This window comes from Falco biarmicus, chromosome 10 (assembly GCF_023638135.1).
Source record: "Falco biarmicus isolate bFalBia1 chromosome 10, bFalBia1.pri, whole genome shotgun sequence".
In the NCBI taxonomy this organism is placed as follows: Eukaryota; Metazoa; Chordata; class Aves; order Falconiformes; family Falconidae; genus Falco; species Falco biarmicus.
The window spans coordinates 33,684,530-33,743,907 of NC_079297.1; the positions used below are offsets into that span (position 1 = coordinate 33,684,530).

The 59,378-nt window shown below is 43.8% G+C and overlaps 1 protein-coding gene and 1 long non-coding RNA gene across 4 annotated transcripts; one reads left to right on the forward strand and one right to left on the reverse strand.

Moving 5' to 3' along the window:
* Window positions 1-7,094: 7,094 nt before the first annotated feature.
* KMT5B (lysine methyltransferase 5B) lies at window positions 7,095-37,604 on the forward strand. Of its 3 annotated transcripts, XM_056354788.1 has the most exons (10): window positions 7,095-7,721; window positions 15,486-15,728; window positions 16,542-16,689; window positions 26,713-26,878; window positions 28,179-28,288; window positions 30,208-30,374; window positions 31,067-31,086; window positions 31,266-31,402; window positions 33,415-33,611; window positions 34,891-37,604. In XM_056354788.1, the coding sequence occupies exons 2-10, from the start codon at window positions 15,569-15,571 to the stop codon at window positions 36,357-36,359; spliced, it is 2,574 nt and encodes an 857-aa protein (XP_056210763.1). In that variant the 5' UTR covers window positions 7,095-7,721; window positions 15,486-15,568; the 3' UTR covers window positions 36,360-37,604. The 3 variants fall into 3 exon arrangements, with proteins under 3 accessions (XP_056210763.1, XP_056210764.1, XP_056210765.1); XM_056354789.1 differs by lacking the exons at window positions 7,095-7,721; window positions 15,486-15,728 and adding an exon at window positions 21,929-21,993 and having other exon boundaries at window positions 16,551-16,689; XM_056354790.1 differs by lacking the exons at window positions 7,095-7,721; window positions 15,486-15,728 and adding an exon at window positions 21,929-21,993 and having other exon boundaries at window positions 16,551-16,689; window positions 26,713-26,813.
* A 5,246-nt stretch (window positions 37,605-42,850) lies between these two features.
* LOC130156360 (uncharacterized) lies at window positions 42,851-54,764 on the reverse strand. Its single transcript, XR_008824388.1, has 2 exons — window positions 43,817-54,764; window positions 42,851-43,726 (listed from the first exon to the last, which is right to left on the reverse strand). It is a non-coding gene; the product is annotated as an uncharacterized LOC130156360 (long non-coding RNA).
* Window positions 54,765-59,378: the final 4,614 nt, after the last annotated feature.

A 59,378-nucleotide genomic window follows, 5' to 3' on the forward strand; every position in this document is an offset into this window, starting at 1 on the left:
TCTGGAAACAATAGCTGGAGCTTGAGGTATCCACAGGGAAAACAGAACATCGTGCTTGATTTAATGCCCTTCTTATGGGATTTACTCTTGGCAAAGTGCCTGTGTGGTTGATGTCAGAAGGGATGCATGATTCGCATGTGGATCCAATGCTCACTGTGAGGTAACTCTTTAGTACTCATGGAGCATAAAAGGAGTTAGCATCCCATGAATTAAAAAAACCACAAACACTAAAAGCACCTGAGAACCACCCTCCATCAGGAGAAAACTGAATGCTTGCCAGACTGGTAGAAGGAGAAAGACAAATATCGACATCTCTCTCCAATATAACCAAAAGCAGTGGTGAGAAGAAATTATTATTAGGTTCTATAATCAGACAATGAGCAGAACAGTGCCAGTGCATGAAAATCTGCAAACAAAACCATGAAACAAGCACAATTTTGAGTCCTTTTTTTTTTTCCTTTTTTATGCCCTTTGCATCATTTTAGAAACAGATGCTATTTTTTCCAAGTGTGAGATAATTAATACAGGTAACATATATGGACAAATAAAGCCTCAATCCAGCATGCTTTGTTGGAACCAGATCACTACCCATCAGAAATTTTCCATAATCCTGTACTTAACAAAACAAAACAAACAGAAAAGCCCCCTCAAACTTTTACAGTAACAAAGCTTGCAAGGTGAAAAAATGTGTGGTTTTGTTCTACCACTTGAAACAAAGCACCCCACTGCTGTTCACATGGCTGGAGACCCTGTTCACTAACAGAACTGCAAAAAGCTTCATTTTGGATTTAGAAATCTCGAGTGGATGAATGCAGTTCTTCCCTCCCTTATAACAGGTGCAGCCCAGGCAACCCAAAGACAGAGCATAGCAGAACCTGGTCCACTGCTATTTACCATGGATCTATAGATAATAAATAGTACATTGTTCCTTTTGGTAGCCGTTCAGGATTAGATCAGCTGTAACTACTACCTCTGCTTTGCCATTTAAAGGAATTGAGGGTCTGAGAACATTAGGCAGCTTGTTGCTTTTTATGGAGAAAATAAGTCTCAGAACTTGCAGAAATAATGCAGAAACAGAGAGGAATACTGTACATCATAACTCCTTGGGACCCCACAGATTCGCACTGTGATTTGTCAGTCTGCACAGGGAGGAAAAGCCTGGCTGTGAAAAGGAGACAAGCGAGAGTGTTGAAGCATAGCACCTGTACAGAACTAGTAACCTTCCCTATTGGTATGACAAAAGAAAATAAGAAAATCCCTGCCAATATAACAAATCTCTCAAGTACAATGGAGCTCTGGGAAGACAGTAACAATTCCTCCCTCCAAAGCATGAAAACAACTGAGATCAATACAACTTAAGGATGATACTTGCCAAGCTCTCAGTTTTTTTGCACAGCATCCTTCATATAAACTAGGTCCAAAGTAAGCAAGTAGACACGCAGAAACAAACAAACAAAAAAAACCAACCCACAACCCAACCAACCTAATTTCCGCTTGAAAAGGAAAGAGATGCATTCAGATACTATTTGAGAGGAAATGAAGGAGCCTGTTTCAGAACTGACCTGGAAGTTGCAAATCAGGGACAGGCTGTGGTCCAGCTGGTCATCTGCTTTATGTATAGCTCCTACACAGTTAAAGGTAAGCTTTTGGATATATGCTACTACAAACCCATCAGTGATTTTAAAAGCATCCAAAGGACAGCATTTCATTCCAGAAAGCAGAAAAAAAAGGAGGAAATAATGGCTATTTTTTCCCTCTGTTTCCTGATACCTTTCTGTGCATTTGTGTAGTATCAAACGTAGTGGGATCCTGATGTCACTGGGCTTCACCTCTGACACTATAAGAGTAGCAACAGGCTTTGTTACATTGTTGAAATTAGTAAACTCACCATGACTTCAAAGGGCTTTGTCTCAAGGCAGCGAACAATTTCTGAGCCTGTTTTTCTTCAAATTCCAAACTTTGTTTTCTGTACAAATATCACCTTCCTTCTATTCGCACCTCTTACGCAGAGACAGGTCAACTCAGACAGATGGTGGTGAAGAAAAGCAGGAGTAAAGCAGTATTTGTTTGGTACCAAAGGAGTATTCCTTGCTGAGGACAATAACTGCAGCACTCTCCCAAGGACTGGTGAAAATCTAACTATCAACAAAACTAATCTCAGAGAAGAGGAAAAGCTGGAAGGGTTTTCACTAGAATCTAGCCAGCGTCCAAACGCTCGCTGTGAACTTGCTGTGAGAAATTCTGCATCTTTAGCAAAAACAATATGCAGAGTTATTTGCAAATTAACTCTGTTCTTTCCTGTTATGCAACTCTTCATCATTTATTCTTATCTCTCTTTTCCTCTCCCTCTACAACTTGCATTACTTTTTGAAAACGTATCCCTTGTTTGAGGAACAGGATTTAATATCGTCCTAACTGCCTCCTATATTTTTGGAGGGGGGAAAAGGAATGGAAATGAATATTATTTCATTTGCTTGCATATGCTTACACGTTAGAAGGGTGTGATAAACCTGGGATCCATACAGAGAAAATTCTCCCTTTCACCATGCAGGAATTTTATGGAGGAAAGGAAGGGTTTCTCCCTGAACAGGGATAGTGTTAGGAGATGAGACAGTCTCTTCCCCATAGACAAAGAGTTTTGGTTTCCAGGTGCCTTTTGTAGCCTCCTGGATCTGTTGCCTTATTCCTAAACAGAAAAATCCAGTTATTAGAGATAGCACTTATTCCTGTTTAGCACCCAGCACTCTTCTGTCTTTTTGTTTTGGACATAGCCTAATGTGCACAGAGGCACTGACTGCAACATTGTGTGACAGAGGTTCCAGGATCAGAAGATACGGACATTATTTGTATTTGATGGTGGCAGAAAATAAAAACAAAATAGGACTTAAGAAAATCTCTGCAGATATCTATTAGCTTATTTTAAAAATAAAGGGAAGGGTTGCTGTTGATAAGCGTTAGGGCAGAAAATCTGCCTTTACTGCCGGCAGGGAGCTCAGCTTTTATACTCATAATTTCTCTACCATGCCCCCGTATTAAGTCACTGAAAAGATCCTTAGAATAATGAAGAAATACAAACCTCCGTATTTTATAAATAACACTCTGCAGACCCTAAGTGAATACAAGGATGTAATTCACTCTAGGATTTCTGCAGCTGTTAATAAATCACTCAAGCTGCACTCTGGCAGTTTATGACATCAGCAGATCCCCTCAAGTGAATTACAGCCATTAATTTACACAGAGGAGGCCATCTATCATCTATTATTGACCATCTGTTACTAAGAAGATGTATATTTTTGATAAATTAGTAAGATTTTTATAGAAGACTTCTTTAATTTTATTCCTATGTACATTCATTTGCAATGTTCAACTTTGGGTTTCTAATAGTCAGTGAAAACCGACTTGTGACATCAGCCAGAGGTGATTACACATTGATTGCAGTGGTACGCCTCTCAGCAAGTTAGCAAGGCACAGTGGCTAGAGCTTAGGGCCATGCTCCTGCACAGATGGAAGGGATTGATCCTCTCAAAGATGGCACAGGAAGATATTTACTTGCTCAGCATACAAAGGAAACAAATTCTCTGCGTGCCCATGCCAATAGAAAAGTGTCATTTGCAATGTGAAACCTGTTACCCCTTTGCATGTCATTTCTTCCCAAAAGTAAAAATAATGGCTATAGAGCATCTGCTTGCTGTAAACAGGAGACAAAACATTACCATCAATGAAATTTCAAGCTCGTTACACTCTACTATTTACTTCAGCTTCTTCCTTGTGTTTCTTTCTGTTTCCTCATGCTTCTACTTCACTGGGTGATACTGCTGGGCTCTTAAAATCGGTGGAACTGATGATAGGGATTTGGGCACAGTATTTCCAGTTTAAAATTCCAATGTAAGTTATATGTTGGAAAACAATATGTTCCAATATAAGTTATAGAACAAGACGTGGTGTGCCTTAATACTTTCACAGCACAAAGGTGCCTTATAGCCCAGCAGGCCTGCTAAAGAGCCAGAACATGTATGACAACTCGGCTTTGTTATTGGCACATAAACGCTCCCAGATGTCCGTTTCAGAAATGCTTACGCTGGTTCTGTGTAAAAGTACTGCAGAATAAAAGTAAGCAAAACAACCCCAAACGTCTGCGTGGCTGAGTAAAACTGTCGAGCGGGTGATGGACTCTTCAATTGTGGTTATATGTTTGTAGTCCTCCAAATTACCCATTGCCACAGTATTTAAGTCAGATTTGCAAATAAAGTAAGAATGGACATACAGGGACAAAACACCATTTGCCCAGCTAGAGCTGTATCTTTTTCAGCTTAAGCTGGATTTGGCTTCATATCAATGGAAAGGTTTTGTTGCAGGGGTGGTTTTGAATAGGGAAGCTTAGGGCTGAGGGCTGGATTCTGACCTGCAGCTGTGGGCAGAAATCTGGACCGATACAAAGCCCCAGAGATCACAACGCAGCAGCAGCTTCTTCACGTAACTCAAGTCTAAATTTCAAGTTTTGCTTCTTGAAAGACGTTTTTTACAAAACCACTCATGACATAAATATTTCAATAACTACAGATTTTCAGTGAAAACCAGATGACCAAAAACGTTTGCAATAGTAGGCCTGTACTGTCATAGCATATATGGGACAGTAGAAATGTAAAAGTTACTATTCCCAAAGTGGGAACTTCTACGAAATCAGGAAAAAGCAGATTTTTATAACTGCAATGACTAAGAAATACTACTTTGGGAATTAAAGGCTACTGATTCTTGCCAACTGAAATAAACTCATCCATTGCCTGGCAGACGCTCTAAATCTTTTGGTCTCATAGTATCAGAAAAAAATTCTCCAGCAGAAGTCACAGAATCACCACAGATATCCCAAGTAACACGTAACTGAATGAAATTTTTATGCCTTTAGAAAACAGTGCCATCATCACCATCCTTTGATAACTAATTAGAAAACAATAAAAGTTTGTTTTATCTGAGACCTTTCATGTTCTGGTGAGGGTTAAGCCTGGTACAGTGGTATTATCTTAGGCAGTGAAACTGGTGTTGAATCTAGAAGTCTTTCACAATAAAAAATATAATAAATTTATGAAACTACATTTGGTTGGGAGCTAATTGCCATGTTATCTACTGTTTTCCAGAAAAAACACGGGCACTCAAAAATTTTTAACAGGGTAAACTTATTCCTGAAGCATCCTGTCATGATTTGACCATGGCTTGAACACCCAACTTTCTTATTTTCAAAGGCGGCATTTTGTTTTGTTGAATTAATTCAACAATGGGAACTACAATGGGAAAACAATATAACATAGAAGAAATAATAAACCCAACTGTAATCAAACCGGAAACAATGCTTATTTTTTCTTTAACTTTTGTTACCAGAATAGCAGAGGAAATAAGGTTTAGATGAATGTATTCTGAAAAAAATAACATCCTTTCAGATGTAGCCAGGGCTTTGTCACTAGATCACCTGCTGGAGTCTACGGTGGAGATGTAAATAAGGGTTTCTGTGTGCACTGCTTCAAACACAATTAAGGACTTACCACCTGTTGCTGGAGCTATGAAAAACTCTTGTTACTGTCAGGACTGAAGCCGGCATCTTCCACTCTAGCAATATCTAACCTTCCGACGCGACGGCACTCGTTCCCGTAAATATACGGGACAACCTGGTGCATCTATAAAACCACATACACACATTGTTACCAATATTATCAGTGTGTCAGTGCTTGCAATGTTATTAATAGCCCATTCAGGTCTGAAGTAAGTCTTTCAGAGATTTGTAATTTAACCGTAAATGTCTGTGTTAATCTGGTTTAGCAACGGGGCCTGCAACAATCTCAGCTTCAGAGGCAACTTCTTGTTATCAAACTAGAGTAAAATCTATTTAGCTAGCAATTTGGTTTGTTGGGGCACACAGACAATTGTTTTGCTTATATAATTAAAGCAAAATTAAACCCCATTCCACACAAAATTATATTTAATTAAAAAAATTTAGCATCCTACTGGGGACAAAACTGAGGATTTAGCATTTTTGGCAAGTGGCTACTGAAAGATGTTACGCAGCAAAGCTTTTCCTCTTCCACAAGCACTCAAATTTAGCTTAAACTGAATGCAAATAACTGCAAAGCTTCTAGTAGACTTAGGAAATGGTATTTGAGAACAACCCATACTGTAATCAGCAGACCACATGACACCACACACGAAGGGCAACACGAGGCATGTCATAAAATAATAAAACTTCTGAACTTTGAGCAGAAAACGCTTGCCTTCAAGTTTTCCAACTCCTACAAATGTGGAAACACTCGGCAGTTACTATATTAACAAGTTTCTGGGTGTTTTTTTTCTCCAGAAACGCGTTTAATTCATCCCTTTTCTGCTGCCGTGGTGGCCTGGTATCCCACTGCCACCTTTTGTTCTGAAGGGGCTCATGCTCAGGGGCAGGCGACCCCCCCCCGGGTCACCCCCCGGCACGCCGGGGTGGGCTTCAGGAGCCGGGAGTAGCGGAGAAGGAGGCAGCCCGGCCCCGCAGGGCAGCCCAGGGCGGGAGGAGCCGTCCCAGCCCCGGCAGGCCGCAGGGGCCATTTTTAAATGCCTCTCCTCAGCGGCGGGGGGAGCAGGTGCGAAGCCCGGAAGCTCCCTGAGGCGCTGAAGTTGCGGCTCCCGCACCCTCAGGCCGACTACCCCCTCACAAACCCCGGAGTCAGAGCAAAAGAAGCACCTAAAGCCCCCTCCGACCACCCGGGGTCACCAAAGCAGCCGTTCACCACTCGCCCCCGCGGCGGGGAGTCCCCCGTATTTAAAGGGCAGCTCCGGGCGGAGGGATCCCACCGCCGCGTGAGGTGGACCGGCACTTCTTCCCCGCACACACGGCCCGAGCCGCGGGTGGACCGGATCTTGTTTTCTCTCAGCGAAATCCCTCCGCCGCGGCGCAGCGCCGCGCTGAGCTGTCATGGGAGCGGCAGACCGCGCCGTCCCTCCTGCGCGGCCGGGGCGCGGGGGCTGGCGGGCGGCCGGGCTGTCTCTGTTGCCGCCGGAGTGAGGGGGCGGCGGGAGGGAGCGGGAGCAGCGGAGGTTGCGGGAGGGGGGCGGGCAGTGTTTTCTTTCCAGCGCTGTATCCCTCCGCGGCGGCGGGCGTGAGTTCGTGTTTGCCGCCGTGTCCCTCCGCCGCCGGCAGCGCAGGGGCAGGCGGTGTCTCCCCAGACGGGGCGAGGAGGTCGCGGGCTTCACCGGCAGAAAGAAGAAGAAACTTAGGAGCGCGGTGGCCTGCCCGCCTCGGCAGCCCGGCGGAAAGAGGGCTCCCCGCAGAGAAGAAAGAAAGAGGAGGAACCGGCGGCGACAGCGGCCCGTCCTCGCGGCCGCCCTGCGGGGTCTCTGCGAGGGAGCCCAGGGGACTCTTTCTCGCGGGGCTCGGCGGAGGGATCTCTACGCGCTTCGCTCCGTCGCCTCCCCCCTGCACCGCTCGCTGCTCGGTGCCGCCATCTTGGATTTTAATCCGCCATTTTTTTCCTCCCCCCACTCGGAATTATTTTTTATCACTATCGCCGCTTTTTTTTTTTTCTCCCCCTCCTTCGTTTTCCTCCCCCGCCGCCTTTCCCTCGCTCAGCCTTCGCTTCGCCCCCTCCCCACCTTCCTCCCCTTTTTCCCCCTCGCTCCTTCCCCTTTGATGATTCATTTTCCCCCAGCGCCGGCTGGGGCAGCGCCGAGGGACCCAGCGCGGGGGCAGCGGGGAGGTGAGTCCGTGTCTTTGGGGGGGGTGGGGGCCCTGCGAGCGAGGCAGGCGCCAGGCCCGGCCTGTCAGCGGGCGGTGCACCGGGGGGCGCCCCGCGGCGGGGCCGGGGGCTCCGGGGGGCCGTCAGGCGGCGTGCCCGCTGCGCTGCCCCCGCCGCGGCCCGGCTGGGGCGGTGAGGGGGGGCGCGCACCGCGCAGGGCCCCGCCGCCGGGGGTAGGGGGAGGGCGGGCTGGTCGCCGCGCTGACAGCCGGGCCCCGGCGCTGCGGGCCCCGCGGGCACGGGGGTGTCGGCAGGCGGGGCCGGGGGCGGCGGGGGCCCTAGGGGGCAGCAGGGGGCCGGGGAGGGCCCGGCCCGGCCCCGCCGCGCTCCCTGCGGGTGGGCTCAGCCCCGGGGGCGAGCGGGGACCTGGCAGGGCCGGCAGTCGGCGGCGGTTCGTGCGGTCCCGCTGCGGCACTGCCGGGCCCGGCGACACGGCTCCCGCCTCGGGGCCAGCCCCAGCAGCAGCTCCGAGCCCGGCTGTGCCGCTCGCTTGGCATTACGGGCTGTTTGAGCCACCGTTCCGCGCTCGGAGCCTGCTGCAATTAACGCCTGACATCCTGGAGTGTTTTGTGATTTTTATTTTTATTGTTTTTTTATCGCGGAATACATGCTTTTAAGGAAGGGGGGAAAGCACAATCTTTGTCCGGCATCTGTATCTGAAACTTAAAAGTCATTTGGTCTTCCACACGCTGCTCGCTGAAAAAGTAAAGCAGCGGGTGGCAGAGAGTCCGTGGTGTTTTGTCGAGTTGTGTCGCAGGCTGTGTGAGGATCTGAAGTGTGTAACTTGGTGTAGTTGTCTGGCGGGTTGAACTCAGCGCAGGGTGACACATATGAGGCGGCGATTTGATCGAAGTGTTTAACAGCGTAACTACGAATACATAGTGGGAGGTTTTAATCAATGAGGCTAAAATGTGTCACAGAGTAAGCTGAGACAGTCATGCCCTGTTTCTGTCGTCTTGGCACTGTAGCTGTGCGTGCATCCTCTTCTGCTTTCACTAAAGATGATCTTTTGTCTTGAATTCTTCAAGCCTTCTTCCTTGCAACTGAGGCTGTGTGAGGAAATCAAGATTTATTTGATTGAAAAACGGGGTTTGTTTACCCTGCTATTCTGTTATTAGAGCCAGACACGTACAAACATCTCTGCTTTATACCCATTTGAGTTTGCAAACTGGAAAGTAAGCCTTATTTAAAGTAATTACTTAGTGCATTGCGTATTAAATGAATAAGTGGGATGATTAAATGAATAAGTGGGATGATGTATCCTTGTATACTTGGTAACAGGACTGACAAGGCTCTTGAATACTTGTTTTGCTCTGCTAGCACTATCCTACTGCAGGACTACAATTCCCAGTATCCTTTTCACTTCAGACAGCATTGTGCTTTAATGCAACATGCCCAAATTAGCATAGTAAGTGTAAGGTATGATACTTCTGGGCCAAACAGTGAATCCATAGCTGTGGTTTGAGAACGCAGAGCATTTAGGAGCAGTCCTAGCTTAAGTGCTCCTGACCTTGTCCCCCCACCCTCTGGCAGCATCCTCTTGTATACGGTGGTTCAGGCCAGGGAGGTTCGGACTTTTCTGGTGACTCCCCTGACTCGGTCACCACTTGCCTCCCCAGTGGTTTTGCTGGCACAGAGGGAGGATGGTGTGGAAGCAGGCACATACAGGCGGGGAGGCAGCAGGGCTGCTTTTGAGGTTATGCTGGTTTGAAACCTTCGTTGAACTATGGTGTGGTTTGTGCCAGCCATGGTGGGGCTCCCCTGAGCTGCTAGGTTCGGCTGAACCGGTGTAAGTCACATAGCTAAACTCTTCAAACAGCTGATGCTTTTTCTTCCCCTTTGAAAGGTTCTGCTGCTGCTCCTCCGGTACTGCATCCTCTCTTGCTTTAGTGCCCATTGGATCCTTTGCTAAACCCACTCAGCACATTAAACCAGCAGAAAAGTACCTGCTGACCCCCCTGTTGGGGTAGTGGGTTAAACTGAGTTATGGAGAGGTCTGCTGAGCTCCAGAACTGGTGGAAATGTTTGTGTGAATTGGCAGAAACAGCAAGCTTTTGGACTGGTCTGTGAAAACCTGCTGAACGCTGGAGTTGCTGCAGTGAGCTGGGGGGGAATCATGCAGCCTTTAGGGTGCTTTGCTCAGCCCGTTATTTGGTTTCACCCTGAGCCAGCACCTAGTGGGTGGGGGGGGTGGGCGGGGAGGGAGAGGAGAAGGGGCAGGAGCTCCTGAAGCACTTCTCTGTGCATTCCCTCTCTGCTGCTGCTTCGTACTAGCACCTATTGCTTCTGTGCCTGCATTGTACTTGGATTAGCATCCTGATTGACACACAGAAATCACGTGGCAGCGAAGGGACTGGCACAAGGGAAAGTGGCAGTGTACAGACTGAGCTATGGGTGCGGGGCTGAATCCTGGGTTTGGCTCCGGTTTGAATCCACATGTGCTCTCACAAACCCCCATCCTGGGGCTGGAGTTCTGCAACAGTTTGAACTGACAGGAGCTGGTAATTTTGACACAGCCTTACAGCCTCCCACGTGCTGCTGTTAACCCCTGTCCAATTCTTCACCGAGCTTATTCTGAGAACTAAGCAGCTGAAAAGAAACATCCAAAAAACATTTTTTCCCCCTTGTTTTTCTGGTGGTTTAATTTACTGAACCAGCTTATCCCAGGGGCAAAGAAAGTCAAAAGTGGGTATGAAATCAGGTGGCTGAAGTAAGCATCTGCAGGGGTGGGACTGAAGTAGCATTTCCTAGGTAGCTTTTGTCCTGTTGAGGAATCACACCCTCAGCTCCAGAATCTTTGAAGTCCTGTGGGACTGCCTGGCCTGTCTTTGAGGTACAGCTTTGACTACACGGATTATGGGGAAGTAAACTCCCAAATACCTTTTCTTTTTTTTTTATTTTTTTTAATTTTTTTTTTTGGTCACCTCCTGTGGTTGCAAAGACCTCTGTTCCATGCCTGGTTTTGCTGTGTTTTAGTATCATCGATAATAATTTGTAGTGTAACATACAACGTTAGGTTTCTGTTTGAAGTGACACTGTACCTTGGCTTCACACCCTCTGTGAGCCAGGAGCATCCTATGCCTCCCTTTCCTCTCTGGCTTAATGGCACTTGTCTGAGCTGTCAAAAACAGTAACTGAAATAAGATTTGAGGCTGTTGAATAACTCCTTAAAGCTGCGCAATTTTTCATTTCACTTTGACTTTGTTCAGAGTCTTCTGTGGTCTTAGAAACTTAAACATGGGGGTGGGTGGAATTTTTTTTTCTTCCTTACCTGGATGCAGTGGCTGTAGGAAATAGTCTACAGCCTAGTGATTCTATAGAAAACCTGGTTGCATGATTCTGCTCTGCTTCCCAAATTCCAAGGTCTGTTGCTTTTTTTAGAACTATCAATAACGAAACTTGTATCTTTTTTCTTAATATCACTGATTTCTCCAGAAAAGCTGAGGCTGTGGTCATTGGGTCTTTTTTTTGTGTGTCCTGTATTTGCCTTAGGCCACTGTCTTGTTGAGGAAGACTTTTTGCAGCTATAGTTAATTTTAAAAGAAAGCACCAAAATAAACAAACAAAAAAACCCAAAACAAAACCCCAAAACTGGTTTAGATGTTTGAGTTCTTAAACAGAAATAAAAAAGAAACCCTATTTTAGAAGGAAGTCCTTTGGCTGCCTGTGTACTGGAGACCATAGGGAAGAGGAGGATGACCATGCCTGGGAGGAAACCTCCTGATCCTGATGTCTTTGCCTGTGTCCTGGAGAGGGATGAACAAAATCCACTGTCTCTATTTAGAAGCTGTCCTTGTCCTTTAAGTAATAAATATATACAAAAACTGTCTTACGGAAGACTAAAATAAATGATACTTGAATTTCTTATGGTTACTGATGTATGTGTTTCTGTGGCTTAGGGTTTTATTGATTTGATTTTTGTTCAGCTTTTTTCCCCCCCTCACAACAAAACTTTTCTGAATTGATAGATTTCAGAGATGAGAGCCTAAAACCTGGGAGGCTCAGACAGCTTTTGAGATCCATTTTAACCGCCATAGAATTTCTTTACTCAAATTCATAGGTATTTACTACACTTCCCAGTATAAAAGGACTGAAGCTTTCCATGTGTGATATAAATGTGAATGGTACTGTTTAATCAGTCTGGTAAACACATGGATAAGTCTGGCTTTGTGAGCGTATTACATGATGACCGTGTTAATGATGTTTGTGCTTCAGTTGTTGATTGGTGCTTCTGAATGTTACAGAAATGCAAATAATGCTCACAAAGTGTATTAATAGGTTTAATAAATTTAGAACCAGGTAAATGAAACTTGAGTTTTCATTTTTGAGGGCACTTCTGCAATGAAATGTTAAACTCTTCAGTGAGAGGTGCCAAATGTGATTGAGCTACTTTTTGACATTTGAGGAAACGTGCCTGTAAAACTACCATAATAGAATTATAAAAGGCAGTATAGTTCTAACGAGTAGTAGTGTAATTAATAAAGGGTTAAAAAAGCAATGTGGATATTTGCATGGAAATAAAAAAGGTCCCTTGGAAGCTGTAGTTGTGCTGGTAAACTTCACAGTATAGATATACCCAAAGTCATAAATGATCCATGGGTGATGCTACATTATATGATGGTGGAGCCCTTTAGCAGGAATTTCAAAGTATGTGGAGGTGGAATATGTTCCTTTTTTTTCTTGAATAGGAAACTGGTGTTCATGTCTTACTTGTCTCTCTCTGTTCCTAAAGGACTTGTCAGCATGAGGCTGATGTAGAAAGTGTTGAGAGCAAACCTCACCTGAAGATGTATTAAGGAACACGGGGTGATGAGTGGGGCACCTCTTGCTCTCTTTTAGGTTATCTGTTGGCACTAGGAGCTGTGGTATTCACTGGGAAAGGAATCCTGTCTGCTGGTTCTGGCTTTTCACACTACCCCTTAAGAGCAGCGTTTGTCTATTGGGAGAAGGAGTAGAGGCTGAAGAAGCACAGTTGCGGTCTTCAAGTTTGTCATCTGGCTGGTATTAGAAAGTAAAAGGCAGCAGTAGATGGAGACAAAGATTGTCTTGCTTGCTAGGCTCAAATAAATGGTTTTTCACAAGAATATTTGCTAGGCGAATGACTTGATTTTGCTTGGGAAGGACTTCTGTTGTCATCTATATCAAGGTACTTTGCAGCAAAAGTGAGTATTTTTCCTAACGAAGTATATACTAAGAGTATGGTTTGAGTGTTTTTCTGTGGCCACATTCCTCCTTACCTTTGCTATGACACTTCCCTTGTCGTTACTGTATTTGTTAGGGAGAAGTGTGTTAGCAGAGATAGTACTCACCCTTCCCCAACTGGACTGATGGAAGATCAGTTTCCTTCTTTGTTCAGAGTACGCCTTTTTCCAGCTGGAAGTGTAGCTACTGTACCTCTTAGTTGTCAGAAGTGCTGCTGTATTGGATGTTTTTCCTCCAGATCGTTGCATCCAATACAGTAATTGCCCATGGTCTGACTTCATGGTTGACTTTGTTTGCCTGTACTGCTCCCAAACTGCATGTGGCGCGCTGTGGAGTATAGTTGCATCCTGGCTTACAAAGAGACCGAGGCTGAATTTAGTGGAAGTCTTTGATGTAGTTTTCGTTTTAATGCTGTTTATTACCACTGTTAGAAAAACAGGGAACAGAGTTTAATTAAAGTATGTAGAGCTGTAAAAGTAATTAAGCAGAAAGAGGGAAGATTGGGTTTGTCATTAAGTGTTTATGTGGTAGTCAGTCAGTGGCAGATCTTCATGGGATGGCTGTGTTCTGAAAGAAGTTCAGGTGGGGTCCTTAACAAGAAAGTTTTGGGGTTTTATTTGGGTTGTTTTGGGTTTTTTTCCTTTTTAAATGTATGTTATCAGGCAAGCTCTATGATGGACCAAAAAAAAAAGAAGCAAAACAGTTTAGTGTTGCCTAGTGCAGGTTTAGCTCTGAGATTTCCAGGGGTCGTTTTTAGAGGTACTATGTAAAAATCTGTGGTTCTGCTTATAGCTGAATGCAACGAATAGGGTTTTCCCAAGCAAATTTTCAGTCCCTGGTTTGTTTTCTGAAGGCTGTATATAGTAACTTCCTAAAGAATTTTTTCATTATGCAGAGCAACTTTTGCATTCTGGTAGTCTCAGTTAAAGATTGCTGGTCCAGCAAAATAGACATTTTAAACTGTTGTTGTTGTTGTTTAATCTTGAGGTCAAAGCCAGTCACCACTTGGCACTGGCAGCAAGAAAATTCCTTGTCCACTGAAATTGTCTCAATTCTTTTTCTTTATATTGAGGCAGTAGTTGAGCCAGCTTTTCCTCAGTATGATTTGTTATATTTTTGTCAATAATCTTACTATCCTTCTTTGACAATTTGTAAAACTTTTTAAAACCTGCAGACTTCTGAATGATAGTTCTATGAAAATGTTTGAGCCAATGTATCTATTAAAGTCACTTACCTACTGTTTTTCTCTAATACCTCAATCTTCTGAATCTTTTAAAGCGACTTAGTTAGTAATCGTCTGGCCATAAATATTTCTGTAGCTTTAAATTCCTCGGTTATGAAGTTGTCTAACAGAAATCAGTAGTTTGCTACTCTTAACTGATTAAAAACATAATTTCTACAAAAGACACTGTCAAAACTTTTGTTAGTTTGTTGCAGATTTCTTAGCAGATTGAAATGCCTGTTAGGTGGTGTTATCTGCTGGGAGCAGAGCATGAATGTTCTTTTTTATATTACAGTAAAAAGAAAAGGTATGCTTTGTTTCTTTATGAGGCAGCAGTAGGGAGGACGATTAATTAAAACCAAATAAATTAATTACTAATGCATAAATGTAGTTGTAAAATAATTGTTTAAATCAGCATTGGATTTTTTCCTGCAAGTTACACAGAGTGAGACACAACTGTGTACAAAAGCATTAGTAACTTTCTTCTAGTTATTTATGCAGAAGGCATTGAGGCTACAGACAAAAACTAGCATGTGATTTGCTGGCCACTGTAAAATTTCAGCTCTGTTTGTGACCCCACTTACTACTGGCCCATTGAGCCAGGTGTGTTGTGACTGGGGCTTTTTTTTGTTCCATGGAACAGTAAAAGTAGCCTGGGCCCTCTAGATCATCATTGAGGGTTTTTTGAACTCTGATTTTTCAGTAAAGGTTTAACATCTTTCCCCTACCCCCATTCCAAAAATGTTGTCATTTTTCTGATTGCTTTTCTTTTTCCTATTGTTTCTTTAACTGTGTTCATCTTTAGTTCCTGGAGGATGTTTATATAAACGTCATTCTTTGCTGTAGAGTTCCAAACAGGTTACAGGTTTCATTTATTAGGAAATAAAATTGTAATTGGGTGTGTTTGAAAATACTCAATTTTTGGTGTAACATAACTGTGTGTCTATTTATCCATGTGTATGTATGCCTATATAAATATATAGGTATAATATGTGTATAGTCCAGCTCTTAAACTGCTATGGACAGCTCAATTTTATCAGCTTTAGAATTCTGTCTTTGCTTCCAGATGTGATTGTAAGTCATAGGACAATACTTCACCTGTGGATATCTGTACTTGCAGCAGTTCACTGTACTAGTGCTAATTAACTGCTTTTCTTTCTTTCTAATACAAATGCAGATCTCAGTCTTTCCCCCATCCCCTTTTTCTTTCTTTTTTTTTTTTTTTTTGTTGTTGTTAAAACTGTGTCTTGGAAACAGTTTCCCAGTAAGTTCTAATCATGTTTATGTTTTGCTTCTGGTAGGAATTGGAACTGAAATTATTCATCCACTTCTCCAAGCCTTTTGAAAAGTGACTAAATGCAACTGAGTCAGATTGTCTGTGGGAATGAAGTGGCTGGGAGAATCCAAGAACATGGTGGTGAATGGCAGGAGAAGTGGAAGCAAGTCGTCTAATGACCATGCACAGAATCAGACCAAACTGCAGCATGCTGGAAAGGAGAATCCGAAGACGGGCAAAAATGGAGTTGAGAGAAGGTCTAGCAGATGTATGTACATGTTTATGGGGCTTAGCGCTGTATGTCATTCACCTTATCAATTTGCAAGTCAGGCTTCAGTCTTGTCTTCATGAAGGAGGTCTGCATTCAGCGTGTAGCTATCGTCAGAAGTATTAATCGTGTTTGTATTTGTTGGATGTGTTAACTCATTTCAGGTATATAGATCTCTTCAGATCAGTCCAAAAGTTAAGTGAAGAAAAACTGTATAAGTATAAAATACACGATTGGCATGAAGTGAGAACTAGTGTGATTGGAAGTGGATGATAATGTAATTTGAATTACTAGCCCAACTTTTAGTAGGTGTGCATGTAAAAGTAAATCCCATTTTGAATGAAGTCACACATATTGATAGTCATTGTGAAATGGTTTTAAGGAAGATGGATTTTTATTTTTACTGTTGGTCTGGGCTAAATATAAATTCAGTGTAAGTCCTTTATTCAGATTCTGGGAAAATCAGGTTTGAAATTTTCGCATTTATAGGTCAGAAACTTGAGAGGCAGGCATAACTGAACTGTGTAGTCTGCAAAGGTGCTTGTAGTGGGGGAGGGGAAGAGAGAAGGAAAGCAAAATTAATTAAGACACCCATAAAATACATTCTAAAATAACTTTCTCCATTAGCTACTACAAAAATGAACGAAAGCAAGAGTGAAAAATTAACTGTGCTCTTGCTTCTTGAGATATCATATATCTCCCTTAAATGTTGTATATTGTTTGTCTCCCAACCCGTGGCTGTCTGTCCATGAGCATAGCTGGACTTTGTAACATTCCTTAAACAATATCTAACATATGCTCTCTTGTTTGCAGGTAGCGGTGCTTCAGGATTTGAGGGTCAAAGTCGTTATGTGCCTTCCTCTGGAATGTCTGCCAAGGAACTGTGTGAAAACGATGACCTAGCAACTAGTTTGGTTCTTGATCCCTATTTAGGTTTTCAGACACACAAAATGAATACTAGGTAACTTGTCTTTATTTTTCTAGAAAAGATTTCATCTTCTTAGTTGATGTAAGCAGAGCAAAACTATGGAATTTCTTGCATGTTTGTGGAAGTCTGAATAAATAGCTATTTTTGAGTAGCTGCCGCCTTTAAAACGGAATTGCATGTGAAACTGGAACTCAGAGCTGTGTGGCAGGGTGCATTTGTAACGCTGTCATAGGTCTTTCTGTTAGCCCTCATGTGTTTTTATGCTGTAGAACAGGTTGTTGGCAGACACTGTTTCCTAGCTTAAACAGTTAAGTTAATCATAAGTTTTAAACCCTTAGTCCTTTGAAATATTTCGAAGACGGAAATTAGTGTTTGGGGACTTTTCTGTTTATTTCATGTGCCTGGGTGCTCCCCCCACCCCCCTTACTTGTAGGACATCACAAGAAAAGTGCAGCTCCTGAGCACTTCAGTGTTGGTGCCGCTTGATTTTAAGTTCTTGCAGACTCATGCTAAAGGAATGATACTCAGACATGTCTGCATGTATAAGATAAATTAATGTGCATGCTGGGAACTTGCTTAAAAAAAGAATCGCATATACTTTTGCACTGTTATGCACTTGTCTGAATACTTACGGTCTAAATTCGGTGTGGCAGTAAGGTTTAGTTGTTGCATGCTTCTTCCTGTTTTATAGACATACTGCTGATTGTAAGCATATTCTGTAGATCTCTATTAAGCTTTTGTTTGTGTACAAGATCTGCATTGCTAGCTTAATGGAGAAGCTGTATGTAAGTGGTAAGTTTCTAAGGACAGGAACGCTGTGCTTATTATTGTACAATAATAAGAGCTGGGGTTTCCAGGCCATACATCATGGGAAACAGGCTGCTCAACCCTTCAGGCTGTTGCTGTGGCGGTTTTTAAAGAAGAACAGTTTACCTGCAGAGCATGGTCACATAACCAGAGTAGCACTTAGGTAGATTTTTGTATGTATGTATGTAAAAAGCAGATTGCCTCAAAAATGTCTACTAGATTAATTGGTGGTGTCACGTAACATAAATGGTTGCTGGTATAACCTGACAGCATGAGTTGCACATGAAATTGCAGCAGAGTGGTCCTAATCACTGTAAAGACTTGCTCCAAAGAGATTTTTTTTTTTTCTCCCCACTGGAGACTGCAACATCTGTCTTTGAGGAATGCTTGAGTTCTTCCTGTTGCGTCCATGCTATTGCATTGTGCAGTATTGCATTGTGCTATTGTGTTGTGCCTCTGTGCTCGCACATTGTGCCCAAAGCTGTGGCCAGGTAGATGTTCTTACAGTTCAGAGTGTCTTTGTATTTCCTACAGTTAATCAAGCTAAATATATATGCTCAAAAGACTGTTGTTGTTGTGTGAATGGTAGTCTGCAAGTTATGCACGGGTAGTTAATTCGTACACTTTTTATTAAGGAAAAGATGTATTCATTGTTAAATAGTTGGAGAAGCTACTTTCATAAATGTTTTCTGCTGATATGTTTTGAACACCTAAAATACTACTTTAATTACTAATTTGAATCAAAAGACTACACAAAGGCTATCATCATGTATTTCTTCCTATCCCAGACTTGGAGAACAGTTACAGGCAGCCTTCAAGGACTGTAGTTAATAATCTTGGAGCACTATGGGAAATACTTAGGTGAGGCTTGCAATTCCTACCAGAAACATGTCTTCTTGGCTCTTTCATAATGTCCTATTGAGAGAGTTTCTATTGTTGCAATGAGTGAAAATAAAGGCATCAGCATAGTTCTTGTTTATCTTTTTGATACGGTGATGACATCTGCTTGTTACTGTACCTGTGACACTTAGGTCATCTTCATTCCATCTAGTAAACTGTAGTCTTTCTAGAGCTCCTGAGATATTGTTCTTGTATGGCTTTCAGGGAAGGTGGGGGGAAAGCAATACAAAAAGACTGGAGTGTTTACCAGATGCCAGCACACAAATACGTGACTGTAGTAGAAATTAAGATTTACAGCTTATGTTTGGGCATCTTCTGCTTCAGTGTGATGAGGTCGTATTAGTTACATAGTTTGTGTATTGAGGTGCACTTAAAATGAAACAGCCGTGTGTGATGGCAAGCAGCTATTTCCTGTTCCCTTCTGCCTGGTCTGAGGATGTGCTGTGAAAGGGACAGTGCCACCATTCTGCTTTTACGTGTTTCCAACAGCAGAGGTTTGTAGTTTTGTAACGAGCAGCCCTGCATAAGTTGATGACCACACTGAATTTGTACTTTAGCTTACTCCTGGAAGCCAAGTCTGTATTTTTGTACTTGTCTTCTATATAAGCACTTTCTGTATTTCATTTGTTCCTGTAGTTGAAGAATTTGTAAAGACCTTTTGTTTTGTCTAGAGTATATTGATTAGAGGAAAAAAACCCTCGTAACTTTCTAGTAAAATACCTAGATTATTGTTGGAATGTCTTTGTTTTCCATCTTCTTTATACTGAATTAGTGATCTTATGGTAGAATGGTGACGAGAACATGATTGTTATTTTTCTTTTTTTTTTTTTTTCCTGGAGCCGTAGCTATAAAGTCCTGCAATTCCTGAATGCCCTCTGTCTTGGGAATTGGGCTGTTAGCTCTGTAAGCTGTCAAGTCAGTAGTGTCTGAAAGAGCTGAAGACTAGTTCTGGAAAGATTACAATTGGATTCCCCACTGAGTTTGTCCAGTGTTCCTCTGAAATACCTTCTTGTCACCAGGGATTTGATGGACAGCATAAAACGTAGCTCTGGAAACATTTTCAGTAGCTTTACCCACAAGTAACTTTTTCTTTTCATCATTTTGGATTTGCAAGAGAAAGCAGGTTGTCTTCAGAGCTTCTGGCCCTCTCTACAGGCCTTGTGGTCATTCTTTCATCAAATTGGTAGCTCTTATCTCGACAGAATAGCAGATTAGCAATTAATAAAAAAAACCCCCACACCCATATGTTAAGAAGCATAATCTTGTCAAGTATAGCTGCTCTAAGAGGTTTTGTTGCTTCTTGTACAAATCCTGTTATATCAGACCTTTTTTTTGTGACAAAGGCTATCCTGGCTGTAAGATTTACTTAGTCTTGCATGCTTGTCCTCTTTGTAAAAACAAAACTAACTTTGCAAGCTATACTTCCTGGGTTGAAGGTTGTCTAACACTAGATACTAAGACTGACACTTGTAAAAATCCAAGTGAATTTTTGTTTATCTTGCCGTCTTTTATTTTCAGATGCTTTTCCCCAGGCTGAGCACTGAATCTTGAAGTTGCGTGCCTCAGTGGCTAATCCAGTCTTTACTATCGTGGATACAAATGTGTCAGCGTTTAAATCTTAAGCCAGACTCCTGATCATACTGCTGCTGTTACCAGTCACTGTTGTTTCCTGGTTCCCTAAAGCACAGACAGCATCATGCTAGGGAATCTGAGAGCAGTTCCAATGTCTTTTGAAATTTGCAAGGGATTTAGGAAGTCAAATGCGTTGTCAGTTGGTTTAGGGGAATCTAGGGGTGTTTCCTAACTCTGTGTTGCTGCTTTCAGTGATGTTGCAAACAGGTGTGTGGTGCAGGTGGTTTTGTCTGGTAACACGAGACTAAAGGACTAATAAGCTTTAAGAATTTCTATGTTTTCCATAGCAAACATGAAGTGTTTGGGGATGATGTATGGGGAAGCTGCTTTCTCTCAACACTGCACCAAGAACAGTTGCTGGCCTTGGTGTAAACTGTCAGTCATTCCTGAACTTGACCGAGTACATCAATTTTTGTCCCTTTAGAATCACTGTTGAGCAATAAAGACAAAAAAGGCAAAGTGGTTCCATATTACTTGTATTCGTGGGTCTGTGCTGAATCTCTTGTGTGCTCCTTAGCTCATTTCAATATAATAATTAAAGGGCTCGGTATTCGTCTTGAACTGTGGTGTTTGGAGGTAAAGCAAGTTATGTGGCTGTATACTTCAACTTAAGTGTTGTGGCATGATAGAGGTACTGGATTAGAGGTACATAGCTGTTACATGGCGACACCCTGTTTCGAAGTCAAGGTTTTACATTCTTCAGACCTCTGTGTTTGTATACTTTCCAAAATGATTTTGTTTGACTTTTGTGTAAAATCTGCTTGCTTTCTTCTTTTTTTTTCTTTTTTTTTTTTCTTTTTTTCTGATAACTTAATTTGGTGAAGTCCTTTAACTTGCTCCTGGTTGTCTTCCTTCACTGTGTGTAATCATACACAGTGATTACATTGGACCTAACTGTTTTGCTGCTGCTGAATGTTTTGAATTTAAAAAAAAAAAAGAAAAAAAGATACACCAAACTGTGCCCCTCTCCTAACCAACACCCACCACCTTACTCTTACACAGTTTTTCTACTTTCACCTTTAATTTCAATAAATAGTGTTATAACTCCAAAGGATGGAGTGGCTTGCATCCTGTAGCCATGGTAACTGCTAAATTAAATTTACTACATGGAGTGTCAGAATAGGAATGAAGGAAAGTGTTGGGGCTTTTTTTGTGTCCCCCATATGTATTTCGAACCCACCCACCCCTATTTATTTGCTAACCATATTAAGGAGAATGAAATGACATGGTTATTAGAATTTTCTTTATGTCTGTTCTAGACTGTATTGGAGTTTTGACCACAGTTGTGTGTGTAGTTTCAGTTCAAGAAATTTAAGTAATGTGGATTACTTTCATCGTTAAAAATGACGTTTTGAACTTTGGCCTTTAAAGAATGTGGGTTTTTTTCCAGATAACAACACTGGAGATTAAGCACAGAACGCGTTGATTTTTTAATATAACTAGATTCTAATTAAGATACTTGTACTACAGGGTTGGGCGGGGTGGGAAGCCAAAATGTATATCAACTAAATCAATTGTTTCCACTTATTATAAGAAGATTATTTTCAGCTTCTGTTGTGTCTTGAATGCTTAACAGCCTTGCAGTTTCAGCTTGTGTGCTGAATCTCTAGTATTAGATGAACAGTAACTTGCTGTCTTTCCATAGCCACTTAAATAAAAATACCCAGACAAAGTGCCTGTTGTTAGGAGGTTAATGGGATGCTATGTTTGATGAATTCACTCTTCTTGATGTTCCCTAGTCAGAAGTTAAGAAAGAGGTTTAGAAGTATAACTCTTTTATCATGCACTGGTATGCTAGATGGAGTTCCGTACTGGATCTCTTGCAGGATCAATTTATCCTTTTTGTTCAAACTCACTGCTCTCAGTGACTAAGACTGAGCAAGGTACTGTGCTTCTGAACTTACCAGAAACTCTCCTTTAACTTCCTTTATAGGCAAGCATCTCACTGACCTTTGGCTTTATACCTTGGAGTTTCAAGATTCTTTAAGTATTTCCGAGGTAAGAGAAACTTGAGAGAGAGAGAGAGCTTTGCTTCCCCCAGCCATTTTCTTATGTCTTCCTTATTGAGACCACCTCAGTTTGCCCTTAACTACTGGGATAAGCTCATCTTCTAGCTGATTTTGAGATTGCAGTAGCGATAGCTTTTTTGGATCCTGTTGACTAGGGAAAAATAAGTATTTCCTAGGAAAGTGTGAAAAGTTTCTGTTCTGCAGCTTGTCAGGAAGAAGGGCTATTATTATTTCTTTAAAGATGCAGTGATAGCTGAGTTTTTCATTCTTGGCTTACTTCTAACAACAGACTGTTTTGCAGCAGACTCCGTGTGAGACCTGACCCCTAAAGCTGTTTGTAGGGTGGCTCAAGGGGTCTGTGCCTGTGAGCAGATTCAAATACCAGTGTGTCTTGTTCAGTTTCCGTGATTGAATCTGATAAAGGTACTGTTCATAGGAGCAAACCAGAAATCTGGGTAAACAATTCTGACTTTAGTCGTCTCTCTGTTTAGAGACGGGGTTGGCTGGTTTGTTTTGTTGGTTTTCTTGTGCTCTTTCCATCTCTCGATTTCTCTTCTTTGAACTGGGATCTTATTTCACTGACACTTAAAAGCCAGTTTCTTTGGCTCAGTTTATAGATATATACATTTAGCTGTGGGGTCTTTTCAGGCTGTCTTCATGGTGGTGCTCAAAAACAGTCATGTAGATTCTTCTAACAGATGCATAGATTTTTTTTTTATTGTTGTGTATAAATGAGGAGGCTGTGTAACACCAACATGATCATATTTAAGGTTGCTTCTCAAAAGTGATTGGCTTTTTTGGTAGTTAGTGCTGGGAAAGACTAATGAATAAACTGCTATTTCATGATACTCCTGGGAGAAGTAAAGTGTCTTATCATCAGACCCTCAAATTCTTAAGGAACACTTGACTTCTCGACTTCCTTGGTATATTGGCTTCTTCAGTGTCTCAAATCAGAAGGTACCTTTTAAAGTATATATGGAGATACACCTGAGAAAGTACTGAAGATTTCACAGGAGTCTGGTGCAGTATTCTGGATTAGCTCTTAAACTTGATATGCTCTCAGTGCAGTTTGCACGTGCTGTTGAGCTGTAAATAACTCGCAAACTCAGGCTCACGGTGCAAAGTGTTGTTCTGTTTCACTGGTGTGGGAACCCTTGAGGTGAAATGCTGTACATGATGTTGTTTTCCAGCGTCTTTCCACGTACTGGTGGACACTTGCTTGTTTGGATTCCTGTTTGGCTTTTCTCATTGTCTCTGTCTCGTCACCATGTAAAGAATACTGGTATACTGGTATAGCATTTTGATAGAGGTACTACAGGTGGTACTTAGTGCTAATTTTTGAACCCTTGAGTGCTGAGAGTTGTGTTCTTTGGAAAACCCAGTTCCTGTTTCAAGTTTCAGATGCCTGGCATACAGTGTAACGTTCGTCTGACCTTTTCGCATTTCGGGGGTTTTACAATCTCTTCACCCCCTTCCAGTACCCAGCTGCCTTTTTGGCCTTTTCAAGACTTGGGTTTACACTAACTATTCTGCTTGTCAAGAATGATGTTGCATGAGTTTCTAGTAAACATTTAAAGGAATTCCACCAGCAGTGTGGGATGCCTGAGACAAGAACCTGTAGAAACACCTACTGAATGGGATCAGTGGAGGTATGCGAGTGACTTACAGGGTTGGGGCCAGGTTCTCAGCTACCCGAGGTGGCTAGTGAGGCGGACATCCAGTCAGTGTCTGAGAGTAGTATGCTGTGAAAGACCAGAATAGCTTTGGGGCTATAAGAAGTGTATATAATGGCTAGGACATGCAGGGTGTTGATTCTTTTTCTGTAGGTCTTGAGAGCCACTGTTTAAGCATAGCATTTGCTCTACATTTTTTTCCTCCTTTTTTTTCCTCCGCTGGTGGTTGAGTGGAGATCCTGCTTTCTTTAGTTTAGACCAAGCTTCTTTGATGATACACAAGTATGCTTATGTCTGTCTGCACTTCCGTTGCCTGTCTCAGGTGCTAATGCAATTTTGAATGTGATGAGTTTTCCACCTATCTTTGCTCCTGCGGGTCACTTAGCTAAAAAGACGGTGCATTTCAACATATACATAGAATGTAAGGGAGAGGGCAATTGTTCGTTTAGCCCAGCAAGAGCAGAAATAGCTGAAGATCAATTTCTGCTGTAAAACCTGTGGCTTTTCCTCCTGTTATGTTTGTGGATAAAGACGTAACAAAATGTTGGCCTGTCATGTTGTACATATTGCTGTGCTTTGTACTTCTCACGATGTAAGTACAATTGAGTGTTGAGAAAACTGTTTCTGATGAAAACTGAAAACGAGAGCAAGTCCTATTCTGAAACTAGTCAGGTTCAGTTCAGGCTGTATCATTTTAAATTCCCTTAATATCTGAGGAAGCTCTGTGAGTTATGACTGTCAGATCTGGGAGAAGTCTTCCTGCTTTGGGGAGAACCGGGAGACACACTTCTTAGAGCTGACTGGCAAGTCAATGGCGACTTCGTTGTGCTACAGAACAAAAATAATAATGACCATGTCACCTGTAGTCTGGAGGGAGTTTTCTTCCAGGATGAGGTCTCACCAGCTTGTTAGGCATTTCGCTTTTTGGGGAGATGGGATAAGTACATTCTTTAATAAAGAACTTGATTGAAACTTCTTGGCACAGTGTGTGCTACAATTCTAAGTGGGCTTCTGTTTCTTGATGAACTCTTGCTATCTTGTTTGGTGTTATCCCAGCCAGAAGTAAACTTAGCAAAGTCTTCTCAGAACTGCTTACTGTATCTTCTTCTATGAAAGCTCACGGTTTATGCTGATAATTTTTGCCATAGTCAAAAAGATCTAAATGGTCACTTAGTTATATTACAGGGAGGTTTTTCAGATGCAGAATGTGGAGAAGACGTGTAAAAGCAGTAGCACGGGACACTGATAACCTGTAATGCTGCTGTTAGGAAGCCTGTATTGTACCAGGAGCATAAGTACAGCATTTTACTTCTAATGAAGGAAATTGAATCCTCATCATTATTAGTTATTTCTGATTAACCTCTTACAGTTTTACAAGGTGAAGTAAAATTGGGCTGTGCAACACTGAAGGTATTTTGTTTTCTCCATACAAGATGCATAGAAGCAGCAGATCTTATTTGGTCATCTGAAAAGAAGTTACTGGCAACATTCAGTGTTCAAAGATAAGGATAAGCCAAGTGATACGGTAATTTAAAAAACAGGGTATCAGTAAGGGAGTTGATGAGGTTTCCTTCCACCAGCTGCAAGAATTTTATTTCCCCTTGTTTACTTCTGTCATCAGATACATTTGGTAAGTAAGAGGAAATAAAATTGGCATGGTAACACACTTCAAGCAACAAGTGATGGGACTCAGTCTTACGGATTTAATCAGATGTCGTTAGCTTGTTTAACGCTTTTGTCATACGCTGTGTAAGCAAAAGGTGTCAGCTGTGAAAGGAGCTGCAGAAAACTGTTTCTCTGGCGAGCCTGGAAAATTTGTATCTTTGTGAAGAGTTCCCTGGGGTGTCTATACTTCAAAAGTGCACAAAACCTGCCTCCACTCCAAAGTGGAGCATGTATGGGTATGGGCTCGGTCAAAAGTGATGTATAGAAATTGACATAATCTCTTAAGTTCTGCTTTATCTCAATGGTTTTGCAGCTCAAAAATGGAGCTCCTACTTCTTGCGGTCATATAGCTTTTTTCTGTAACCGTTTTTTTTCCTGTTGAAGATATGAAGGATGGTTTTTCTTATATCTCAAGCTTTGAGAAGAAGGCAGAATTCTCTGCTAATGTACCATGGTTTATTGTGATATGTTACCTACCTGTGATTTTCAGCTACCTGTTTCTGTAGCCAGTATTTTGGGGGAAAATGCTTCTGATCGCACTAACTTCTGGAACTTCAGCCTTCCACAGATATTGTATCTATGCTGTGTATTGCAATTTGTAGATATTTCTTGTGTAGTCATTAAGAGTTGTGTTTTATATGAACACAGATGTTGAGCTTGCGATCTACAGAAGCCCATACAGTGCATTTGTCAATATAGTATGGCTTTGGGTTGGGCAAAAGTTGATTTGAAATCATTCCACAAGACAGTTGCACATTTTTTTCTGTTGTGAGATTTCTTACTCAGTCTTTTTAGTTGTGCTGTTGAATTGTTTGCTCCCAGTTTAAAAAAATCTAGTGTAGTATGTGAGGTTGTAGAGGGCTTACATTTAGAATCACACACACATGCACACTTCCCAGCCTAGCTATAAAAGGCAGAACTGTGCAAAGATCCCTTAATACTGGTGTAAACTAGGAAACTTACAGCCAGTCTGTTTGCTGGATTTTTTTGCACATGGTAGTAAATTCATTAGGAAAGTAAGGACAATAACGCTTTTATTATGCTAGCTCTTCAGCTGTTTTGTTCAAAATGATAGGCATCGAAAACAGTGAAATTGTATTCTGTGTTGGTTAATCTTATCAGAAATTTGTTCAATAAATAAATTGTGCTTCTCAGCAGAATGGAGGGCTTTAATGTTCCAAGTAGTATGCTTGGCTTTACCTTACCTCAGGAAACGAGGACCTGTGATTTGAGAATATAATGATCCGTTCCTTTACACTAGGAGTTAAATATTTATATGGCTAACAAAAGAACTCCATGCTGCGAGTAGCTGTGAGGAAGAGTTGAGAATGAGTAACAATGGACTGGAATAGTTTTATTCTTTATTTCAGATTTCGACCTATAAAAGGAAGGCAAGAAGAACTAAAAGAGGTGATTGAACGTTTTAAGAAAGATGAGCACTTAGAAAAAGCCTTCAAGTCCTTGACGTCAGGTGACTGGGCCCGGCACTATTTTCTTAACAAGAACAAAATGCAGGAAAGGTTGTTCAAGGAACATGTAGGTGTATTTGTAATTAATGTGCTTTTTCAGATGGTTGAAAGGCTAAGAAAATGTACAGATTTCTTAGGAATGTAGCAGTAGTAAAGTAATGCACTGCTCTGTAATGTTACTTGTTTGATTTCCTTTTAACAGAAACTTGCTTTGTTTTTTTAAAAACCCAGCTAGCTCTGTGCGCACACACAAACCTTTTTTTTTTTGTTAACTTACCATTGCCTTTTATTTAATACACATGTAAAAAGAAGAACACATTTGCCTCTTTTGCTGCTGGCCTAAGTCATAAGCAGATGAGGAGACCTGCTTCTGGGAGTCGAGTTTCAAAGACTTATTTCATGCTTTGAAAGGGTTTTTTCTTCCTTTTTTGTTTATTTTGTGTTGGTGGTTTTTTTGTTTTGTTTTGGTGGGGGTTTTTGTTTGGTGGTTGTAAATTGAACTGTGTGACTAAAAGATGAAGGAAGAGGGAGAAGCCTTGCTACCTCAAAATACCATAACTGTTTTGGTTATAGAGGCTTTATGTGGAAGGTGTTATTCCTCTTCCTTCACTTCCCACACCCCAAAGCCGTTTTGTATATAGCATAAAGGTGGTTGACTCTGAAAGTTGCAAGGAAATCACAGTATTTTTTTACTTAAAAACAAAACAAACCCAAAACAAACAGAAAAGCAACCAAACCTTCTTCGGGAATGAGTGTGGTGTTCTCAGATACAACCAAAAGGAATTTGGCCTACTTTTAAAGTGATCAAATTTAGCAGTGTAAAAAAAAAAGTAGGTAGCAAATAATTCTGTTTTCCCAGAGTGTTTTTTGAATAATACATCTGCACTTTAACTAAAAAGAATGTATTCAGCAATCCCTGAATTCAGTATCTACATGTGTTATGGAAGTAATATATTTTTCAGAACTGGATAGAACAAAATAGCATCCTGTGGATTGTTAGGTCTCGGTGGTTCTTAGAATTCTTCTTGAATGCAACCACTCAGTGACCTGAAGCAGAAATCCATTTTCATTGGTTGGGTTAATTTTGTACCATTTGAGGAATCTTTTAATTTTTTTAAACTCTTTGGATATTCATGTTATCCATGTGAGGATTCCTGCAAGTTACTCTGAAGAAATAATATGAACATAATATGTATAGCTAAAATTTATAATCAGAAATACGTTTCAGCAAACAACATCCCGCTGCAGTATTCATTTTTTGTGTGGTGTTTTTTGTGCGGTTCACTGACTGTCATTATTTTTATATGAAGTACCTCACTGCCTTTTTCTTGCTTATAACAGAAAAGTACTGTTTTCTTTTGTGGCAGGTATTTATTTATTTACGAATGTTTGCAACTGACAGCGGGTTTGAGATACTGCCTTGTAATCGGTATTCTTCTGAGCAGAATGGAGCCAAAATCGTTGCAACGAAAGAATGGTAAGAAATACAGTTTACTGTTACGTTCTATTTCTGTCAATTATTCTGGAAGATTCTAAAAAAGAAAACTAAAAAGTATGATTTAAAATCAAGAATGCGACCAGAGAAATAAAGTTTTATATTTTTACTTGCAAATTAAATTTGGTGTCTGTTTTTGCAAAGTACTTAAACACAATACCTGCGTATGTGAGACATTCCTTTGTAGATTTGGGCGTAGCCACACAGTTTTCAGTATACAAGGCTTTTTTAATCTTGTTTTCAGTCAGATAATTATCTTCCTCTAATCGTGAGTTGTTGGCCTTTGGTGAGAAACATGACCGTGTCAAGACTCGCATTATGCTGGATTTGCTACACAACAAATGATTGTGGGGGAAATGTGCTTTTTCACCTTGGTGAAACTGAGGGGTGTTAATTTGCATATTTTGGTTGTGCAAGATAAATCTCTCCTGGAAACACGAAGTTGGAACCCCAGTGTATTTCCCCATCTCGTTTTGGCACAACTGAGTTTTATTATAAGCATTTCCGTGGCAGCACCAGCAGATCCCTGGGTTAATTCAGATTTCAAAATAAATGTTCCCCTTCCTCCCCCCTCCCCTCTGTAATTTACAGCCGGTTTGCTTGGTGGCAGTACATGCTCGGAACAGCACATCTGAGACGATGACAGGCCATTACGCGCAGGCGAGGGATGAGTAGCTAGTCCTTACGCTGGCAGCGTACCGAGCGAGCATGCCATTGCAGTGGGGGTACGGCCTCGGCGTGTGGGAGGGCGAGCTGTAAGAAGGTTGAGGGCAGTAGCTCTTCATGACTAGCTAGAAGGTCCACAGTCATGATAGAATCGGTATTTTGGGGGGTTGGGTTTTTTCAGTTTGAATTCTCCCCTTGGCTGATTCTTTGGGGTGGAAGCTTTATATTTAGGTCTGTTGGAAATGAATTAACTCTTCATGCTCGAAGTCTTGACTGACCTGTGAGAGAGCAAGACAGGAGGCCCGCTTCCTAACCCTGCTGATACCTGGAAAACTAGTGAGACTCAAAACTGATAAAGAGATCTCAGCGCTCTATATAAAAGAAGAACTTTGCGCTTAAAAGGCTCAGCTTCTAGTTCATGCCCTTCATGTACGTTTAGTATCTCCACATTCATCTGTGTCGGAGTAATCGGGCCAGAATTTGGAAGGCCACTCTGAAGAGCAGTGGAAACCATGCCCTTGCAAGCTGCTGGAGACGGTGCGCTTCTTCCTGGGCTGGCTGTTCGGCGCCTCTGATCTGCTGTGCTTGTGGTGGCAGGTCGGCTGGCTGCACGCAGAGGCACCGGGGGTTTGTTGGTGTCCTGCCTCCAGTGGTCTGTTTCAAGGACCAACTTGATGCTGAAGAACTACTTGTGAGAGAGGAAAACATCTTGCATGAATTCTGGCCTTTTTTAAGTCGATACTATTGGGTGTTTTTAAGGAGCCACGGAATTCCAAGCGTCTTTTACTATGGGGTGTTTTCCTGACCAAAGCAAGAAGTATAGGAAATGCAAAAAAGGGCAGCTGGAAGAAGTCAGAACATCTTAAGTGTTGATGGGGGGCGGGAGCATGCACAAATAAAAATATCTTGCTTTTGGTTTTAACAACTGTAGAAGCTGAAGTAAACAACTCTTGCAACTACTTGCAGTCTCAGGAAATTATAGAAACAATGGTGATAACGTCTGTCAGAATTGATGTAATTGATTCTATATAGTAGCATAAAGCCATTTATTTTGTGTCTGACAAAAAGTCTCTTCAGCCTAATATCTTGTCTCTAACCGAATTAAAACACGAGGCCTATAAGGATTGAGAAACGGTTTACAAAACGCTTCCCGTTATTGACAGCTTTTCTTTTTGTGAAATTACTTTGTAATTTTGGCACATGTTCTTATTTCTCCTACTCTTCTTACGCTAAAGGAAACGAAATGATAAAATAGAATTACTTGTGGGCTGTATTGCTGAACTATCAGAAATGGAAGAAAACATGCTGCTGAGACATGGGGAAAATGACTTCAGTGTTATGTATTCCACACGGAAAAACTGTGCGCAGCTGTGGCTCGGTCCTGCTGCATTTATCAATCACGGTGAGTAGTAAGTATAGGAAGCATGTTAAAGGGCTGAATCAGTTCTGCTTAGGAGTGTTGTTATACGTGAGCTGAACAACACGGGACCTTAGGGGAAATGTCTGAATCTGGCACGCTGGCTTATCGTAGGGCAAAATCCCGTGGGGATTTTCACAGACCAGAGCTGATCACCTGTGAACTGGGAAACTCATGGAAGGTGCTAGGAGGTGATGCCTCCTTAGGTGCTAGGAGGTGATGCCTTCTTCCTTCGCGGAGACTTTGGAACTGGCAGCTAAATTAGTGGAGCATATTGCAGGCTACCTTGAATTCTTTGTGAATTTAGTCAACAGTAACGTATTTCTTAGGTGAGCTTCTTCTGCCGCCTTTAACCTTTAGCACAGAGGCTTAACTGATTCTGTTGCATGTGTATGCTGAAGGAGAGCAGGTAGGATTTAAGATAAATCCTATTACCTTAAAGAGGAGGGAAACTTGAACATTGGTGATAGCGTAAGTAAAAGCTCAGAAACCAATCTATATCAAAATACGCATCTTTTTATATATAGCTTTGTGCAATACTAATGTAACTCCCAGTATTTAGTTGAGATTCTACAGTTATTGAAGACAGAGTGAATCCTTACTTTAGATATCTACAACTATTCATGTTTCAGGTCTTATCAACAGTTAATTGACTTTATCTTTTGGACCTTTTTCAGATTGCAGACCTAACTGTAAGGTAAGCAAGAAATTAAAAGTAAATAAGCACCCCACGTTTGTTTGTTTGTTTGTTTCGGTTTTCCCTGCACCTTTTCCTCCCCAACTGTTTTTTTTTTTTTTTCTTACTTAGATACTGTTCAATCTTAATGATTATGATTAACCTCTCCCCCACCCCCTTCCTGTCATCTCCTTCCTCAGTTTGTATCAACGGGCAGAGATACAGCATGTGTGAAAGCTCTAAGAGATATTGAACCTGGAGAAGAAATCTCTTGTTACTATGGAGATGGGTTTTTTGGAGAAAATAATGAATACTGCGAATGTTACACCTGTGAAAGGTATGCATTGATGTAAATAAGTTTAAGATGGAGTTGAGCGTATTCATCGTATATCTGGTGAACCTGAAAGTCCTTGATTATGAGTACCTAGATTTTTTGGATGCATCAGGTGATCAGGCCCAGCCGCACGGGCTTAGGAAAGGCAGGTCCTGCTTGACTGACCTGATCTCCTTCTGTGACAAGATGACCCGCTTAGTGGACGAGGGAAAGGCTGTGGATGTTGCCTGTCTGGACCTTAGTAAAGCCTTCGGCACCGTCTCCCACAGCATCTCCTGGAGAAAGCGGCTGCCCACGGCTGGGAGGGGTGTGCTCTGCGCTGGGCTGGAAGCTGGCTGGACACCGAGCCCAGAGCGCGGCGGGGAATGGAGTTACACCCCGCTGGCACCGGGCACAAGCGGCGTCCCCAGGGCTCGGTGCTGGGGCCGGTCCTGCTTAATGCCTTTATCGATGATCTGGGCGAGGGGATCGAGTGCTCCCTCGGTACCTTTGCAGATGACACCGAGCTGGGGGTGTGTGGATCTGCTGGAGGCAGGCAGGCTCTGCAGGGGGATCCTCCTTTGATTGTTGATTTTAACATAATATGGACATACATTCTCTTTCAGGACAAACTAGTTTTACGTGTCTGAACATTTTCACTAACTTGTCATCTTCGTGTTTTAAGTACAGGAAAATGTTGCATTTTAAAGCTAACGTTTGGGTAATTCTAACTTGAGGAATATGCTTTTCATTCACCAGGCTGTGTTACAGCAATCAAATATGAGATTTTATTTTTTTGAATTTTGAAATTTGAATTTTGGGGAGTGGAGCAAGGAAAAATGAGACCTTAGCAACACTGATGAGGCAACTGTTGCTTTGTACACCACAAAAAATCACGTTTTAAGTGACCCAATTTTGACTATGCTGTAAAGGGTGTTAATTTGTAATGTTGTGGGAAGGCTGGCACTGTACAACTTTTTTTCAAGCCTTCAAAAGTCATCACCAAGAAAATTTGCGTATCTTTATGTATGTGCGTGTACTGTTCTTAGGTGAGCCTGCTGTTCACGCTGGCAAACTTGAGACAGCTGGGCACCAAAGATGCCATGTCAGAGGACTGGTTTGTTTGTAGCGCCATTGCTTTCTGACCTGAAATGGCTGTTGCTTGTGCTGAGTTCAGTCTAGGGTCTTCAGAATTCAAAATAATACTGAAAGAATGTTCCATCTCAAATAAATACCACTTAATTTGAGAACAAGCATTGTGTCTGCATAATAATTAACCCTGTGGAGCTTGAGATACTGTTTGATCGTTTTGGTGCACTTGTGGTTAAGATCCATAGATTTCCTTCCAGTACAACACACTGGAATCCAAACTGAAGTTGTCTTCAGTAGTTACGGAAAGTGCAAGCGTACTGGGTTATTAAAGTGTATCAGAGGAATCCTAGTAGTAGTGGTTGAAGTGCAAGTACAGGCATTCTTAATCTTCATCCTTTTCTCTGATTGCTTAAAAAGAAAAAAAAAAATCAGCCATTTCATTTTCATGGTAAATACATGCTGGTGTATTTCAAAGGAACAAGAACTGTGCGATAATTTTACTCCATCTTCTGTACTTTCCAACTCTTGCTGATGCAGTTAACAATCTTTGTAACTGAAGCTGGCATTTTTATTACGAGCCTGATGTAATTGGGGAAAATGAAAATACTACTTACGTTAGGTTAGGTAACTTAAAACAACCATATTTAATTTTCACCTGTGTAATTTGACAATGAAATGATATTAAAATAGACATAAAGCAAGGGAGACCTGCTTCTGCAGTTTTTCTTCTTGCAAGACATAAATGGAAGGTTTTTCCACACATCTTACTAAAATGAGATAAGTGTACAGATACCTTATTAAAAGAGCTAACAAGATGCTAATGCATTCAGTTATTGGTATTGTCTATCCAGATGCACCTGGGATTCAAACTGTTGTATGTGAAACAAAGTTCCAAGTTTATATTAAGAGTTATTAATACATCGTGTCCTCGTTTTCCTTTGTAGACGTGGAACTGGTGCTTTTAAATCAAGAGTGGGATTGCCAGCACCTACTCCTGTGATTAATAGTAAATATGGACTGAGAGAAACAGATAAACGATTGAACAGACTTAAAAAGTTGGGTGACAGCAGCAAAAATTCAGACAGCCAGTCCGTCAGCTCGAACACTGATGCAGATACCACTCAGGAAAAAGCTAATGCAAGTAAGTAAGGGGGAAAGCTCAGAGCGCAGCATTAAAGGTTTCCTAAAAACTTTCACCGTGATGGAATTCCTCTCTTAGCTTCGGGATGCATCAAGATACTGGTCTTGAGAACTGTAATTTATTCAGGAATCTGAAGGCAATGTCGATAGCAAATTCATCTTTTTCCTTAAGTGTTTCAAGAACAATAGGTGGTATGTTCTTGTTCTATTTAGATCAAGAGCAAATGGTTACATGCAACATGTAATAGCAACGTGTCAGTTGAAGTTCTATCCATTATGTATGTATTTCAAAATACAGTAAACTGTCATGTGCAGTAGTATGGTTTAGGAAGGAAAAGTTACAGAGTTATCTACATTCTGTAGGAAAACAGTTTTTAAGTAGAGATTATTAAACAAAGAGTCATTTCCTTTAGAGATCCTTTAAGTTGGGCAGCTATTCGCTCTCTGCATCCAAGACTGATAGTTCAGGTACCTATTCTGAAGTGAAAGTGCACAGTTAGTCATCTCAGAAGAAGTTGGAAGGGGTTTTTGTTTGTGATGCTCCTGAGGGACTTGTCTTCATGGATTAGTGAGTATCATTTATTTACTTTCCCCCTTTCCGTGCCACTGCCACCCTCAGCATAGGCAAAACATAAATAACTTAAACTTTGACTTAAGTAGCAGACAGGTTTGAAGCCACATAAAATATTTTGGTTCCGTCCGCTGCTGTAGTACTTAAAAAATGCCTCCCAGAACCCTCTTACGATCACTTAATGACAAAACTTCAGAGCTGCAGCTTTGCTTAGGCAGCTGGATCTCCTTTGATTACCACTGTAGGTAACAGGCACCTGGGTACCTGGAACGGAAACAGTGATAGGAGTTAAGAGTTTTGGTTTGTTTTGGTTTTTTATTCCTCCCCTGGAGGAAGACGTTCCGGGGTTAATCCTAGAGCACACTGACCCTCAGGTTTTGTGGAGTAATACTCAGTAAAAACTGTAGATAATGAGGGGTGGGTTTTTGAAAAAAATCGGTAGGAGAAGAAATTCAGGAAAACCCGAACCTGGTATACTGGCGCAGTGAGGGAAGTGTACCTGGAATTGAGGTGTGCCTTTGGCTTGTCTGACAATTCCTTTCAGGTCGGAGTTGCAAGTTAAACAGTCTCACTCCTTCCTTTCTACTGTCTTAGCCTGTTTCACAGATGTCGAGGAAGTGCTTAAAGTAAATGAAATAATTACGGTATTTGGAAGTGGGAAACTCGGGATAAAGCAGTGCCATAACTAAACCACTTTTTTCTTTTGCAGCTAACAGAAAATCTTCAATTGGCGTAAAAAAGAACAGCAAAAATAGAACATTGACGAGACAGTCTATATCAAGAATTCCAGCATCATCAAATTCTACCTCATCTAAACTAACTCATATAAATAATTCCAGGGTACCAAAGAGACTGAAAAAGCCTGCAAAGCCTTTACTTTCAAAGATAAAGTTGAGAAATCAGTGCAAGAGGCCAGAGCAAAAGAACGCTTCTAGAAAGCTCGAAATGGGGAATTTAGTTCTCAAAGAGCCTAAAGTAGTTTTGTATAAAAACTTGCCCATTGAAAAGGATAAAGAATTGGAGGGACCAGTCAAAGTTGCAGTCTCTAGTGGATGCTTAACGAGGCATGCAGCCAGAGAACATAAACTGAATTCTGTGAAAGGTGCTCACGAGCATGGTGATATACCACCCTGCACGTACATAACAAGGAGGTCAATGAGAACAAGGATGAATTTGAAGGAGACCTCTGACACAAAGCTTGAACCAAATATGTTGGATAGCTATAAGAATAATTTGACCGGAACGCAATCGGACATTTTAGAGCAGCAGTCTCATGCGATAAACGAAAATGATGTGGCTCATGGACCATCGCATAAAGGGGAGATCAGGTGCCAGAAAAATGAGGCAGGCATGTCAAAAAAGAAATCCCGACAAGGAAAACTTGTGAAACCATCTGTAAAAACAGAAGAAACTGATACTATGCACAATACACCTGTGAAAGATGAACTACCGGATTTGATTAGTTCTCATTCAGAACTGGGAGAGAGGAATAACGGAGTGGACACACCTGTTGGCTATAAAGACTGTATCCCCGGATCTGGTGGCTGCTCTGTTGTAACGTCTGACAATTTTAAAGCAAAAGACAGCTTTAGAACTGCAAAAACTAAAAAGAAAAGACGAATCACGAGGTATGATGCACAACTTATCCTTGAAAATAGCTCTGGGATCCCTAAACTGACTCTTCGTAGACGTCATGATAGCAGTAGCAAGGCAAATGACCAAGAAAGTGATGGAATGAATTCTTCAAAAATAAGCATCAAATTAAGTAAAGACCACGAAAAAGATAATAATTTATATGTAGCAAAGCTGAATAATGGGTTTAACTCAGGATCAGGCAATAGTTCCACAAAATTAAAAATACAGCTGAAACGCGAGGAAGAAAACAGAGGGACGTACCCTGAGGACCTTCATGAAAATGGTGTGTGTTGTAGTGACACGCTCTCCCTTTTGGAGTCACGAATGGAGGTAGATGATTATGGTCACTATGAAGAGGAAACAGCAGATGAATCTTCATCAGAAGAGGACGATGAAGAGGAAGATGACTATGATGATGAATTTGATGACTTTATTCCTCTTCCTCCAGCGAAGAGATTAAGGCTTATTGTTGGCAAGGATTCAATAGATATTGATATTTCTTCCAGGAGGAGAGAAGATCAGTCTTTAAGGCTCAATGCATAAGCTTATAGGTCTTAAACTGACCTGGATGTCATTTTTAAAAAAAATATCAAAAATTAAAAAAAACCAAAACCCACAACAAAAAAAAACCCAACAAAAATTCCATTTGATTATTCCTCAACTGAAGAACTTTCTGAAAAACTTAGTGGCAGCACTTCTTTATTGTTTATTCACCTATCAACGTAATATTGTAGAAAGTGTACAGCATACTGACTCTTCTTAAGTCTGATTTGTGCAGATTTTTATTGTACTTTTTAATAGCCTTCTTATGTGCAATTCTGAGTTAGAGGTAATGCTCTGTTGTAAAATAAAGGCTCAAGCAAAGTTATGAAATTGCATCAAATCTTTCAAATGCAGGACAATGAGAATACAGTGTGGCTACATAATTATTTTTGATCAGTAAAGAGCATTAGTTTGCTCTTACGATATTTGACTAAACAATTAAAAAAAAAAATCATAGTAGCAGCATATTAAGGTTTTCTAGTATATGTTAATATCACCAGCAATGATTACAGCTTTTCGATTTATTTGCTAGATGTTCCCCGCCCCCCCCCCCCCGCCCCGGAGTTTGTCAGTTTTAACACTGTATGCTGTCCCAGACGTACTGTTTGTGGCCTTTGTTATAGTAGCAAACCGTTGGTTGGAAGTCAAATTGATTTCTTTAAAGAAAAGAGAAAAAAAAATTTGAAAAGGTGTTGACAATTTGCTGACTTTTTAGTACATTATATGTACAAGGGTAGCAGTATGCAGAATAAAAGTTTGGATATGGTGTATTTATTGCTTGTTATGTAAATTAAACACCTTGTATTTAACACTTTTCAATACTTTTAGATAAAATTGTTCTTTGCAAGAATGATTGGTGCTTATTTTTTCAAGAATTTGCTGTGAAATAATGTGATTACAACGGGCAACATTTATCCAATGAACTGCAGCTATCCTAAATTGGTTCTTCATATTTTTCTGTTGCACTTGTAAAATGCTACAAGGAATTTAAAGAAAATCTATTCACTTTAACTTATGATAGTTTTATGAAATTAAAAACAACTAAGTCACAGCTTTTGTTCTGTGGTAACCTATAAATTGTTTGTCTTTTAAGAACCAGTTGTAAAAGACTGAAAAAATATGTATATGTTGTAAATATTTGTGTGTTGTGAGAAATTTTGTCATAAGAAATTGAGATAACTTGCCAGAAGGGTTTTTAAGTTTAGAAATACATCCATGCCAATAAAATAGGAAATTGTAAACCTAGTTTTAAACTCTGCATCAGTTGGAGTTCTTTGCTCATACGCAGTTCACTTCATACTTCAGAGTCTGCTTGATAACGATGAAGAGCGTCGGGGCAATCTGGGGCTCTTTCAGTTTTAATAAAAGGCTGTTAGGAAACCTCTGGGCACAGCGGGCTTGGTTGTGTGTCAGTCGGCTCATGTGTAAGTAACTTCTTGGAAACGGATCTAAAATGTATTTGGGATAACTGTGTGGCACTGTGGTCTGTGGTGTTGGTGGTTTTGGCCATGGGTTTAGAGTGTTTATATCTCGGGGTGCAGAAACAGAAGTCGCATCGTGAAACACGTGCTGTGGAACCCGCTGAGTGCGCTGTCAGCTGCCTCCTCTTCTCCTGCCAGGTGCAACTCCCTCTGCCCAGGAGAGCAAGAGCCTGAGTTAGGTGACCGCTGTGTTGCGCAGCTGTGGAAGCCTTAGTGGAAAGGGGTGGGTGAGTTTGCCTGGGAGCTGATCGTGTGGCTCGGCCCGTCTCTCTGACCCTCACTGCCACGAAGAATTTTTTCAAAGAAATGCTTCCAAACGCACTTCAGCAATTTGTCAGACTGCAGGTCAGGCGGTGGAATCTGCCTTCATCTCACTTCCCTCCTGTATTCTTAGCAGAGAATTAAGTGCAGAATTAAACATAATATTTGTAACGTTGTTTTTTACAATGTCCAGCTGTTAAAGGCCAGCTGTGTCTGATGTACAGAGCGTATACATTTTCCAGAAAGAGGCAGGCCCGTATGTCATGTAGCGCACAGTCTCTCCCGTCAGGCCTGGGCTTTCACTTCGCGGAAGAGTGAACACAGAAGCTCGGGTAGGTACGTGGACGCCTTGGAGTACTGAGCTGGCTGCGGTGGATTGTCTGGTGGGATTTTTAATTGTGCTATATCGCATACAAATGGGTTATCACAGGTCGGGTGACGGGGCGGATAGCTGCGGTAAGGGCTCGCTCTGTCGTAGGAAGTTTACCAGCAAGCAGCCGGTGACAAGTAACAGTCGTGCAGCTCTTTCCTTGGGAGCTCACGTGGTCACCGGGTGATGCGCCCTGCGAGTGTGTGGCTGCATCAGCGAGAGAGTGGAGGGAGGCGGAACAGAGCATCTGCCCGCGGTCTGGGGTGCCCCTGCCCCTGCTTTGCTCCACGGACCGTTTTCCTTGCAGCTCCCCGTCTCCCTGCTGCTCCTGCTGGCGCTGGTGGGCCCTCCGGCAGCCTGGGTGGCTCTGGCTAGGGTGCCTGGTCTGCAGAACCCGCGCACTGAGCGTTTGGGGGAAGGGTTGGTACAGCCAGCAAACGTGGTTGGTACTTACTGACCCGTGTGCTCAAGGGCAAGCTTTGGGCTGGCTGAACGGCGTTGAGCGATGAAAGCAGAGCCTGAAACGGGTGGTGGAAGAATTGCAAAGAATCTGCCTTCAGAGGCAATAGCTCCTTTCCTGGAGCAGGTGTTCCTCTCATAACTCTTAGTTCAGTCAGCCCCGTAATGAGAGCTGCTTTTCTTTTCCTCTGATGTGGAAATAAGTACAAGCGGCTCTTTGGGCATCAGGAGCTCTGGATTGCTCTTCTTCACTGAACAGTCTTCTTGTCTTGGAGAACTTGGAACAAAAGCTTTTAGTCATTGCCAGGGTAGACGGCTCCATAGCTATGTCCTGGTACAGATTTTTGGTGTTACGGATGCCTTAAAAATAATCCAATAACCCCACCACCCCCAAGTTGATGGGGTAGGCAGGGGTTGCAGAACCCCTGTCTCTTCTATCCTTCCCCTGCTGCAGAAAATATTTTTTTTCATTGTTCCTATGTAAATCGGCAGGTCCTGATGCTTCCCTCACCTTAGTAGTAGTAGAAGATGGATGTTTGTGTCGCACACGAGAACCCGACGGGCTGGGGACGTTCCTTGCGGTCGGGATGAGGCGCTGTGAAGCTGTTCATCCTTTGGCTCTTGGGACCCTGCGTAGCCTTTGTGTCTTATTCCCCAAGGGACCAGTAGGAAGAGACGCAGCAGCTGGGTGGGCGTAGGGTGCCCACAGCTCATCTTCTAGCGAGCTGAGGCACTGGAGGGAGCGTGTTCCAGATGGGCCCTGTTGTACGTTCGGCCTAACAGGTGGTGAGGCCAGAAAGGTAGCGTTATGAGCACTGTGGAAGTGGCAACTTGGCCGCAGGTTTGTGAGCATCCTGGCCCAGGCAGCACGTGCCCAGGACAGGTTTAGCGTGAGCTGCCCAACGCTCGGGCGGCGGGCGGGACTGTTAACCCACTCGCACCTTCAATACGGTGAACGGAGAGGGTAGGGGCAAAGGTGTCGGTTCTTCGTAAGGCAAAAACCCACACGCTGTTTCTTCACAAAACAGTGTTACGGAATTGTGAGTGTTCTTTAAAAAATAAAGGCAGCGAGCGTACAGGAGAGGGAGCGCTCCCAAGCGCTCTGCTCAAGTAGAAGCTTGCGTGGACTTACTGTAAGTGAAGTCACCGCAACGTATGTTACGGTTTGATCCTACTGGGTACCGTTGGTGTCAGTCCTGGAGAGAAGAGGTGACTGCTCATTGTGTTTGTCATGCATAGGGCGGTGTAACCTTTCCTGTGGTCTCTGGAGTGATAAGAAAGGTATTTTACATTTATTTGAGGAGGAGGGATTTGATTGGAAATAGCCAAACAAGAATCAAGCCTTTTCGTGCTTCACATCTACAGGGACGTTTCCCTCGACATCGGGGAATTTCTGGAAAATTGCTTGTGCTGAGAAGCAGCGATGTTCTGCCAGCAGCAGAAGCTTGTGATTGTCGAATGTTACTACAACACTGAGATGAGTCCCCCTCTGAGCCAACGCTCTCTCCTGCCTCAAATGCTGCTCCAGCAAGCAGGGGAGTTTGGACTTGAAAAAACTGTGCCTGATAAAGTTGCTGTGCTTTCTCTAGGAGATTGACATGCAAGTCTGGTTGCTTTTTTTTTTTTTTCGTTTTTTCCCCCTCCTTCTGTCTTTCAAAGGCCGGGTTGTTTCCCAGCCCTCCACCCCCCAGTGTATTTGCTGGCGTTAGGTGTTGTCTCTATGTACCGTGCATGCTCAGTTATTAGCTTGCATGAAGCTCACCATCGTCCAGTGTTACTCTTGTTCTCGGTGCATTGGCTTTAATCAGTTGCCCTGATAACTGCGCCATGTTAAATGCATCCAAGGTACTCCCTGAAGTACGTATTCACCTCTGCTTTTGGATGACTTGGTTTGGTTTGCATTTTTTTTCTGGGTTCTTTCTGTGTTTTGCCTCACACTGCCAGTGCGCGCTCATTAAAATAAGCTCAGAAACAGAATCCCTTTGCTCCCCGCGTTTGCATGGTTGGTTGCATTTTTTAGAACAAAAGGGTAAAGATTTGGGAGCTGTGCAGAAGAAAACTTACTGAAAATGAAAAGGAAAGTCACGTAAGTTTGCATTATATCCGCTAGTATCATGCGTACTCCCGAACTCCTTCCCCGGCCAGTATTCTCTTGCTTGGGTTGGGTTGTAAGTAAACCTGCGCCCTTGCGTAAATCTCTGCTGCTCCTTCCAAAACTGGTGATGTCCCAGGTTAGTGAGGTGACAGTAGGTTGGTGCTAACCGTGTATCTGCTTTTTTTCACCTGTTGTAGGGGCTGCTTTTTTTGCCCGCCAGGGGAACTTCTGTGGCAGTCACGCTTGAGTTCACACCCCTTATTTACACTAACCCCATAAAATATTTTTATTATTACAAGGTGTATGTGGTTGTTTCAGAGTTACGCCTCCTCCCCACAGGCAAAGGGGATCCATGACTTCTTCCCAGGTGGCTACGTTTGAGATGTCATTTTCCTCGGATTTGTCCTTGCGTGAAACATAACCAGAGCAGCTCCTGCCTCAGGAACAGCAGCCTCGGCAGGGCTGTCCCGCCGCTGTGGGCGCAGGTGGCCGGTGCTGACACAGGTACGGGCCAAGCGGTGCTGCTTGGGAGCTGTTTCAGCTCAGCAGCCGAGGACCGGTGGGTTCATTAGCGAGTTTCTGTCAAGTGTGGAGCCATCAGCGGGTCCAACAAACCATAGATTTTTCCGCTGATGCTTTTTGATGTTCATCAGAAGTCAATTCTATTTTGTAATTAGATTTATAGTCTTTTCTGCTCCAATTACTGTTTGGGTACCACTTTATACAACAGAATTGGTTGTAAACTGGCAGATCTAAGGTAGAGGATGGCAGTCCCAGAGAGGCGTTGGACAGGACATGGTTCCATTCATATCCGCAAAAACCAGGCGTGTGCAGCGTTAGGGCAGGGCTGCTGGATCATTCATGGTCGGGGTTACCAGCACCTCTTGGATGATACAGGCTGACGAGACAGGAGGATGGTCCGTCCGGATCCGGGGACAGCCCTCGGAGCTATCGTAGATAGCTGTCGTAGATCTACGGTGACATCCAGAAACCAAACTGCTCTTTAAATGTGGGACTGGACAAAGGTTCTGGGGATATATTAATCACTCCTGAAAATTCAGTGCATTTTCTTTTATATTTCAAAGTTGTGTATCTCTTCATAGCTGAATAACTTACGAGGTTTTTTAAATCTTAAAACCCTGTAGATGTCCCATGCATTTTCTGCATGCTGACTTCCATTGAAAACCATTTTGAAATTAAAAAATATTCTTTTTATTCTTCTGTTGGGGGGGGGGGGAGGAAGGGATATGTATTGAGACAGAATACGTGGTTTTTTTTCCTGTCCACACTTAGCTGCCTTGTTAACTTTCATATTGAAATTGAGTGTTGTAAAATCAAGTGGAAAAATAGTTTCACACCCTGCCCCCCCAAAAAAATATCAGTGCTGTTCCACACAGCATTGTGTAAGGTTTAAGCCTGGAGTGAGTCCTTTTGTGTAAGTTACTCTGAATTCCAAGGCCAGTATTGAGTAGCAGAGATGATTCAGCTGCCTGGAGTAAGTGACTAATGGGAAAGGATCCCAGCTGGGGGAATATGTTGTGTAATAAAATGAAAATCTTTTCAGGTTTATTAGATTTCTAGCAAAAAGCCCAAAGCTGTTGATATATCTACTTTTAATTTACAGCACAGGATGACAAATGAAATCTCTGGTGAAACTAACTGTATGTGTGTGTGTGTTTCAGTTATTTTGGCAGATACAAACAGCATCAAGTGTGAACTCAAGATACAAAAATAGCAGGCAAGAAATGGGAAGGGGATTAAGGAAAAGTTGAGGAACTGAAATATTATAAGTTTTCTGAATATTTTTAAAAGTTTCAAGGCAGGCTGAAAGGTAGCATCTCATCTTTATGTTAAAAAACAAACAAACCAACCAAACCCCCCAGAACTTAAAAGCCTTTTCTTTGCAGAAGAAATACAGAAAACATTGATATTTTCTAGGTTTATAGTACACCAATTCTAAAGCTGTAGCTATGCGCAGGAAGCACTGATGGTGGTGTTTGTAAGTGTAGTCACTTAACGGAGAGTTTACACCACTGAGCTCGGGTCGGTTTGAGGAAACCGGGAGTATTGCTTGTAAAAGGAGCGTGTGAACGTGTTGCCCATGTGCCAGCCTTGCCTTACCGGCCGCTGCCAGAGATGGACCTTCTTGGGTCTGAGCGGTGTATCAGGGTGGCCGGGACGTGCAGGACCTGCAGAGGCTGGCAGGGAGATGAGGATGAGGAGTGTGTGGTAGGGAGGAAGGGAAAGCCCGTGCTGTCAGCTAGTGAGGACAGGCAGATTGTATCTAACCGATGATGATGATGATGATGGCTGTCCCATGCCTGCTTGTGTGCGGTGCTTCTCTGCTAGGTTGGGCAGTAATTATGCTGTCAGTAAAAGTGTTGTAATCAAATATTAAGGATAGAGTTATTAGGCTAATCAGTAATTAGTTTGTATGGGCATGGCCCTTCTCACAGCGCTGTCGGGCAGAGCACATGGATGGATGCCCCCACGTCAGTGGCATCCAGCATCCGATTAAATGGTGTGCCTCCCTGCTGGGAAGTATTTGGGTCACAGGGTCCTCTGCTCGCTCCCTGCTTACCGCTTCCGTCTGGGAGTTTCATGTTTTACTCCATCTTCAGGCCCTTTCTTTAAGGGCTTTTCCAGTATCACGCTTCCACCCCGTGCAGCTGACCTGACCTGCAGGCAAGGCGCACGTGCCCTGGAAAAAGATGCAGGCAAGGTGCAAATGCCCCAGAAGCGGCACGTCTACAGGGAGAGGAGAAAGGTGTCTAGAGACTGGAAAAGCCACCTGAGAGCTTGCGTCTAGGACTGTGGAACTGGTCCGGTGCTCCTGGTGAGTGCTCGTGGTTGTCCTCACGCCGATGTGGACGGGTGGTGCTGAGCATTAGCATGAGGACCACGGCAGGAGTCTGGGAGAGAGAAGGTAAAATTCAGCTCTGGTTGACATCTCTGAAACTCTGCAGTTCCAGCGGAGGGTCCTCCCTCCCCGCTCGGAGCGCAGTGTCAAAAAGCCGAGGTGTGCTCCCCCTGCCCACAGGCAGCTGTGGTGGTTAATCGCTAATGGGGAAATGATTCATTTAGTGCTCTTGGTTTGACTCAGCCTTGTGAGCATGCACACAGAGCGTAACCTTTATACACAGCTCTGTCTTGCTGGGGACGGACGGACTGCTTAGATGTGTGGCTTTGCAGTTTTGCTTTGTGTGAGACCCTTTGGGATAAGAGCTGTGTGCTTTAATTGCAATTCCGTGGCACAGCCAGATTTCTTTTGAACATCACTTGAAATCTGAATTTCCTGGGTTTATCACCTTTGCTTTGAGAAAAAGGTGTTGTCCTTGTGGCTCTTTCAATCCGTAGAGTTCCTAGCTGTAGTCTTAACTGCAAAATTCAGGTTACTGGATTTTGACTGTGAGCAGTTGTCATGAACAGGATACTCACACCCTGTTCCTTTCCAAGGTGTTTGCAAAGGAATTCCTACCTTGCTAAAGAAATATTTTCCAGAAGCTGCTTTTTTTTTTTTTTTCCCCCTCTTAAGTTTGTGGAGAAACCCGAAGTGAATAAAACTCAAAGCAATACTGTTTCTGAGGCTATAGCCGGCTTGCAAAAATATTCCAAGTTATAGAAAGGTTAAATTTAAATTGATCAACAGCAGTGCAAAATCTTTTAGCTTTGACATGTATTTTCACACAGTAACGACCTCCCATTTTTGAACAAATGAACGGAAAAACTTTTCCATCAGGCTGACGATGCTAAAGCCCCCCCCCGCCCCAAATCACTGCAGAGAAGCAGGCATTCTCAGAAACTCGCTTGAGGCATCTCACATAATTTGACCAGATGAAACTTAATCCATCTTTAGAGAAAAAGCCTCAAAGTGAATTTTAAAGAAACAAATAGGAGACTCAAACCCTGCTTTTCTTCCCCGCGAGCAAGCCAGCTGGCTTTTCGCACCTGCGCATTGCTTTAGGAGAGCAGTACTTTGCATCTGGAAGTTGCTCTGTAAATGCTTGTTGCGTTTCACTGCTTCGTCTCCCACACCTGTATTACTTACACGCTTGGCTGTTGCCAACGGGGACCTCGGGAACACTCGGCAAAATTTTACGAAGGTGCCACCTTGTTTCTCCCTGGACTTGCCGAGGACAGAGCTGGCACCCACCAGCTGTAGCTGTTGGTGCCCTTGGCTGGGCCAGGCCCTGTGCTGCTGCCTGGGCTTGGCGCGCACCTGCAGAGCGGGGGGCTGCAGCCCCCTGCCCCCCGCACAGCACCCACCTGGCAGCAGGGTGCTGGGACGGGGCTGGCTGGCTCCAGCACGGAAGGTCCCCAAACATCCAAACGGCCGGTGCAGCTTCACTCGGGAGATGGTGGTTTCTTGTCACCCTTCTCTGGGTTACTGGTCTGGACAAGCTTTTATCCATGGACTGTTATGTTCCCAGCACAAGGTGGCACTCACATTCCGAGGGAGGAATATCCCTTTAGGAACCGGCCGGCGTTAGTTACAAGCGGTTTGGCGCTTTATTGCTCTTTACCGTGTGGTGGTTATCCCAGGAGTGCGTCTGAATGGTACCGGGGGAAGAGAACACCCAACCAGCGTGAGCCGGCGGGAGGGAGCCAGCCAAGCCAGAGCAACGCTCGGCAAGGGGAATCGGGGAATAGCTTGCTCTTGCTGGTTTTAATCCTTCTGTATTCCACCTGCAGGAGGTTTCTCCTTTGGGATTTTCCAGCCTCATCCATGCCTTGAGTTTCTGCTGTTCCCACAAGCCGGAATCACTGGTGTGAAGGACACAGGCTGTGCCGCACATCCCTGTGCCAAAGGCCCTGGGAGCGGGCGAGGCGCAAGTACAGGAGGCACAGGGCTAGCAGGGAAAAAGAGTGGGAAGAGGCGAGTGGTGTAACATCCTCCTCATCGCTGAGTCTGTAGGAATCGTTTCTTGGTCAAGATCCAGCATTAACACTTGCCTCAGGAATGCTGCGTGCGTTCCTGGGGGGGGAGGGGTTGCTGGCTGGTCTTACAGCTCCCAAAATCGAGTGAAAACAAGTTGGCTCTGCCTGTTTGGTTGCTACGGGCCGCTTTAAAACCAGTAAAAACCAGTGCGCAGGGGTCGCACCTCCATGCTATGAGCTGGAAGATCCCGGCCACCTAGTCAGCATCTCTTTCTGGAATACTGAACCCTCGTGTTTGGTTTACTTGATATTCTCCCCCACAACGTAAGGTATTTATTATCTAAATAGTAGATTCATTTCTGTGAAGTCTTAATGAAAACTATGCAGGAATACAAGCAGCGGAAGATGTACCAAACACTGCCTGGCCTTCCCTCAGTCCAGGGTGTGCCGCCCCTGCTTGCTCTGGCAGCCCTGGCTTGCTGCTCCCACGGAAACCATGGCTTTAAACTTCAGGACTCTTATTTTTGCCTATCCCTTTTTTGGATCAAAAATGACTGAGATCAATGCAGCAATAATCTACCACGTATCAAAATGATCTATGAAGGGGATCAGTTACGGTGGCAAAGAGATGGAGGCGTTGGGGCACAGAAACATGAACTGGCTGCCTTAAGGGAATAGAGCCGAGCGGTGCCAGACTGAAGTGGCGCTGATCTCCTAAACCCAGTTTAAAGTGCAGAGAAGAGACCTGATGCGTCACCTTCTGTGCAGGTTTAAGCATTCCCTGACACTGACCAGCTAGTCCAGTGGTACAATGGTGTTTAGAGATGCAGGAGATGTTGACTGGCTGTTAAAAGCTGTTTGTGTGCCCCCGAACTGAACCCCAGAAGGCAAATTTTACTTCTGCAGAAAAAGAAAGCAGAACAGTGCCCAAACCCTGGTCTGCTTTGAAAGTCTGGCTGAGGTTGGGTGCTCCGGAAAGTCAAATTGGCTGACAGAAAGGAAGGTGAAGAGAGAGGAGGTGCTGCCAATTCTAAAGCGTACGCAGATGCTTCTCATCAGCGGAGAAGTGGTCGCAGGTGTCGGTGGGGTGAGCGCCCTGCGAGCTGCGCTTCTCCAGAGCTCATGAGAGAAGTGCCCCTGCCAGAAGCAGCATGCCGAGGGAAGCAGAAGGGACCTGTCCCCTGCCTCAGCCACCCAGCTTGTGTGTGTGACCTCTGGTAGAGGCAGGCTGGTGGCAAAGCACCTGAGGCACCAGCTGCCCTCCCGTGCCGCAGCCCCGGCGGCAGTGGTGCCAGCCTCGGGGGAAAGGGAGCAGCGTGGGCGCCTGGGAATCGGGCTGCTTGGCTGCTTTGGTCAGGGAAGCCTGCAACGGATAGTATTTTTTTATACTCTTGAACTTTTCCACCTTATATTTAGTGCTTCTCCTGTTCCTGTTGCCCTTCGCACTTGCCTTACTAGAGTTGCCTTACAAGTCACCGAAGCATTTGAACTCTGGCTCCTGGTCTCTGTAAAACAAGGATGATACCACCTATTGCCTAACAAAGCCTGTAAGGCTAATAAAGCTATAAGCTCCTCAGGACAAGGGCTTTTCCTAGTTATGCAGACTTCTGTGTATGTATTATGAGTCTTGAATTAGGTAGCCATAACTCCCATGGTCAGTAAAACAATTAGACCTCTTTCCTTTTCTAGCTTACAGAAGATGTAGGGCAACAGTAACCTTCCTCTGTTCCTTTTTATCTTTTGGAAACGCTCTTCCCCCCATACAAACCTAGCATATCTGTAGAAGTGAGACTTGTATCCCTTTTATGTTGCCAAGAAGCTGCAGTTGCAGTAAGAATCTATTTAGGCTAATTAGATTTTGCAAATCCATTACGGTTCTCTTGCTGGTGCCTGCAGACAAAAACCGGTGTGCCTCTTACAGGGCCTGACCATCGCATAGGGCTTCCCAGTGCTCGGCAGGCATGAGTGCTGCTTCACTTGACCACAAACTGGTGTAAGAAGGAGGAGCCTTGGCTCTGGAAAGCAGCTGTAAAGCCGAGAGGAATGGCTGTGCGTCTTGTGACCTTTGCTGATGGCATGCGTGATTGCCCGACGTGGTATCACATGATGACCATCATAGACTGCTAAGAATCAAGCAAAGCTTTTTTTCTTCCTTGCATCACCAGGGTGAAAGCTTCCACAAAGCTGACGTAGCACGTGCAGCTCGACAAGGTGGATGACTTCGGGCAAACTCCAGGGATTTGGAAAGCGTTAGGTTTTTTGGCAGCTCTGCCACTGCTTCCTCTTTACAGGCAAACGTGTCCCCCTTTTCCCCTCTGTAAAATGGAAATAACTCTTCTCTCATTTTTAATTGTGTGTATTTGAACCGTAACTTTTCCACAGCAGAGATCTTCCCCCCCTCCCCGCTCCAGCTGGGCAAGGATTTAGAAGGAAGAGGCTAAAGGGGCATTAGTTGTAGACCAGTATCAGCCAGTATGGTATATGCTCATGAGCTGCTAAGCTCAGCAGAGCCTTTCACCTCTCCAGGGCTGCTTCATGTGGATCTTTGCTGGCTGCTGTAACATGCCATTTTTCCAGCAGCTGGTTCTAATCTTCTTGCAGGATCTCCTGAGCTAGCTTCGCTGCGAAGATTTTAACTGGGCTTTGGTATCCTAAAGGAGTAAAGGGTAGGTAAGTGGTGATTTATTTCTCACCACAAGAGTATGTTTCAGGATTGTCCTTCCTTTTTCTCACTTACAGACTCTGAAATTTATTTCTCTGGCTAAAAATGTCAGTCCTTACCAGCAGTCATGACTGGAACTGATAATCTCTGTCCAATTCCCAGAAAAGAGGCATTTCCACTCCAACGCTCACCCTGAGAAGTGCTTGTAAGCACCTAGCTGCTGGTTTGGGAGGGGAGGGTGGTCCAGGCGCTGCTTGGCAGCGCTGCCATAGCAGGGAGCAGAGGTGGCTGTGGGCTGTGCCGGCTGGAGCGGTGCTTAGCCCTGCGGTGGTGGCCTGACCACCCTGGGCTCCTCCAGCCAGGACGGAATCACGCACTGGGAAGGGCAGCGTGGGGGTCTCACACCCTGCCCTCTCCGACTGGAACCTGAAGCATGGGGACTGTCTGCCTGTGAGCTCTGTGGGAGCGTTGTTTGCTTGAAGAAATGGTTTGGATTGTGGTTATTTTTCATTTTTTTTGGCAAGATTTCCCCGGGAGAGGGAGCAGTCCACACAAATGATGTCGAGGGGAATTAATCAGCTTGTCCCAGCTCCAGCTAAACTGCATTTTCTGCGTTGCTGTCAAGTCCTTCTTTCATGCTCCTCATCCTCAACCCCTCTTCCTTCACCTTCTGACTCCTCTCATAACCCTGCCGTACCTTTGCCTGTGCTAGCCCTCTGAGGCTGGTATTCAGTGAAGACGCTTGCACCTCTTCCCATTTTAAATCATCCTTCCTACCACCAAGGCTGCTTCCAGCACCCTGTCCCACAGCCCACATCTCCTTCACTGGTCCCTGCGCCCAAGTCACTTCCCTCCCAGCGCTATGTCCTCTGCACCCCTGGCCCGAGCCACAGAGCCAGGGCTCAGTGGCAGCTCCTGCAGTCACTGTGGTGATAGTCATCAGGCAAAAGAGGAGATGCATCAGTTCAGGAATTTGGGGCTGCCTTCGCTTCTTTCGGTTCTAGCAGCAGTCACTTCCAGAGGCTTGCTGCTGCTTAGATAGCTGTTTGGAGGTTGACTGTTTTCCTAGCAAGTTGATTATATTTCCAGTGACACATGCATAGAAAACCAGAGGAAGATTAGGGGTTGTGGAGTTCAAAACCGCTGCTGCCAAAGTTCCTGTCTTCATGGTGTCTTTTGTTATATCAGGAAAAGTTCCAAAAAATGGTAGCCTAGTTACCGCTTGAAGGAAGGGTTTGTGGCTTCTTGCTGATGACTTCTTTCTTTATTCATTCCTTTCCTTTTTTTTTTTTTTTTTAATAACCAAGAAGGGATATAACAGAGCTAACCTTGTGATAATCAAGCCTCTGTTGCATTGTATCTCAGTACATCTGATACAAAAACATCTACTGACATGTGCTGTGATTCTTAGTGCTGCTGTAAGCTGAACCGCTCTGGGAAAATTTCCAAGGAATAATGGGCAGAATTCTCAAGGACAAGATGAGGAGGACAGCGCAAGGAATCTGTTCAACGGCAGTCCTGGGAAATTAGTGTGGCAGGGAGGCTGTCGTAGCAGTGACTGGCATTCATAATAATGTTACTCTTTATCTCGATGTGCCAGCGGAAAGATTTAAGAGGTTTTGTGTGTGGATGACCCTCAAATTAAGGGTAGAACTGGAGTAGTGGATTTTGCAGCACAGACTTGAAGTTCTACAGCTGTTAGGGGAATAAACGGTTTTCACTGGAGTGAGATCTGCAGCTGTCTGCTTGGAGATGGTCATCTCTGGTAAAGACATACCCTGAGACAGAAGCAGTCTTCTAAGAGCATGGCTGTGACAGTTACGTCTCTGCTGTGTGCTCTCTCTGACTGTTCGATACAAAGAAGCCTACAGACACATGCTGTGATTTTTAATGCTACTGTCAGCTGAACCACTCCGGGAAATTTTCCAGGGACCATTGGGCAGAGTTCTGAAGGACAGACTGAGAACAGTGCAAGGGACCGGCGCTAAGAGCAGTGCTAGGAGGCTGCTGCGTTAGAGACGTAGCCTGAAAGGGGGCACGCTTCTAAACGTGTAGCTTCTTTTAAGTTAGTACAAGCAGGCACGATCACGTGCTGGCAGACAGCTTGTGTTACAAACAGCCCCCAGTACTCCAACGTAACAGCATCTAGGCCCGTGACTCAGTCCCCGTTTGTGTAGGTGGGTGAAGTGGGATTTCAGTTATCAAGCTGTGTGTCCCCTTTCTTTGGGCAGAGAAGTGTATTGCAGCTGCACTGTGTTGCAATTCACAAAGCGGTAGTCGGAGTATGATGGTTTACTTCTCTAGTGTTGCTCTGTCTGCTCTTAGTGAATGTTATCTAAGCCCATCAGATCATGTAGTTCATGTTGATTTTGGAGCCTGGTGGGTGATACTACCCGGCGGCCAGGGTAAACAGTTCACACTGCAGCCAAAGTTCACTCTGGCAGGTCTGAGTTGTCATCTCTACTTCCAGTTTGCATTGACAAAATGGTACGAAAAAGGCAGGGGGTTAGTGGAAGTGGGTGAGGCAGTTTAACTCGTATTGTTGATGTGTCTATTCAAAGGGCAACACCAGAGTCAGCTGAGCATGAGTAAATTCTCATTTATGAGGGCCTGACCTTAGACTCTGGACCTCCACAGCTGAAGAATCACTAAAGGGCTGCAGAATTACATTTCCACCGAAACAAGGATGACTTGAACTTCAATAGAAATGCCAGGTCCACCTCGGCTTTGTAATGTGCTCTGAGATAACAGCATGCGTTACTTCAGAGGAATCCGTTTTGCCATCTCACCAGAGACCTGTTGGCTGGTGCCATCCAAGGGCCAGTGCTCTGACAGAGCTTACATCTCCAGGAGTTTCTGTTCAGAAGACATCTCTAGGCATGGAATTCCTGCTTCCTGTTAAGGCTGGGTGCACAGCAGATTTTGTCTGTTGACATTGGCAAGACTTTTCAGGCTTCATTTCAGTGCCTTTCTAGCTCTTTGCTTGGCTGTTTCATTACTTGAGTTGCATGACTTAAGTTCTGAAATTCTTTTCAGATGTTTTTTCTACTTACCAGCACCACACTGCCTGGATATGACTATCAGAAAGCACAACAGTGGTGCTTAAACCGTGATAGTCACGCATAGTGGGTCTCCCAGGATTTTGATTCCATCGCTTTTTGCTTGAGCCTGGGTACCTGTTTAAACAAGGAGAAAAACTACCATGCAGGATAAGCTGTTGCAAAGTTCAACTGAAGTTTGGGGTGAGGCCTTAGATGGGTTCTGACAACCAGTGGCTCTCTGACTTCTACCTGGGAGGCAAATCTATGTGGTGGAAAAGCTCCTGGTTAAAGGGTTGTGATTTTGTCCCTTTGTGGAGGAGCCCAGTTAAAGGGCAGATCTCACAGTGCTGTCAGGAAGAAAAGGACGCTTGTCTGGATAGCTCTTCTCTACCGCCCAGCCTCTCCACAGGACTATGGATGAAATAAGTTTTCAATTCTACTGCGGGATAGAGAAAGCAGCCCAAGTTCACAGAGCCCAAGGGTGGCATTTTTTCGATAGTCCCAGCTGCCACATAAGCCAATGGCAGATTCGTCCCCGACCTCCACGGTAGCGGCACTAAGCCAACATTGTATGCTCCAGCAAATCATTCCCTCAGGCTCCATAAATCCTGTGCTGTTGTCCTGCTTCTGGGGCGGTGAGAGGACACCCTGTGTCAGCGTGCTCTGAGAGCAAACTATGCGGCAGGGGTGGCAACAGTGTTTTAAGCTGCTAAACTCAGCATGCAGGGATGGAGCTGAATGCCTAATTGAGAAATATCAATGCCCAGACCACTGCCAGTGAGCGAGCGTCGCTTGTCTGGTTTGGCATTTGCAGAAGTGCATGTTGCCACTCTCGCTGCAGAACACGGGGCTGTGGAAAATGGAGGTTTCTTGACCTGTTAATCGGGGAGAGACACAGCAGCTGACACTATGGACTACCCTTATGCTTGGCTGGAAACACTATTTGCTGTTTTAAGCTGAACACAGCCTCCTAACCTATTCTGCTCTGTTTCTCATCTGCTATTATATTCAGTGTACAGAAGCCTTTTTTGTTATGAACTGAGATACTATGTGAGAACACATCTTCCCCCAGAGCAGAAGGCCAGCAAGTCTCTTTGCAATGACTTCCACAGAGGGACAGCAAAAACACTGGTCAGGTTTGAAGGCTTTGGTTTCTCCAGCTTCTAAGAACTTCCTCTCTTTCAGATGCTCTGGAAAATACATCAAGACTGGATGAGTTAGCAAGCGAGACAACAGAGAGGCTGTGTGGCACCTGCATGAAAGATGGCAACAGGAGAAGGCGGAGGCAGAAAGCATGGGACAAGAACAGAGATAAGAGTGACCTTGACAGGAGAGGATAACAGGTAGTGATGGCCCGGGAGGTGGAAGTGCAATAGGCACTGGAAAGGGGAGACCTTGGAAAGATTAACAAGACTAAACTGTACTGAGGAGGAGGGGCCATGCACTGAGGTTTCCAGGCAGCTGTGCAACCATTTTCTCATGCAGTGAAGGAAATAAAAACATGCACCATGTGGTAGAAAGCAGAAATCCAAGAGCAAGGGATTTTTCTGTTTCCTCCCCCAGTTTTGTGAAAAAAGTTTGCCCTTTCTCTGGAGTTGCTAACTTTTCTTCTAGAAGCTACTTCCTTCAGAAGGCATGGTCAATTTTGCAGTTCCTCAGAGTGCAGATTTTAATTACACATCTCAGTATAATGCCTTTGTTTGGAGAAGTGTTGTGCAAAAAATTGACATCTGAGTTTTTACAGCTGGCAGAGCAATAATGATTTAAAGGAAATTCCTCTCCCTATACAAGTCAAGGCATGCTGAATTCACCCTTCCCCAGAAGCTTGTGTCACCGTCCATGCAAGCAAAGCAACTAGTCTGGGCAGGTGACATTTCTCATCTGCTTTGAAGTTCCAGTCAGTGGCGGATCAGACCCACTCAGGGACTGAGTGAAATCTGTCCTGCCAGCTCTACCACTCACTCAGCAGGTTCACAGAAGACTGTAGCGTGGATGTCACTGCACTGTTGCAGTTAGTAAAACCTTGAAACTGCCCTAATTCTGCTGATTTCATTCTATCTTGGCACGCAAGAGCTCAGGTGGCTGGTTTTTACCTTCTTCCTGAAGTTTGCCCCGGTGCACATGGAGAACTGGCCCTACTTTCCCTTTGGCAATCTATGAAGGGCCCCATTACTCACCTTTCCTTCAGGGAAATGATGAGGATGGATTCTCTTGCCTGCAGGAGCCCAAAAGAACGTGAAGCACCTGGACTGGAGGCTGCTCACCCTCCATATCCAACACCATCTTCCTTGGTATTTCCAGTCAGTCCCTACATTGAAAGAGTTTGGGGATAGGCTGATACCACCAGAAGAAATCTGGGTTCATTCTAGCTACCACTGACAGGCAGTGCTTCCTACGGGATGTGTCCCACATGCGTAATGGCGGCAGCTCTCAGCTTGCTCTGGTCTACATCACAGCCGGGACAAGCTCAATCCCAGATCTGCAGCTTATGGGCTCCCTTTGGCCAGATGCTTCTCAAACGCAAGATTGTGAGGCTCGGTTGGATCAGTGACCTCAGTGAAGGCTCTGAGTATTCAGAACAAACAGTTCCTCTGGCTTAAAAGCTTTGGCAGATGCTCCTGCTTTCATGTTCACTTACTTGGCATAAGAGGGGCTGCTTAACAGAAGACTTAAAACCCTCGCACTCTAGACAAGGTGCTTTGGTGCTGATTGCTTTTACCATATTAGAAAGCTCCTGTCCTCCAAATCATGGAGGACTACGCTTTGCTTCTTATATCCTCTTTGCTGAGCTTTTTGGGATTACTTCAGGCCTTGGAAGTCAATATGAAGGCTTGTGTTAATTTGAATGATTGCTAACTCAGGCCTTTTGCTGTTCCATGCCCACTACACCCTAGTCTATCAAAAGAGAACCACTGATGGAGGGAGAACCTGGTCCAAGAGGGTTGAAAAGCTGGAACCCTGGCATTACTGATCTCCACAGGTGTCAAGAGACCTCGGCTGTGAATTGTCAGGGGGTTTGCACAAGTTGTGAGCATGAACGAATAACATGAGCCTTATCTGCTAAATAAACTCTCTCAAGTATTATAGAGGTGCCCACGACCTGGGACGACCCTTAATACTCCACAGCACTGGCTGCACGTGAAGTGGTTAAGTGCATGACTGACGTGTAGATGCGAGCCAGCAAGGGATGCTTAGGATTCTCCATTTCTTATGCTGAATTGCAGGAGAAGAGTGAGTTGGCTCTGTAGTATGGGATGTAAGAGCCTTGGGATACTTAGGGGAATAGCACAGGAAAGAAGGTTAGAGAAGGAAAGGCTGGAATTCAACGGTCTCCAAAGAGGATGCAGATTATGAAAGGGGGAGGGAGACGTGCTCTAAGGCAGAGAGATCAGCAAGCACTAAGGTGTGTGCTGATAGCAATAAACAAGCTGCTAGTGTTTTGGCTGAGGGGAGTTGCCTCACTAATCTCAGCTGAGACAGTGGAAGAAAAGCAGCAACAGAGCTGAGTAAAGAATGGGACGCTGGGAGAGAAGAAAATCGGGAAGCAATTGAATTACTATAAGGTGGTACAGGAGTCAAAGGGCACACAGTAGCAGTGTGTAATCACAGCTGAACAGCTCTCATCAGGCCAGTCATCTGTCTGCCTTTCAGCCCGCTTTTGGTTTTCATCTCACTTATTTTGTCCTCCCCCACCTCTTCTTCCTGAGTCAAGAAGTGGATGTTCTGTTTACAGAAGTGGATGTTTCCTCCATAAGAAGTGCTAAAGCTGCACGTCACTTCTCCTGGGTGCTCCCCTCTCCTTGTACATTTATTTAACAGCAGCAAACACTTTTCATTTAGAGATGCTGCTGTAGTTCACAGAGGTCCACTGGACATGTCCTTGGCAGATGGATTTCCCCGTTTGCTCAGGATTTGCCTGTGACATTGGGTCCCAGAGGAATAGCCACTGCACAACTGTAGTCTTCTCTGTGCAGGACATGCTCTGCACAGTCTATAGCTGGGTACACAGTGTCTGAGAAACCTGGCCAGGGCAGTTTGCCTGGCACACTGCAGTCCTAGATGTTCCAGCTGGAAGTAGCACCCCACCTCTCACTGTTGCTGGGGCTGCGGCTTTGGTACGCAGGCTGCTAGGACTGGAGCTTTGTCTGTGTAACTAACGCTGCCGCTCCTAGTGATCCTTGGTCCAACTGCTTTGCCAGAGGCCCTTTCCTTCTGAGCCCCAAACAGCAGCAGCTTGTCTCAGGATGGGTTTCATCATACTGAAATGGAGGCATCCTAGCCAAACAACCTCTCTGTGCTCTACGTACCCGGGACGGGTTGAGCTGCCTTCTGCCAGTGCCATAGACCGGCAACGCAGATGAATGCGCTCAGTATTGGAGGAATTTCTCCTTTGAACACTGAGATAACTAGCTTTTAGTAGATTCCCAACATAGCGAAGGCTTGTGTTAAGTGAATTTATTTCCTCCTTCCTCTCACTTTTACGTATTGAATTAATATTTTCTTTTCAGCAAGTCAGCTGTGCCTGCCTCTCTGTAAGAAACATTGGAGTTTGCTTTAATTCTTCTCTCAGAAAGTTCTGCTTATCCTGCCTGTATACAAGGTCTCACTTAGGAGACCTCTATTTGCATGCGGTGACTATGAAGTATTTCGGAATAGCTGGTTCTTTTGTCCCTGCTAGTGTGTTCCTAACACAAACGTCACGAACAGGGCGGATGGTGGGTGCAAAAACTCTTTCAGCATTGGCAAGTGTTTGGTTTGGTTGATGGCACCTTGTCTTAAGTGACACAAGTAAACTTGGAGACAAGAAAGGAAACATTATCAACTGGTGTGTTTCCAGAGGTTTACACTGCTGAATTGGCAACTAGCTCTGCTTTTATTTCCCCCAAGACTGACACATCTACACTGCACGTCAATTTTAGTGCCGGCTACAGCAATTTACAATCTTCCTTTCCAGAAGTGAAGTTTCTCAACCAATTATAAATGAACAAAAAATATTTCTTGCCAGTCATGCGACCGGTCCGTGAGCAATAAGAATTAATCCAATGGACACAGGTACACAGAACAGTCTGGGAATCTTGCAAGGAAGTGTTTTCTGAGGAAAACTTATGCCTGTAGGATATGGTATTAAAAAGGGTTCCATGCTGTATCTCCTTCTTTCCCAGAACAGCCCTAAACACTGGAGTGCAAGTCCTTGCTGTTCTTGGTGGTACTGGCAGTGAGTGCAGGGCTGGTGCATGCATTGCTGTGCAGAGGTGGGAAGTTTAAAAGACAAGGAAAATCAGAAAAGCACTTTTCAGAAAATGTTAGCCATGTCTCCAAAGTGTTGGAGAGGTGGAGAAAGATGAGAACAGCATAGAGAAGATTATTACAAAATAAAGCAGAGATGGTCTTCTTTAAAACTACGGTAGTTCCATCTGTCTCAAACAGGCAGAGCAGCAACTTCTTTTTCTGGCCGTTGGAAGCTGTTGAATTGATGGGCTGCAGACATTTGGCCTCACTGCTGTGGAGGAGACCATCCTCTACAAGCAGCCTGCTTGCCTTCCAAGGCCACATCCAGACCCACAGGCACATTTGCAAAGGCACTGGTATGTTGCTGATTTGTGGAATTTCCATTTCCCGTGGTGATTTTGCCTCAGAAGGGGGAGCTGGGGATAAGACTGGAGCTGGAGAGATTTTCATGTGTGTGTGGGCCTTGGAGGGCAGAAGAGGGAGGCCGCTGTTACTTAGTCTCAGAGAGGCAATGGGCAGGGGGACTATTTCTATGAGAGGTGCAGACATTTCCTACAGTGGGATCTCTGAAGTACCTGCTGGCTGAAACATTCCAGGCATTCCTGCGCTGTGCTGCTAAGCTCATGCAGCAGCAGCTAATACCGCTCAGGCTGCAGCAGCCTGGCCTTGGCAAGTGGCTCTTAGTCACAGACTCTCAGATCCACTACTCAAAGTAGCAAATTTGCCATGTGGAGTAGCGCTGCAAGCTCTGAATTTGCAGCTGCGACTGCAAGACAATTTTAGTGCATTTAGTGTCAGAAGCAGGCAGAAGGACTTGCAGTGGGCTATTCAGCATAGCGTTTTCTCTCAAGGTTTCCTGGGTGCTTTGTGCATGTCCCAGAAACTGTAGTTCTCCATAGCTCTTACCACTCCCATAGCTGCCGTGTCAAGCTGTGCTTACACCTACTGTAAGGGGCAGAGAATCTCAGTGTCAACAAGCTTGTAAATCATCTACTTAACAGTCACAGGTAAGATAACATATTAAATACTAAAGGCACCAAGAAATCCTTCCCACCTCACTCACCCTCCCCACCAAGTACTGAATCTTGTCCAAAGCTGCACAAACAGGATTCTAAGATAAAGACCTTGGGTAAGAATTACTAGAACAAACAGAGCACGGAGTGATTTGTTGAGGGACTGGCCTTCTCAAGGCCGAAGGGTGGGTGTGGAAGAACACACCTTACTGAAAGGAAAGCTAAAAGCATTATAAAAATACATCTTGGAATAAACAAAGCCCTGTCTAGAAGTCTAATATCTTAATTACATTGATGTAGCGTAGGAGGAAAACCATACAAGTACCATGCACTCTGTGCAAAGTATATTGTCTGGGATTTCAGTAACTAGCAGCACAAAAACTTTCTAGAAATGGAGGGATCCTATTCTGCTTAGCATGATGCAGTGCAGCAGAGCTATTCAGTTAATGCAGCTCTAGCAAGGAAACTACATGCTCCAAATTGCGCTTCTGTCTTTCCTTTAAAAGTGCTTGAAGAGAATTTACCAATCATCTGCAAACTGCCTGACTGTGAACACAAAGAAAAGAGCAGAAATTTCCCAGTTTACCTCTTCCCCTTCCCTGCTGTATGCAACAAACCCTTCTGTAGCAGTATAGTTCCTGGGGGCACGTTAGCTCAGTCACCGTGTGGTGCCTGTCTATTGATGACTGGCTGGATGTCAGGGTTTTCTTTCCTATTTTTGCTGTCGCATGGATGAAATGCACTGTTAGAGCACTAGCTGCTATTGATGGGGGCTACGTTCTGATTTAAAGGCAAAAATCTCCTCCAAATCTGTGATTTTGCTAGCCTGTCATCAGGACCTGGGGGAGATAGTTGTAGGTGGGAACATGATGAACCACAGGACTGTGGTTTTAGGTCAGTAACATCTCAAAACCTGTTCCTCTTGCAGTTTTTTCCCCTTGAAGAGTATGTGGTCTATAGCTTTAGTCAGTGCATAGGGGTAATGGCTACATCCCCTTGACTTAAAGCTTGTTTAACTTTCCTGTGCTGCTGCAGAGCTATTGTTAGTTTGCAGATAAGGCAAGTGTTATCATTTTAGCACAGTCTAAAAGAAAAGGATAGGAGGGAGCTATTAGATTCTCCAGCGTGTTACTCTCTGCCTGGTGACAGAGTTGTCCTTCACACTGATCTCTCAAATGTGGTAATAATAACAGTAAAGCTTTATTTTTACTGGTTATCAGCCAAAAGCAACAGCTAGGCTAAACCAGAAAATATCATCCCTTCTGCCTTTGCAGCATGTGTGCTGATGCTCTGCTACTTCGCTAGCTCTTTCCTGAGGAGACAAGCAGACACAGAGACTTTCATCCCACCGCAAACAACCTGGTCTGCCTAATCCTGGCCACTGTCTAAGAACAGGCCTCCTGCTCTCTTCCCAGCAGGCTGATGCTCTCCTGTCCTCCCGGTGCAAATCAGCAACACCTCCCTTCTCTCCTATCTTGCTTTTGCACCATTTTGCTTTTTACCATTAAGACGTGGTGGGTTTTTCACAGC

Coding starts and splice junctions, on each gene's coding strand:
- KMT5B (XM_056354788.1), top strand. CDS start 15,569: ATGAAGTGGCTGGGAGAATCCAAGAACATGGTGGTGAATGGCAGGAGA. Junction 15,729..16,541: donor TGAGAGAAGGTCTAGCAGAT/GTATGTACATGT, acceptor TCTTGTTTGCAG/GTAGCGGTGCTTCAGGATTT. Junction 16,690..26,712: donor ACACACAAAATGAATACTAG/GTAACTTGTCTT, acceptor TCTTTATTTCAG/ATTTCGACCTATAAAAGGAA.